This window comes from Dunckerocampus dactyliophorus, chromosome 18, assembly GCF_027744805.1.
Source record: "Dunckerocampus dactyliophorus isolate RoL2022-P2 chromosome 18, RoL_Ddac_1.1, whole genome shotgun sequence".
Classification (NCBI taxonomy): Eukaryota; Metazoa; Chordata; class Actinopteri; order Syngnathiformes; family Syngnathidae; genus Dunckerocampus; species Dunckerocampus dactyliophorus.
The window spans coordinates 1,102,157-1,171,306 of NC_072836.1; the positions used below are offsets into that span (position 1 = coordinate 1,102,157).

At 42.0% G+C, this 69,150-nt stretch overlaps 6 protein-coding genes and 1 non-coding gene across 17 annotated transcripts in view; 1 reads left to right on the forward strand and 6 right to left on the reverse strand.

Moving 5' to 3' along the window:
• Nucleotides 1–235: 235 nt before the first annotated feature.
• On the reverse strand, nt 236–27,873 carry abca3b (ATP-binding cassette, sub-family A (ABC1), member 3b). Its single transcript, XM_054758562.1, has 31 exons — nt 27,598–27,873; nt 26,688–26,768; nt 25,348–25,594; nt 22,449–22,576; nt 22,212–22,377; nt 19,136–19,395; nt 18,948–19,064; nt 17,619–17,739; nt 16,459–16,632; nt 16,199–16,380; nt 14,924–15,070; nt 14,709–14,838; nt 14,468–14,622; nt 14,216–14,371; nt 13,933–14,143; nt 13,233–13,383; nt 13,033–13,131; nt 11,542–11,740; nt 10,853–11,159; nt 10,491–10,764; nt 9,587–9,791; nt 9,296–9,515; nt 9,026–9,184; nt 7,554–7,726; nt 7,337–7,471; nt 4,974–5,168; nt 4,605–4,792; nt 4,359–4,529; nt 4,062–4,258; nt 3,917–3,990; nt 236–2,664 (listed from the first exon to the last, which is right to left on the reverse strand). Exons 2-31 carry the CDS (start codon nt 26,739–26,741, stop codon nt 2,533–2,535), a joined length of 5,127 nt encoding a protein of 1,708 aa, XP_054614537.1. The 5' UTR covers nt 26,742–26,768; nt 27,598–27,873; the 3' UTR covers nt 236–2,532.
• A 586-nt stretch (nt 27,874–28,459) lies between these two features.
• On the reverse strand, nt 28,460–39,416 carry ccnf (cyclin F). Of its 2 annotated transcripts, none has more exons than XM_054759599.1 (17): nt 39,168–39,416; nt 38,403–38,554; nt 38,183–38,289; nt 38,037–38,104; nt 37,134–37,330; nt 35,867–35,920; nt 35,597–35,701; nt 35,409–35,486; nt 33,863–34,017; nt 33,461–33,625; nt 33,270–33,393; nt 33,018–33,198; nt 32,848–32,935; nt 31,451–31,550; nt 31,190–31,323; nt 30,337–30,512; nt 28,460–29,842 (listed from the first exon to the last, which is right to left on the reverse strand). In XM_054759599.1, exons 1-17 carry the CDS (start codon nt 39,178–39,180, stop codon nt 29,385–29,387), a joined length of 2,355 nt encoding a protein of 784 aa, XP_054615574.1. In that variant the 5' UTR covers nt 39,181–39,416; the 3' UTR covers nt 28,460–29,384. The 2 variants fall into 2 exon arrangements, with proteins under 2 accessions (XP_054615574.1, XP_054615573.1); XM_054759598.1 differs by having other exon boundaries at nt 38,403–38,557.
• A 2,715-nt stretch (nt 39,417–42,131) lies between these two features.
• Nucleotides 42,132–46,855, reverse strand: LOC129171157 (transmembrane protein 100). Its single transcript, XM_054759553.1, has one exon. It carries the CDS (start codon nt 46,758–46,760, stop codon nt 46,389–46,391), a length of 372 nt encoding a protein of 123 aa, XP_054615528.1. The 5' UTR covers nt 46,761–46,855; the 3' UTR covers nt 42,132–46,388.
• Nucleotides 46,856–50,668: 3,813 nt separating this feature from the next.
• Nucleotides 50,669–57,026, reverse strand: LOC129171035 (uncharacterized). Of its 3 annotated transcripts, none has more exons than XM_054759334.1 (10): nt 56,986–57,003; nt 55,662–55,784; nt 55,273–55,311; nt 54,639–55,113; nt 54,507–54,560; nt 54,360–54,438; nt 53,324–53,447; nt 53,164–53,247; nt 51,623–51,810; nt 50,669–51,529 (listed from the first exon to the last, which is right to left on the reverse strand). In XM_054759334.1, the coding sequence occupies exons 2-10, from the start codon at nt 55,702–55,704 to the stop codon at nt 51,386–51,388; spliced, it is 1,230 nt and encodes a 409-aa protein (XP_054615309.1). In that variant the 5' UTR covers nt 55,705–55,784; nt 56,986–57,003; the 3' UTR covers nt 50,669–51,385. The 3 variants fall into 3 exon arrangements, with proteins under 3 accessions (XP_054615309.1, XP_054615308.1, XP_054615307.1); XM_054759332.1 differs by having other exon boundaries at nt 50,670–51,529; nt 55,273–55,316; nt 56,986–57,026; XM_054759333.1 differs by lacking the exon at nt 56,986–57,003 and having other exon boundaries at nt 55,662–56,281.
• On the forward strand, nt 54,545–65,605 carry hmox2b (heme oxygenase 2b). Of its 3 annotated transcripts, XM_054759339.1 has the most exons (8): nt 57,049–57,120; nt 57,554–57,648; nt 60,523–60,619; nt 60,714–60,831; nt 60,910–61,401; nt 61,471–61,594; nt 63,912–64,047; nt 65,298–65,598. In XM_054759339.1, the coding sequence occupies exons 3-7, from the start codon at nt 60,552–60,554 to the stop codon at nt 64,037–64,039; spliced, it is 930 nt and encodes a 309-aa protein (XP_054615314.1). In that variant the 5' UTR covers nt 57,049–57,120; nt 57,554–57,648; nt 60,523–60,551; the 3' UTR covers nt 64,040–64,047; nt 65,298–65,598. The 3 variants fall into 3 exon arrangements, with proteins under 3 accessions (XP_054615313.1, XP_054615314.1, XP_054615311.1); XM_054759338.1 differs by lacking the exon at nt 57,049–57,120 and adding an exon at nt 54,545–55,335 and having other exon boundaries at nt 63,912–65,605; XM_054759336.1 differs by having other exon boundaries at nt 63,912–65,605.
• trnat-agu (transfer RNA threonine (anticodon AGU)) lies at nt 55,473–55,546 on the reverse strand. Its single transcript has one exon. It is a non-coding gene; the product is annotated as a tRNA-Thr (tRNA).
• Nucleotides 65,606–66,269: 664 nt separating the features above from the next.
• Nucleotides 66,270–69,150, reverse strand: part of dnaja3a (DnaJ heat shock protein family (Hsp40) member A3a) — a 5,050-nt gene continuing 2,169 nt past the window's right edge. The window contains exons 5-12 of one of the 6 annotated variants that reach the window (XM_054759326.1): nt 69,046–69,150; nt 68,419–68,566; nt 68,282–68,346; nt 67,376–67,504; nt 67,190–67,305; nt 67,010–67,107; nt 66,840–66,942; nt 66,270–66,694 (exon numbers count right to left, since the gene is read on the reverse strand). The exon at nt 69,046–69,150 is cut by the window's right edge and continues 48 nt beyond it. In XM_054759326.1, coding sequence (XP_054615301.1) covers nt 66,854–66,942; nt 67,010–67,107; nt 67,190–67,305; nt 67,376–67,504; nt 68,282–68,346; nt 68,419–68,566; nt 69,046–69,150 — 750 coding nt within the window. In that variant the 3' untranslated portion in view covers nt 66,270–66,694; nt 66,840–66,853. Of the gene's footprint in view, nt 66,764–66,839; nt 66,943–67,009; nt 67,108–67,189; nt 67,505–68,281; nt 68,347–68,418; nt 68,567–69,045 lie in introns of all 6 variants that reach the window. The other 5 variants (XM_054759327.1, XM_054759330.1, XM_054759329.1 and 2 more) reach the window with 5 other exon arrangements.

A 69,150-nucleotide genomic window follows, 5' to 3' on the forward strand; every position in this document is an offset into this window, starting at 1 on the left:
CATTTGCTCGGCATAAACTGTGCCGTAAAAAGTAGAATCACCTTTTATTTTGCAGCAATTAACAGGAAATTGAACAGAAAAAAAAATAATTATAATGAATTATAAAAAATAATTATTCAAGCTGATAAAATACTTCATTACTTTAATAAATTAAATCCTAGAAATTCTATCAATATAATTCATGTTAACTATTTATTTACAATTAAAACTATGAAAATGAAAATCATCGTAATTCCTTCTAATAAGTAATAATTCAAGCTGATAAAATACTTCATGTTTATTTTAATACATTCAATTCTATAAATTCTATAATACTGATGTGTGTGTGTGTGTGTGTGTGTGTGTGTGCGCGTGTGTGTGTGTGTGTGTGTCCAAAGAAAAGGCAGCGTGTTTGCTTGCATTTTGTATGATTTAATGTAAAAGGTGTGGACGGTCCATCCATCCATCCATCCATCCATCCATCCATCCATCCAGTATATACATACACATCCATATAGTGCCATACATAGTGTAACAACATTAGAGATGATATGACTTCCCTTCCTGTATGTTAGTAGGTGTGAGCGTGCTTGGATAGGGTACAGCATGTTTGGTCCATGTGCAGCATGTGTACTGCACGTGTACACATACTTGTACTCTCCACCGCCTGAAACTTTCATTCAGGTTGTGCATAAAACAACGTGTGCAAAAATACAGTGGAAAATGAACATCATGTAAGCAAAACGCCAGGTGAAACATGTCAGACGGTCTCGGCGGGAATGTCAGTCCTGAAGCTGTGCTAAGCGTCTCATGCTGGGATTCATGTTTTTGCTGGATAAATACATTCATGTCGCATCAAGACGGACGGCGTTGATAACGATTGACTGAGTGATAAGGACGCCATACAGCAAAAAAAGCAACCTTATCTTTCTGCGTCTTTTGGGAACGCTCTCTCTCCGCTGGGATTAAAAAGGCAACAAAAGCAAACAAGGCATCGAGGAAGAAAGCGCATCAAGGCTGTTGTGTCGTCCAAGCCGTGAGACGTCAGCGGAGGATTCTATTCTGCTGACGCTAACCTTTTTTGGCTTTTTGTTTTGCACAAAAGCCACACTATGTTGTTTTTAAAGGACAAAACATTTGGAAATAAAAGCGGATGGAATTGAAGAGGCTTTTGCTACGTCCCGTGGAACAACCAGGGGTGTCGTCAAACATCAAAGCATGCCACTTTATGACGGCTAAAAAGGGACTTTTTTTTTGTCCAGCTTTGTCGTATCCAGTAGGCGAAAACTCCTGGTATTACTTTCAGCTTCACTCTTTCCTCTTTTTTTCACATGTACTCTTCATAATATTGACTCCACCTCCATCATATTTACACTTTATTTCCATATTACAACTTTTTAGTGCCTTATTTTCCAAAAATGACAACTTTATTTCGTTTTGTTTCTCACAGTAGTACTTACCTTTGAAAAATAACTTTTTTTTTAATGTTTCAACTCTCTGCTACTAAAATAATAATATTTTCCCTCATAATATTACAACATTATTCTTGTAACATTTTTTCTCATTCCGATGTTGACTTTATTCTTGTAAAATGACGGCCGTTTTTTTTTCATTTCTGACATTTTTTTCCCAATTAGAATTTTATTGTCTTGTAATTATGACTTTATTGTTTTAATATTTTGACTCATTCGATTTTTTTCTGCAACCAAATTATCCAAAAATGATATCCTTATTTGTTTTTTGTTTGTTTTCCATAACCCTACAGCATCAATTTCTGCTGTTTTTGCCCCCCTCTTTTTTTCCTTGTAATTATTATTGCCGTAATATTTGGACTTTATTCTCATAACGTCATAACTTTCTCAACAAGCTTATTTTGGTTGGGTTTTTTAAGCCTCTTTGCTATTTCAACGTTCAGCTACTAAATTGATGTTATTTTCCTAATAATATTGGAACATTATTCTCATAAAAGTGCAACTTTTTTTCTTAATATTTATGCCTTTATTCTTGTAAAATTACTGCTGATTATTTTGTTTTAGTTTTCTTGTTTAGATAATATTTTTAGAATGTGCTGCAGGCCGCAAATGGCCCCCAGGCCCCACCTTGGACACCACTGCCTTAAATGCTACGGCCTCAAGTGCCCTGAAGGCATCACATGACCCTGCCAACAAGTCAGATTAGAGCTATAAAGTTAAAATCAAATAAAAGTCAGGTGTTAGATAAGGCTTAGAGGTGTGCAACGATCATACTTTGTTTTTCTTTTGGTGATCTTTATCCTTTCAAAGGTCATAAAATAAGCCTGTGTAAATAATAATAATAACAAACAAACACAGTTGGATGCTAACTCACTAGCGATGCGTGGCGTCGGCGCCTTTGATCTGGCTACATTAAAAAAACATCATAAAAAGGCGCAGCACCGCCGTTACGTCTATCATTCCCCGTTACGCAACACAAGCTGAAGTGGACGGTCAGAAATGTCAAGTCCATGTACACACACACGCACGTGCACGAGAGTAAGGTTCCATGGATGCACGGACGGGCGTTGCAACGTGTGTCTTACTTCCTCCTGCCCTCCGTGCAGTGTTGGAACTGAGCGAAGCTGAGGAAGACCTGCTCCAGCGAGATCTGGCTCACGCAGTAGTCCTCGATGCGGTACTTCTCCTTGGCCGCCTCCAACGTGCCAAACACCTTCAAACCAGAGCCGGAACACGTTTACAGCAACACACAGCTCTTATTACAACTCTTATGTCTTATTTTCTCTTGTTATGTCTCCTTTATTGGGTAATAGACATGTAAAGGTGACTATAGGGGTGTTATTTCATTTCTAGAGGGCTCTAATCATGTTAAAAAATATATTTAGTAGATGGTCAACAGGTTTTCTACAGTATGTCTTATTTTCTCTTATTATGTCTACTATATTGGGTAATAGGAGCGTAAAGGTGACTATAGGGGTGTTACTTCATGTCGACAGAGCTCTAATAATGTTAAAAAGTGTAACAGGTTTTCTATGTCTTAACTACCAAAATATTCCAACCCAAAAAAAGGAATCCTACTTTTTCACTTATCATGGTCAGGTCTGGAACCGATTCACTGCCACAAAGGAGGGGTTACTGTACACAATTATATATATATATATATATATATATATATATATTTATATTCTCTGCATGCAACACTATATTTCATATATGTTAATACTAATTTATTTGGAAAAATAAGTATGGTATTATTTTTCATTTTATTATATATTTACAAAATATATCAACTTTTTTCAAGAAATATAGAATGAAAAAATATAATCACATGAAAAGTGATTCTATTTAGGTTAAGCCTAAACAATGTAATATACATTGAACAATAATATACATCATTATTACATGTAGCAGTACACTATTTTTAGTCAAATATATTTTGCAAATAATTTATGAAATAATTAAATAATTCATTAAATATATTTTTATTATTAATATCATGACATCATAAATATATTTTTCTATTGTATATTATTTTTAGTAGATTATTCATTAAGTACATTTTTGATATTTTAATACGAATTATTGTATTTAATATTTATTTGAATTTATAATTAATATTTGAATGTATTATATTGAATTATTATTTAATTCGTTCTGCAGTTGAGTAAATCAACACCTTGTGAGGAAATATGGTACACTCACCTACTATCATCAAAATATTCCATATGACAAACATCTGCCAATACTGTATGATGTTTCACATCATATTTGCATCATGATCGGAGACGAGAGGCTGTCTATCACACAACTGTCCACCAGAGGGAGCTCTAACACGCGCAAGGGTACTTTAGATTCTATTTTTTAATATTTTTAGTTTTAATTATAACACCAAATAAATAATAATATTATAATATATTTATTAATTATTACATGTAGTATTATTATTATTGATAAGACTTGAGTACCTGTGCCCAGGTAAGCGTTCTGTCAGTGAGATGATAGTGAACCATTCCCTGGTGTTCATCCTTGAGTTGGCTTCCTGTTTGGGAGTGAAAGGGAATGTGAGGACGCTGAGGATGAAGGTGAAGATGAAGATGTGCTGGGTGCGACCTGGGAAGGTGTTTTGGATGAAGTCTTTAAAAAGCTGCAGGTCGCCGTCCTCCAAGTCGGCCTCGGTGTGCACTTTGGCCAGAAGCGTGTAGCCGCTGCCGAACTTGCTCTTGAGGTGCTGCGGACTCCCGAGGCACTTGAACTGGCCGTTGACCATGACGGCCAGTCTGGTGCACAGCGCCTCACACTCCTCCATGCTGGGGGGGGGGGGGGGGGGGGGGGGGGGGGGGGGGGGGGGGGGGGCACGCTTGGTCACAACATACAAGTTTAGCACCAGAGGCTTTCTCGGAGGCTCACCTGTGGGATGTTATGACGATGGCCTTGCCGGACTCCCTCGTGCGCGTCACAGCGTCCCACAGCAGCCTCCGGGCCACGGGGTCCATCCCCGTGGACGGCTCGTCCAAGAAGATGACGGGAGGGCCCCCGATGAGAGCCATGCCGGCGCTCAGCTTGCGCTTGTTGCCCCCGCTGCGTGCGCACGGCGGTTAGGCGCACGCTAACACGCTAGCATGCCAAGAGTTGAAGCGTACGGAATGTTCCCACCTGTAGCTGCGCACCAGCTTGTCAGCGTGCGGCTCCAGCAGCAGCGACCTGAGGACGTTCTCCACGCAGCCCGACACGTACTTCTCGGGTATTCCTCTGAGCCTGGCGTACATGCTCAGAGTTTCTCTCCCGGTCATGTGATCCAACACGGCGTCAAACTGAGGACAGTATCCGATACGCTGTTGAACCTGCAAAACACACACACCTCCTTTAGCGTTCTACTCTTTCTAGTTCTACTTCTCTAGCTGTCATTCTATCCAGCGGAACATACTGAACAGTGTGCATAGTTTGCTTTATGATATCCTGCATACAGCGAGAATCTACGTGATTGGTGCTGCTGTGGTGCATTTCCACTCGGACGGCACCGACCTTCTTGATGTCTCTGAGGATGCTGTAGCCATCGATGTAGGCATCCCCGGAGGTGACGCTCTCATCGCCGGTCAGCATCTTGAAGGTGGTGCTTTTTCCAGCGCCATTAAAGCCCAGCAGCCCAAAACATTCTCCTTTCCCCACAGCCAAGGACAGACGGTCCACAGCCAGGAGCGTCTGGCCGCTGCTGTACACCTGAACAACACAACGGGGAGGAGGAGGAGGAGTCACGTTGCGTAATTATGCTTTCTATTGATATTGTCTTATGAAAATGATCTCCTCCTTTCACCTGCCAGGAACTACACACCTCAAATAGCCTTTGGGTTCATTCTGCCATATTTACATGAAATCAATTCAAATTAAATGAAATCCAATCAAATAAAATGCAATTAAATTAAACGCAATAAAATCAAATTTAATTGAATTCAATTAAGTCCAAGAAAATACAGTCAAACCTGTCTTAGCGACCACCTTTATAGAACGGCCACCTGCCTATAGCAGCCACTGAAAAATCCCCCGCAGCAAATGTACATGTTATAGACCCTGTGTATAGCAGTCACCTGTCCAACGCGGCCAGCGGCCACCCATTTTGTCTCCCTTGGTCAATATCTGACCGCATATAGCAGCCAAATTACCAACTCAAGTAGAAGCTTCATGCACGAAAAAGTTTGGTTTTTCAATCAATGAAGCCGTCGTGTGTAGACTTTAATTACTGAGTCCTAGCTCAGTCACAATCATTCACAAGATCCACACAAACTGTCAGTTGTTCCACATAAAAAAGCCGTCTTCTTTTGAGCTTGCTATTTCCTGGTCAAACATGTAACTTTAAGAGCATTTGCACCAAAACATTACCGCAAAGTATGCTGGGAACAGGACGTGCTCCCAGCGACGCTACAATAATAATTAAAAAAAACATACGCTAGCATGCATGCGGCAGCGGGAGCAAAACTGAGTTGGGTTGTACTTAATTGAAGTATTTTAGAATGTACTCACGTTATTTTTCATCAATCCTCATCCACAAATCCATCAAAGTCCTCATCTTCTGTATTCCACACAAACAAAGCCGTCTTCTTTTCCGTTCGCTACTAGTCTGTTAACTTGTCAGTGTTATTCAGCTCCGAAGCAAAGAAGGAAACTTCTCCTGTTGCTTCTGCCAACTTTATTTCTTGAACGCGGCCACCAGACAGCAGCTCAGAACACACACACATCTCTCAGCATCGTCTCTCCTTCCTGCTTGCCCACAAGGCAAAGGTTAAACAAGCCCCACTACATAGCTGTCCAGCCAATGCCTGTAAGAAATGACACCGTTTATTTCCTGGTGTGCACTGGTCAATACTGTAATGCCGCTTGTTGTGGGGAAGGAGAGACTCACGTCGCCGATGCACTTTAATGGCTTTATTAACAGCGGAGAACACTGCAGGACTTTACATCCACGCCAACATAAACACACTTCCCAACTCTCTCCAAACTCACAGCTAGCACTGAGCCTAGCTCTCCTGCTCGGGACGCCCGCCGTCACTTCCCGTCACTTCCCGATGAACTAAAGCTGTAATGACACTCTGCCGTATAAAAAGTAAAATATTAAAAACAAGCGTAAGACATTAGTAGCACAGCTTTGTTGTGTGGGTCGTGGATAGATTCTATCAGTTATTATTAAGCCTCTAGCTTCCTTTTAGTAAGTAAAAACCTTGGCTATGATTGCACTACATTGTCATGTAGACCTACAAAGTACACTTGGAAGAACAAGAGGTGAATAAATGTATTGCAACTGATGTGAAACTGATGAGGGGTAGGATTAAATAAGCTTTGCTTCTTCCTACTCCTTTTTGGACATGCAAAATTGTGAATTGTACTATGTGATGTGCTACTGTTTGACTCATGCATGTTCAGGATTAAAACCATGAACCATGAACCATGATAATAACAAGCCTAGTAGTGTTGTACAACTTTTATCCGCAGTCCGCAGTGCCCTCTACTGGTCAACATTATTACTATTTTTTTCCCCTTTTTTTTTCTTTTTTTTCCTCTACTGGTCAACATTCAAACTGGACGCCAACCTGTCTATAGAGGCCACCTGTCTATAGCGGCCACTTTTGCAGACTCCCTCTAGTGGCCGCTATAGACAAGTTTGACTGCATAATGAAATAAGATCAAATGAAATAAGATACAAGAAAATAAAGTGCAATCTACTCAAATAGAAGACAATAAAATAAACTGGGATTGGCTGGCGATCAATTGCAACAGGAAGAAGACCAAGTGACATCCAGCAGGTGGCGTACAGTATGACACTCGGGTTACAGTATGCTTGGGTTTGTAGAGACCGCCTTGATACGTCACCCCTGATGTGACGTGAAGCCACGCACCTTGCTGAGCTCTTGCAGAATGAGGGGACTCCCAACCATGGACTCCACCATCGGCTGGCACTCCAGAACCCTCTTCCTCTCGTCCGCTACGTCTCTGTCCTCTGGCAGCAGTGCTGCATCGCCCAGAAAAGGCAACTGAACGCACCCATAGAGGGGGTCACCGACAGGAAGAGGCCAGAGTTTCAAAAATCAAGAGCCTGACTGGCATGATCCATACCCGCTTTTGTCTCCTGCAAAGGGAGGAGAGGAACCGCCGCAGAGTGCGGACACACTGCAGCTCGATGACGAACAGCAAAAGGATGAAGACGGTTCCTTGCATGCAGAAGGCCACCAGGAAGCGCCCCACGCCGGGCTCCGACATGGAGAAGTAGTTTGTTTGGTACGTGATATCTACAATCACAGAGTTGAAGAAAAGCACAAATCCCAACCATTATTACAGCAGCTCTCAATTATTTCCTGTCAAGCCCCGCCCCCCAGGGAGCAGAATTACTCGTGGTTAATTGGTTCCTGACCCGACTGTGAATTTCCACCAAGTAGGATTCCTTATTTAGAAATGGAATATTTTGGTAGTCGGAGCATAGAAAAGCTGTTTGCAACCTTCTAAATACGCCTTTTAACATTCTTAGAGCCCTCTAGATATGAACTAACACCCCTATGGTCACCTCTACACTCCTATTACACAATATAGTAGACATAATAAGAGAACATAAGCCATAAATAAGACATAATACACTACTGACACCTAGTGACCAGTGTAGAATACTACATATCACAATGTCTTTGAATGCATCTTCTGATGCCTTTTATTTGTATTTGACTTCATTTAGCCAGTTAGTATGTTTAACTTAGGCAAAGCAATGTGTCACATTTGCTTAAATGAGCATTTTTTGGACCAATAATCCGTCACATTCAACCACCAAATGTCAGGATTTATCAATGAATGCATTTTTGAAAAACCGAGCTAGAGTGAAGCCGCAAACATTCAAAGCGCAACGTGGTGAGGAATGACTGTATGTCGTACAGGCCCCCCCTATTTGAGAAGCACTGCGCTATTATATACGCTCACAATAATGACATGCATTTCAATGCAATGGCCCCCACTAGCAGTCATTATTCCACATATCCATCACATGAACTGGTGAGTGTGGGCCGGACATTGCCTTAGTAGTACTATTATGTAATATGTGCTTAGTTTTCATTTATTGTATTTGTTTATTGTACTGTATTTGTTTTATGTTTTATTTATTATACATTTGTTATTTTTGTATGTTTGTTATTATTTTATTAGTGTAATTATTTATTAATGATATTGTGTTATTGTGTTAGTAATTTGCATTATTGTAATTGCAAGCACATTGTATGAAAATCCATTTCAGGCTGCACTTACTTAAATACTTTTTATTTTATTTTTCTTATATATTATCTTATTACTATTTTTATTGTATTTGTATAAATAATACAAATAATTATTTTTTTTTTACAATGACAAATGTTTCTTATTTATTTCTCCTTTGATTGTGTTTTTGTTCTTACCGGAATAGATGATATGATATTATCATTTATTGATGATATGATGAATTCTTGTTATTCCAGTCGATACTGTATTGATTGTAGTACCATGAATGAGTATTACAGTCATTGAAAGCATACACTGGATTACAGTATTAATGCATTCTGGCATGCGCTTACTTAAGTACTTGCAGATAGTCTGGGTGACGGGGCTGGTGGTGCAAAAGGAGATGAATTCGTAGTTCTGGTAAAACTGGGAGAAAGACATGCCCAAACAGTAGTTGGGGAAGATCAAGAAGACCTTATCCAGGAGGCGGGACAGGTTCTTCAGGTTTAACTCTAAGGAGACGGAGGAGAAGAGTCAATAATTGTCTGCATGCCTCACCTCGCGCAAAAAGCAAACACGTGCACGCGCAGGCGTGGCTGATGCAGGTGCGCTTGTCGTCCTACCTGGTATGGTCATGATGGTGACGGCCAAGAAGGTGGCGGTACCGGAGATCATGTTGAAGATGGTGAGGCGGGTGTACGCGGTGGCGGCGGACGAGAAGAGGAAGCTGAGCAGGTACATGAGCGGCACCACGGCCCAGCCGTACAGCAGGAGCAGCAGCAGCACGTCCAGCAGGCGGCTGTCCTTCACAAACGCGTCCACGCTGAAGGCCTGGAACACCACCTGGGAGAAGAACACACGCTAGCGACGCAAAGCGGGAGCGGGCCGATCGGAGTTTCCGCACGGTTCCTCACCAGCATGAGGAGACACGGCAACAGGAAGTTGACCAGGTCCCACAGCAGCGCCGAGAACCAGAAGTTGGACAGGTAGACGCCGCTGACCTTCTGCACGTGCTTGGACTTGACAGCCGACTCTGTGACTAGCAGGAGGGCGAAGGTGCTGGACAGGGAGGCCATCCCGTACATCAGATTGATGGCGATGATGAAGCCCGTCTTTCCTCTGTCAAGTATCCAAAGTATCAATATTTACTTTCGAAAAGCAATTTCAAGAGCATGAAGAGCTGGTGTCGGAAGTATCCATACTTCAGTGTCGATGCTGCTCCTGTCATCTTCTCTGGATATTTCAGGACAGAGCTTTTTGTCTTCATTATTTTGTTAGTATCTACAATTCAGCTTTTTGTCTTCACATTCAATGTTTTTGATCTTTCCAATTTTTTTTATGTTTTTTGGGTTAATTTTTGTTGGTACTTTATTTATTGTAAAAAATATATATATTTACTATTTTTTATCAGAATTTTTTGGGGAAAAAAAATCATTTTTGGGGGGGAGAAATAAAATTTTTTGTTTAAAAAAAAAAGTATTTTGCAAGGGGAAAAAAAAAACATTTTTTGTTAAAGCAACACAACCAATGTTGTAATAATAACGGGAAGGCACAAACTGTTAATACAACAATACAGCAAGTGTAACACGCATTTTAGAGCGCATGCTTACAGTATCTAGTTAGCGCTGCGGGATGCTACTGCTATCTTTTTGAGTTAATTAAAAACGACATCAGGAGGTTGCCTGCAGCCACGGACCATGGCTCTAGTAAAGAGCATGGCCATTTCAATAGCGGTGCTAATGGTAGCGGCTTTATGCTGCAATGTCCATGACAGTGGGTTCTTGAGAGGTTAGTGTGGGTGGTGCGGCCTCTACGTACTCAGTAAGCTGGCCCTGGGCCACCTCCGACAGGTTGCGCGGCATGGGGTAGTTTCCCGTGTGGATGGAGGCGTTGGGCCCCGCCAGTAGCTTAAAGAGAGCGTTGTCTACCATCATGAGAGCCGTGGCGGGCGTATGGTAGGCCTCGTTGTTGAAGTAGCCCGTCGCCTCCGCAAAGTGGCTGCTGCTGCCACGGAAAGCGGCGCCCACCACACAGCGCTCGTTAAAGCTGCCGCCCTCTTCCTCAGCTTGGGTCAGGATGTAATCAGTGAAGTCTGAAAAGCGGAGGAAGAGGAGGAGGGGACTAAACAGGCAGCAAAGCCCAGCTGAGCTAAGATACTGTACGTTCCTTTGCACACCAACCTGTGATGTTAATAAGCTGGCCCAGCTGCTCCAGGATCTGCAAACTGTACGCTCCGGCCAAGTCGGAGGCCAGGGGGCCGGCCTCCGTTTGCAAAGCGACAGGGACCCGAGTGGGGCCGTAACGGCCGAGCTCCAGGCCGAGCTGAGGAGCGTTCTTGTGATTGGGAAGGGTGCGTGCCACAACTAACGCCACCACGGTGAACACCAAAGGAATGAGAAACTGGGCCACCATCACCTTCCAGTTCCTCCAGCTGTACAGCGCCCTCTTCAGGAACATGGCGTGAAACTGCTGCAGGTGAAGTCTGACCTGATGGGGTAAAATGTGGTATTTTTCTGTTTAAAAAACATTTTTTTAATCTGCATTTTTTGTTTTAAAAATCTTACTTTTTATTTTAGAAAATCATAATTGTGAGGGAAAAAAATGAATTTTTGCTTTAAAATTTTTTATTTTTTATGTAAAAAAAAAAATCTTAATTTTTTGGTTTAAAAAACTTATTTGTGAAATGTCATAATTTCTTTGTATATTTTTTGTAAAAATATCTTTCAGGACAAAACTTAGTGTTTTTATTAGTTACGAGCATCAACATTACAGCTGTTTGTCTTCACATTCTGTATTTTTGCTCTATTATTCCAATTTTTGTTGTTTTTTGCTTTAATTTTCTTTCTGCACTGTGGACATCTCATCTCACCCCGGTGTTGAGTTTGATGTTGGAGCAGTCCTCTGAGATGAGAGTGCCACTGTCGGTGAAGTCGGTGACGTCGGTCATGCCGCTGATGCTGCTGGCGTCGTCCGTCGTCCAATCGTGCGAGCGCCGCTCGTGTTGATACTGCAGGGCGGGCAGTTGGATTGCCTGGATGTCCAAACTGGAGTCCACCAGTTTTCCCACTCTGAACACAACCAGACGCAACACGTATGATTTGCACAGAGCTTTTCCATCTGGGTGACAAGTTGTCCTGTATCTATGTCATCAAGCCATCATTTTGGGGGTTGCAGGATCCCCCCCAGTATTGAATAACAGAGTGTAATAAATAATAAAGCTCAACAGCCTTCATCATTGGACCAAAACATAATCTTATCTCAGTGTCATATTTGACCACATGATGCTTTCTTAGCTGGACTTGCAGATGATAAGGCCAGAGAGGGTAAACACTCTCAGCAGCAACAATTACGCTGGCGTGGAGCGCCTTGCGCGCTTAGCGGGCCGCAGGGGAAACTTCCAAGCTTGTTGCCATAGAGACACACAGACACTGATGGGTGGAGCGTGAAGGAGAAATGCACGTAAACACAACTGGAAATGGATGCACTTTCACTCCTTCAATAGGCTGGACCAGGGGAAGAATAAAGTCAAAATATTAGGAGGAAAAAAAAGTTGTAATTTTACTAGAATGACGGTAATATGAATACTACAAATACGGTAATATTGTGAGAACAAATAATGTCATTTTAGCAGCATAAAGTTCAAATATTAAAGAAAAAAAACATTTTTTTAAATCACAATATTATGAGAAACAAAGTGATAAAGTTTCAATTTTTGAAAAATGTAGGTTGTGGAAGAAGTTCTAATATTATGAGAATAAAATCACGGAAATACTACGGAAATAAAGTCATAATATTAGAAAGTTGACATAGTTGGAATAAAAAAAAAAAATTAAAAAAACAAGCAGAAATGGAAAAAACTGCTGTAATTTTAAGGGAATAATACAGAAAAATATTATGAGAAAAATATACTTATATTCTAACAAGAAAAAAAATGCAATTTAAGAGCATAAACTCAGAATATCTCGGAAAAATAATTATAATAAAATACAATTTTGTGATATTATGAGAAACTAGCAAAACAAAATAAAGTTGTCATACTTGGAAAGCGAGGTTGGGGAAAAAGTTCTAATATTATGGGAATAAAGTCATAATGTTACAAGAAAAACATTTATGACAATTATTGAAGAAAAAAGTTGAAATATTTGAAAAATGTAAAAATAAAACATCAGCAAAAATGGTGAAAAAAGAGCAAAGAGCGAAGTTGATGCTAACGGTAGGCTTTTTCACCTACTGTGTATCACAAAGCTTGAAGTGGCAACGTTGCATCCTTTCATTTTTCACTATGTGGTCCTCGCCGGAAAACGTTTGGACACGCCTGGGCTGAACACGTGAAATGAGAGCGCTGCTTTTGAATTCCCACCTGAGAAACACCTCCTCCATGGTGGTGACTGATGCTCCGTAGCTGGCGATGCCCAGCTCCTCTCTGTTCATCTCCAGCTCAGCAAACAGAAGCTCAAACCTGCCAGGAAAGGAAGCGCATCAAGTGTGTCCGGTGAGGATACCATCACAACGATAATACTGTCTATCAGCATCGTATCCACGTGTGTTACGGCCACAAACCTGCTGGTGCTTTCTTTCGGGAGGATGTAAGACAGCTCGGCCCCCGCGCTGCTCTCCATGGTGGCGTTAGGAACATACAGGTGAACGAGGCGCGTGATCTCCGACACGTTGCAGACGGCCTCCTTGACGATCACCATGTGGTAGCCGGCACCTGGTGAGCAGAGTAGCACTCGGTCATCCACAATCATTCAGTTACAGGCCATGACGTGTGTTTCAACACCACACCTTCATGTTTGTATTCTCAAATGAATGAAAACCATACGTGTGTGTTTAGTTAGTCAGTGGCTGACGCAGGAGCTACAATCTCCGAGCTAGACATCATTAGCGTCCTAATGAATGAATGAATTAATGGAAAGTCAAAACATTATGGAAATAAAGTCATAATATTCGAAAAAGAAAATTTGCAAATATTATTTAAGACAAAACTTTAAATATTTGGAAAATTAAAAAAACAAACAAAAGAGTGAAAGAGTGAAAGAGTGAAGTTGATCCTAATAATAGGCTTTTTGGCCTACATGACAAAGCTGAGATGCACACCTGACTATGAGTGGCAGGGCCAGCCAACTATGAAAAAAGTGCGACTCATACTCTGGAAAATCCATTCTTCAAATAACTGAGACCTGGTACTCTCTGCAGTTGAGCAGAACACTCCCGGCCGGTGTATGAGAACACACGGTGAAGCCACACGTGGTGCTCTCACCGTATTTGTTCTTGAGGAAAAGCGGCGAGCCGCAGCACTGCAGCTCTCCTCCGGCCATGATGGCGATGCGGTCTCCCAGCAGGTCGGCCTCGTCCATGAAGTGCGTGGTGAGCAGGACGGTGCGGCTGCTTTTCTCGCCCTGCAGAAGATCCCAGGTGGCACGGCGTGCCGACGGGTCCATGCCTGACGTGGGCTCGTCTAACATCACCACCTGCACGAAAAGGAACGAGGAGGATGACACACGGACGCAAGGAGAGGAAGCTGTGGTGATGAAGGTCCTCGCCTTGGAGTCTCCGATGAGGGCAATGCCAATGGAGAGTTTTCTCTTCATGCCACCCGACAGAGTCTTAGAGCGAGCGTGCCGCTTGTCTTCAAGGTGGAGGATGCGGATGATTCTGTCCACCTCCTCTGGAATCTTCTCCTTGGAGAAGCCTTTCAGCTGAGTGGAAGCAAGGCAAGCACACGCTACTTTGATCCCAACATTTACCCGCTTGATGACAAGGTCACGTGGCGGCGTGTAAGCGTGGGCGCGTACCTGCGCGTAGAAAAGCAGGTGCTCTCTCACGGTCAGGTTATCGAACAGGACGTCGTGCTGGGGACAGAGACCGAGGCTGCGTCGGATCAGAGCCATGTCCTGACAGATGTCATAACCGTTGATGTAGGCCCTCCCACTCGTGGGCGGAAACAAGCCTGAGAAGACAAAGGAGGCGGAGTTCAAGGCATCCATCATGCCCCGTGGCTACCTGGCTGCAATAAATGAATGAAATGTGTGTCACCTGTCAACATTGACAACGTGGTGGTCTTCCCGGCACCGTTGTGTCCCAGCAGCACCGTGATCTGCCCCTCAAACATGTTCAGCGTCAGATCTCGCACAGCTTTGCGGGTTTTGCTGCCTACTCGGAACTCCTGCCAAAAAAAAACAAAAAACGCCCAAAATATTCACACCCGTGGCTGCGGTACATGTCGCATCACCTGTGTTTCCCGTGCCGACCTTGGCAAGGTGTTTAATCTTGACCCCGGAGACAACCCCGCCGGGCTCCTCCTCTATAAATTCTCCCTTCAGGGCCTTTTCTGCATCCTCCTCTTCCTCCTTCTCCTGCAGCAGCGCCATGCGAGGGCTGCTGCACCAGTAGGACGGCTGCAAACATAAAGAGACGTGATTGAGACCGGAAGATGGCAGCGGGCAGCGGGATCAAATGGCGGAAGAAAAGTCATTATCTTACAGCGCCAAAGTCATTAAAGACATCACCGTATCACAATATGACTCCTTACTCTGCGTCTCCTTCCATTCCTGGCGAGCGGATGATGGGAAATGATTCTTTGATGAACATTTATTGGACTTGCAGCCTGCTCTGCTAAGCATCCAAGCGTCATCTAGCGTATGAAACGTCTCTCCTTCCACAACATTTATGAAACAGGTACAGTTTTATTGTATCCATTGACAGTAATATGTGATGTATGTTGAAGTCCATGAGACCACAACCATAACCATCCCTCGTTATGCCGGTTACTCAATTCCACACCCGACCATGATAAGTCCATTACCACCAAAGTAGGATTACTTATTTATACATGGAAGATTTTGGTACTTGTTTACCACCTGCTAAATACGCCTTTTAACATGATTAGAGCCCTCTGGACATGAAATAACACCCCTATAGTCACCTTTACACTCCAATTACCCAATATGGTAGACATAATAAGAGAAAATAAGACATAGAAAACCTGTTTACCACCTTCTAAATACAATAAGAGAAAATACAACATAAATGAGACTTGTGCTCGTGTGTGTTGCTGTAAATTTCTTCTGGGGCTAGGGGAGCTGACAGGAAGGGGGTTCGGAGTTGCGTTTTAGCTTGGCGTGGGTTACGGCCACAACAGTAGGCCATGTTAGGGATTATGGTGCCTGTTGTGAGGCCATTCAAAGCTGCAATAAAAGCCTGTTGTTCCTGTGGCGATCAACCATGTAACATTACTGACACCTAGTGACCAGTGTAAATCACTACATATCATCACAAAGTCTTTGAATGCGTCGTCTGAATGCCTTCTATTTGTATTTTGCTTCATTTTGCCACTTTTATGCTTAAAATCCATTACATTTGCATATTTCTTGACTAATAATAGGCCGTATTCAAGCACAAAACAGCAAGATTTGCTCATATATTTGGGAAAAACCCATGATAAGAGTCAAGCCGTGACCTTTGAAGCACGAAGTGGCGAGGGACCTCCCTGCAATAAATGTGTGTTTTGAAGTTTTGAAGCATACCAGGATGAAGAAGTAGGATGGCAGAGGCACGCCGTACTCTCCAGGAAACACCGCCTCCACGTACCAGGCCACCATGCCGTAGAGAACCGAGTCAAAGAGCAGCAAACCCATCACCTGGGCCAGCGAGAAGTCATCATCCACCGTCACAGAATCAAACATGTTCGACCACTGAATCCCCGTGCCTGCAAGGGAGAAGACATGTGAATATGTGAAGATGCGCATGCTGTGTGAAATATGTCACCATAGCTGACCAGACGTACCTTTGCCTTCAAACATCCCTATTAGCTGGGCCCCCATGGCCATGGCCACATTGGAGATAAGGCAGGCCGACACCTTCTGGGCGTGGCTGAGTAAGTCGTAGCGCGGCCACAGGAACAAATAAGGCAGGTAGCTCATGAAATAGGTGAACCCCCCTGCTGCTGCTGCCACGTTGGCTGCAATCGGGACAGAAAAAGAAGTCAGAAAGGACACATGACACAGGATGACACGTAGGCATGCATGACACCCAAACAGATACCGATATTTCTGCTTCTCAAGACCGATACTTTTACTTTTTTATAAATACTTTTTTCAAATGTAGACGTAAGTGTAGTTTGTGTACACGTGGAGGCAAGAAGGACAGGAACAAATGAGGATTTGTTTGTTTGTCCTAATGAAATATGATGACATGGCTGCTACCAGGAGAACCAGAGCACAGAGGGGGAGGAGCCACCTGCTGTGGTCCAGCAAGGTGCACTGTATTCGGGCACACGAACAGCCGTCAGTCACAGGCAGGAGGCAAAGGGAGCGCTTGATTTGCTCATCCGCACAGTACGGGTGATCTCGCCTAATTGGAGTGTTGTTTTTTTTAATAACTTTATTGGACGACGTGATAATTCCCTCCTATCGGCCCGGTCATTATTGTGCACCCTAATGACACCCAACAACTTAGGAAGGACACTGATTGCCTGAAGAGCTGGTATCGCAAGTATTGGTGCTTTAATATCGATCCGCATCTCACTAGTGTGCATAACATCAACCTGCCCTCACGGAAAACTAGGATGGAAATTAGCCACAGGCTCTAATCTTGCATATTTCCATGAAAACGATGATGAGTACGCACGTCACAAATAAATCCATCTCCAATCAAGGTTAATAGTTGATGTTGTCAGACTCCAGGTCCCAAATTAGCCACTTTAGCCTTTCACCAGCAGAAGATCACAGCACTGACTATGTGGCACATGACCTCGTGTTTTTTAGTCCTAAATGTTTGTCTTGATTTACCATTGTTGGGCATCTCTCAGCTTTGACAAGCACGAGTCTACGAGAAGCGCATTTCTCGCATCGCCTTGTTTGCGGCGCACAGTCCAGCATCTGACCCCCAGAAAGGGGCCCTAAAAATGTAGCATCAAACTCAAAGAAGATGGGAAAAGGTACGTACCTCGTGAAAAGAAGGCACTGATCATGAAGCTGAAGTTGATGGTGGCCACAGTGAAGACGAGAAGAAAGACAAAGACCAGCGTGGGGTCGCTGTAGCTCAGCACCGCTCCGTTTGGGCTCACCTGCAACAATAAAAGGCTAACTTCACGTCACCGCCAACTGGTCAAGTGGAGCAGATTCTCCCGGACACAGACGTCACAGACCAGCACAACGCATCCCGAGTCCGGCTGCATGAAAGGTCCCCTATTATGCAACCCTACACGGGTAAGCGATGACGTAACTTGAATATGGGGACCCACAGCCTGCTTCTCCGTCACCATTTTAGCACCATTTTAGAGTTCAAATATTAAAGAGAAAAATTTTGTTTTTACATAAAGTTTGAATTTTTGGAAAATAAGGTTGGGGGAAAGGTTCTATTATGTGGGAAAAGATGTACAAGGAAGTTGAAATAGCCGGAAAAATACAAAAAATACAACAGCACAAATGGAGGCAAAAAAACTGGAATTTGATAAGAATATTGTCAAAAATAAAAACGTTATTTAACAAGACAACTAAAAAAAACAAAAACAACAACAAGTTGAAAAATCAGCAGCAATTTTACGAACATAAAGTCAAAATATGAAGAGAAAAAGGCGTATTCTAACAATTCTATTAAAAATATATTTTTTCAAAGTCATAACATTATGAGAAACTAACAAAAAATAAAGTTGTTTTTTGGTGAAATGAGGTTGAGGGCAAAGTTAGAATATTATGGGAATAAAGTGAAGATATTATGGGAGTAGAGTCATAATTAACAGAAGAACATTTAGTTGGAAAATAAAAACAGCAGAAATAGAAAAAACAGCGGACATTTTACAAGAATAAAGTCAAAATATTAAGAGAAAAAAAGAAGAGTACTCTTATAATATTATGAGAACAAATAACATCAATTTAGCAGCAGAAAGTTTAAATATTAAAGAAAAAATATAACTTTTTTTTTTAAGTCTTACTATTATACGGAATGAAAAAAAAATAAGAGTTGTTTTTGGGAAATAAATTTGGGGAATAAATGCTATAATATTATGGCAATAAAGTCAAAATATTACAAGAAGATTATTTAAGAAGAAAGTTGAAATATTTGGAAAATAAATTTATGAAAACAGCAAAAATGGGTAAAAAAGAGCGAAGTCTTTTCACCTCCAGTATATGACAAAGCTGAGACGCACTTCTTAGCATATCTACAGTACATGTGTTGCTTTAGTGGAAAGTTGCATCCTTTTCAGTATAATTACATTTTTTTCACTGTGTGGCCCTTAGGGATGCTATCAGCACTCCTACAGCCCAAACTCACCTTGATGCAAAGGAGCAAAGTGACAAAAAAGACGGAGATGGAGAGGAACAGGAAGAACATGAGGAACCAAGCAGTCCAGTGGAGCCAGTTGCTGAGTCCCATCATCCTCATGTACTCCTGAGAGACACGACACAACACAGACAAACAGCTTTTTAGCCCATAAACACTGAAAACACACAAATACACACCTTCAGCTTCCTCTCCTTCTCCTGCACCACGGCTCGGACTATGTTGAGGGACGTGTAGGTGAAGCTGAGCACCAGCAAGAGGGGCAGCTGGTTCTGAATAGCCAGGATGAAGACGTCGTATATGAAGGCGGGGTAAGGGAACCGGGACAGCACCACTCGGGTCTGTCCCAGCAGGGTGGCGGCGGCACTTCTGTTGTACGAGCGCATGATGGCTTTATCCACCGCGTGCTGCACGGCCAGGAATCCCTCCCGAAAATAACCTGCAAGGGGAAGAGAGGCGGGCGTGAGCTAAAAATATAATAATAATACAACCTTAGCATTGCTAACATTAGCATCGTAACATTTTAGCTGTTTTCATGAGTAAAAACTAATGTAAACATTTTGTGCTATCATGTTAGATGTTAGCATGTTAACACTAGATGCTAATATTTGCATAAAAGCATTTTTTGACATTTTTATAAGTATCACATAAGCAGACACTTATAGACACACTTAATGCTATCATGCTAGCATTAGCATTTTAACATAGCTAACACCCTAACATTATCATAGTAACGTTTTAGCTGTTTTCATGAGTAGAAACCTATATAAACACTTAGTGGTATTGTGTTTGTTGTTAGCATGTTAGCGCCTGCATGCTAATATTAGCAGAGTAGCATTATTTTGACATTTTCATAAGTTTAACATGCACAGACACTTAGCTCTGTGTGCTGCATGGCAACGTTAGCATGTTGTCATTGTTGGCATGCTAACGTCAGCATGGTACCATTTTAGCCATTTTCATAAATATTGGGTATAAGTTGGACCCTTTATTTATAAATGGAATATTTTGGTAGCTATAGCATAGAAAACCTGCTTATGACCTTCTTAATATGTTTTTTAACATGATTAGAGCCCTCTAGACAGGAAATAACACCCCTATAGCCCCCTTTAGACTCCTATTACCCAAAATAGTAGACATAATAACAGAATATATGACACAAATAAGACTCATGCTCATGTGTGTCGCTGTAATGTGTGTCGGTGTTGGACAGGAAGTGACGTCGGGGGTTCACAGTTGTGTTTTAGCTTGACGCGGGTTACGGTTACATGTGAGCGATTATCGTGCCTGTTCAGAGATCATTCAAAACTGCAATAAAAGCCTGTTTAAGTCTGGGGCACATTGACGAACAGATCAGAGGAATAGGTGGTATTCAGCGTCGCTGCTTTACAGAGTGGTACCTGCTCCGTCTGCAAAGGTGGCATTTCCACTTCCTGTTTGTGTGACAACCAGGTGTCCCAATACTTTTGTCCATCCAGCAGCCTGTAATTGTGTATGAATCCCAAGCAGGGGGTAGACTGTGGTGTCGTGTTTGCAAACAGCAGGCTGGGAACAGAGACGTCTTGTTTCTTACAAAGCCTGCGGCCGGGGGGGAAACTACAGCAACGGGGGACAATGGCATCTTTTGAGGAGCGCTCTCCAGACAAGCGAGGCCTCGGGTTGCAGAACCGCCTGCATTTGTAAACATTTTCCCACAAGGGGCGCAGAAAGAAATACTCCTCCTCGGGTTGCAGAACCGCCTGCATTTGTAAACATTTTCCCACAAGGGGCGCAGAAAGAAATACTCCTCCCCCCGCTGGTCGAGCAGCGATATAAACAATGTGGTCACAACAACGTCGTCATTTCCGCTTCCTTCTCTCTCTGCTCCAAACGTGGCATCGGTGCCTTCGATCTCTCAGGCGCCACCCTGCACCCCACCACACGGGTTGGGCCAAGATCACAGTTTCCATGGAAACATGGCCTCTCGCTCCACAGGCTGCGGAGAATAGGTGCGTGCCTTCCTTCCATCCTCGTAGAAATAAAGACGGACGTTGTGCGCCGTGAGAGGGAACCTCTCCCCTCAGGCAGGGGTCCCACGCCACCCCAAAACTCACATTGGAAATTCATTCATTCATTCATGAGAATGACAATGACAATGACGAGGAAGAAAATGAAAAGGGAAAGGGAAAAAGGGAAATGAGAAATGAGAAAAGGAAAATAAATCATAATAGTAACAATAATAACAATGTAATACGAATTATTATTATTATTATCCAATCATTTATTATCTAATAATAATCATAATAGTAACAATAATAACAATGTAATATGAATCATGATTACTATTAATATTATCCAATCATTTATTATCTAATAATAATCATAATAGTAACAATGACTTATCATTATTATTCTATTAAAAATGATTTAGTATTCTAATTATTATATAATATGATTGTTATTTAAATTATTATATAATAAAAACAATCATTATTTTTATAATGATTATATAATAAAAACTATTATTTATTTTATAATAATGATATAATACGATTGTCGTTATTTTAGATATAATAATGGATAATAATTAGTGTTATTATTATGATAATATTATGGAATACTGATGATTATTATTACTGTATATATTTTAGATATAATAATGGATAATGATTAGTGTTATTATTATGATAATATTATAGAATACTGATGATTATTATTACTGTATATATTTTAGATATAATAATGGATAATGATTACTGTTATTATTATGATAATATTATAGAATAATGATAATTATTATTACTGTATTTAGATATAATAATGGATAATAATTAGTGTTATTATTATGATAATATTATAGAATACTGATGATTATTATTACTGTATATATTTTAGATATAATAATGGATAATGATTACTGTTATTATTATGATAATATTATAGAATAATGATAATTATTATTACTGTATTTAGATATAATAATGGATAATGATTAGTGTTATTATTATGATAATATTATAGAATACTGATGATTATTATTACTGTATATATTTTAGATATAATAATGGATAATGATTACTGTTATTATTATGATAATATTATAGAATAATGATAATTATTATTACTGTATTTAGATATAATAATGGATAATGATTAGTGTTATTATTATGATAATATTATAGAATACTGATGATTATTATTACTGTATATATTTTAGATATAATAATGGATAATGTTTTGGTGATGAAGACGAAGGAGCCGAGGAGGTCCGCTTACCAGGCGTGCCCCCCTCCTTGTCATACTGTTCTCGAGGGCCCGGGAGCAGAAAGAGAGGAAAGAGGCTGAGCGTGTGCCAGTCCAAGTCGCTGTTGGGGTCCAGCTCCGACTTCTCTTTGGGGGGGGCGTTGCGAGGGGTGAAGGTGAAGCGCAGGTGGTAGCTGACCTGTTGCGGCACCGAGAAAAGAAAGCGTGAGGAAGAAAGGTCACAGCGGAAGCGCTGAAGAGCGTTTGTACCTGAAGGGGCAGCGGCTCGTCGTCGTGGCAACACGGTTGGTCAAACACCACGGCCGCCAGAAGCCTTCCCGACAGAGGGTCCGTTCTCACGTAGTCCTCAAAGTGCTGCTCCGTCTCGAAGCCGTGCACTGGCAGGGAAAGACAACATTCCACGCATCTTCCAGACATTTGTGATGTTTGCTCACACGTGTGCTGGAATCACCAGCGCCTTCCTTCCACCGCACTTATCACACACACATGCAGGTATTCTTGACACACAGGACTCGGGGGGGTTAAATGTGGGTCAGCGCCACCGAGTAAACACACAGCGGGCACGCTGGGGGGAAGACGCCACGGACGCGCGGCTCCTGGGGCTCTAAGCTTCCAACCTTGTAAGCAACACAATCAGGAACACGAACAGAAGGATCAAAGCTTCTGGTCGGACCAACACGTCAAATAAAATAACTTCCTTTTACACCCGAGAACGCTGAATAGAATCATCTCATTTACACGGAAATATGATTGGACTTTTCAAAATAAGAGAGAAATATCACGTACACATACCCTTACATTAACAATGATATTTAAAAAGTTTACATTTTCAATAAATATCATAACTTAATTTTGTTTATTTTTATTTGAATTTAGTTGACTTTACGTGTATCATTCAATGATCAGTACAGTACTACAGTAATACTATTTAGCTAAATGTAAACAATAACATGTAAATATACGTAATAAACAAATAAATAATAAACATGAATTCCTGTCGCTGTGGTTACACTAGCTATGATTACACATCATCATTACCTGACTTCATAGCCAGATATTATTCATATGTACTGTATATTCACGTGCACACTGTATTATACATATACACTATATATCAACTTCCATTATATATCATTTATTATTCAATCAAATATAAATTAAATGATATTACTACTAGAATAATACTACTAGAATTACTACTGAAACATGTTTATATATTTTTCTAAATAATAATGTACAGTACAGATAGCATTACATTTTAAAAAATGACACAAAAAAGGTTTCAATTTTTTACAAAATGTAATAAAATAATTCTATGCATATTTTCTTAGTTGAATTTGTTTCATACTACATAGAATTTAGTCACATTTCTAAATATTCTAATTCTATTTTATTATGACTCTTGCTACACTAGTATTATCCAGGCAGTTCATTCATATATCAATAAAAATGTAATGAAATATGACATCATGAAATATTTGTTATTTTATTTGTGACTGTGGTGTATGAATACGTAGTAAGGGATACTGTACTGTAGATAATAGTGTAAGAGTATGTACAGTAATACTGGCGCTACAGTACAACTCGTTGAGGCCAAGACACACAACAACATCTCTCAGCAGTTGAGAACAAGCCTGGGCAACAACTTCCAACAATATCACATTTGAGATTACGCAACATAGCAAATTGCACAATTTCACCAAAAAAACCCTTGAAAGTTACAAAGCATGACTTTTAGTTCTTCCTTGTTCAGTCAGGAGACATTCTGTTATTCCAAGAACACTGTGACATTTTAAACATCACCAGAGTTTTTCATTGTTTGGGTTTTTTTCTTAAGTGCAAGCCTGCTACACGGAAGGCTGGGGTGCCTTTTTGGGGTCTTCTTCTCACTGGTATAATTGCTGGCCCTTTGCCAACGCTGAGGCTAGCTTAATAATGCATGAGTTAGATCTTGTGGCATGTCTGCAGCCCACATTGCATCTGATCGGGTGCTGTGACGCACACACGTGAGCTGCTCAGACGACACCGAAAGACACATGAAAGCTGCCTGAGCTTCCTGCCTTTGCCCAAACCAACCCTTGGGCGAGGCGAGGGCAGGGCGTGGCCCGTTTACTCTCCCGACCTCGTTTCCAGAGGAACCGGTATTCCCAGCTCAGCTGTGAATAAGAATGGTGTCGAGGCGCCGGCTTCCCCTCTCGGGATGAACTCGATTGGACGTGTAAATTTCAGTTCATGCCAAGTGAATGTGGGAGAGAATGCGGTTGATGTTGTAAAATGTTGCTGCTAACGCCTCATTCAGTAGGAGCTGACATTACACAGCCCATAAAATGGGGATGACTGTACTTAACATACCTTTATTACTTCCAAAAATCACATCAATCACCTCAATACACCCACAGTATGTACTATGCTACATCAACACTGGACTCAATACACCCACAGTATGTACTATGCTACATCAACACTGGATATTTGACTTCTACAGTCATCATTAATAAATGAAAGGTGTTCTGACTGAAGTGCATGGACAAGGCACATGATTAAACAGCAATGGAGGATAATGAGGGTCCCCTGTACTTACACTGACACGTTTTATCTGACGGCAGACTGAGGGCAGCGGGAAACCAGACGGCTGCAGCCAAGGACTATAAAACTGCAGCGTACAAAGCTAAGGCACAGCTCCATCCGTCTGAACGAGACATGCTAACATTGTCCAAGGTAAGAGCCCAAATTTGGTCCAAACGGAGACTGAGGGCAGCAAGAACATGGAGTAATGCAGCAAAGAGGAGACTATGGACTACAATATTTCAGCGTACGAAGCTAAGGCACAGCTAAATCAGTCTGAACAAGACATGCTAGCAAACATTGGCCATAATAGGAACCCAAATTACATCCAAAAGGAGGCTGTGGGCAGCAATGCAGCGAAGTGGATACTACGGAGCTACATCATTCAGAACTAAAACCATAACAAACTACAACAAAGGAGTCTCAGCATCTTTTATTCAAAAGGAGAATGAGGGTCCGTGTCACAAGACTTTGCTCCGTGTTGTGTTTAAATGACTCAAAATATTTGGCGCTAGCGTGCAAATGCCAAAAACAGACCTGAACCACCAGACCAGTACAGGGGGCGGCCCCATCTCTTACCCACCTGAGGCCAAGGCCAGGTTGACTCGCACGTCCTCCGCCACCTGCCGCACCACGCTGGAGTTGGCCGGCACGTAGGCCAAGTGCAAGCGTCTCAGGAAGCTTCTGGGCAGCGTGTCCACCGAGTAGCTCTCATAGACGGTGGCGTTGGGGTAGTCCTTGAACGGCACCTTCTGACGCAGCACGATGAGGATGCCGGAGAACAGCAGGGGCAGGAGGATCTCCACCAGGGTTACCAGGATCTGACGTTTCTGGAGGGAAATCACTTGACTTAGTTTCCAATAGAACCTCTAAACACCAAACTACCCGCCAGTAGAACAAGACGGCCCGGAAACACCAGATCCTCGTGAAGCGCTCCATGCAAGTCAAAACGGACACCTGGCTAAAGCCAGCGTGATAACATGTGACTTTGGTGATGCAAATGAGGCGGGTTAACGTTCAAAGCCATCATGGTCTCCGGTGTGCAGCTTAGACGGGGGCGAGAGCCGCATTGTTCTTACTTCCCGGCCGGTCTCCAGGTGGCCGCAAGTGCAAGCCGCAGGGAGTCGATAGAGCTCGGCTGGATCAACAAAACCACACACGGAGCATATCAGAATATTTGCTGCGTTGTGTAACCTTTTAACTGATATTGGAGAACATACACAAGCGCCTTTCAGGAAGGAGCGCAGAAATGTGCCAACAGTCCGTGCTTGCGGTCGTTGATTAACTGGCTACAGATATACTGTACACGTTGGACATGTAAAACATTCTTAGCATGTGAGCCAATAGCTTGTGCAGTGCAGGAAATAAAAGTACGATTTGATACGATTCAATGCTGTGTACAAACGATACCAGTCAACGGCTGCATTTGTTGACGTAGACGTGAATCTCCCATTATGTGTCTCTAGATCCGCGTATCCACTCACCTGCTACAAAGAGATTTACAACCCTCAAGGTTATATGGTTGATTGTTGATGACTTCAAGCCACATCATTGTGTCTTTTATTGTCCTTGTAGTGGAGAAAAGATGTCATCTTTGATATTTGTCCAGCTCCTTGATATCTTCAAAATGCTTTTGAATTTGATCCTTTCTTCCGGCTTATCCATTTCTTTACATACTCAGTTCCTTAACGTACTTTGTTAAGCTTTCCCTGCCGTCATTCTGTTTATCTATTTTGTTGTTTAGCTCTTAGCAAAACATGTTTGAGAGCAATATTGTGCACAACGTGGCAGACACTGTACAACTGGAACAAACCAGTTCCTGGCTCACATAAGCTGACAGCACATATCCGTGTACTGTACAATCATGTGACTTATGGCAATTGCACAGAAGGTAACCTGTGTGTTCACCTTTTTCCAACTTACCTGGTGAAGATAATTTTTCCACACCAGGAGTCCAAACTGTCGCACGACAGCCATTTTGAAACATATACTGGATTCCGGTGTCTACAGGTGAAAGAGTAATATTTTAGTTGCAAGTTTAATCATCCATCCATGTCCTATACCGCTTGTCCTTATTAGGGTCACGGGTGAGCTGGAGCCTATCCCAGCTAACTTTTTGGACAAAAGGCGGAGTTCACTCTGAACGGGTCACCAGTCAATTCATAGCTATGGACAATTTCAAGTTAACATTACATCCATAATGCGGAACATTAGTTGGATTAATGAAGTCATTGTCAGTTTCTGCGAGTGTCAGTCAAGATCTCAGTTTCTATTACACAAAAACAAAAGAATGCAAAAAGGGAGAAGTGAAAATGGGGTAACGTGCATCAAGACAGTATGACAAAAATCATAAGAGGAACCAAAGCAAAATGAAGTTTCTGCAAATTCCCCAAAACACCACCAAACTTTTATTTTTTAATTAAATCAGATTGAATTAGATAAACATCCAAAACAAGATATTGTTTTTTAACATAACCCCATTCTTTGTGTGTGTGTGTATGTGTGTGTGTGTGTGTGTGTGTGTAAAGACACTGACATTATTTTGCGCGTCTTTTTTGCATTAAAATTGTCAACAAATAAACAAAAAACCCTAAATCGTTTCCTTATTGCGAGTGACCCCGCCTTGATCGACTCTGATTGGCCCATAGCGCCTTGACGGCCTACTGATTGGACAATCAACCTGCTTGTCAATCCCCAGGCTTCCTGGTGGTGAATGTTAACGATGGAGCTGGGGGTCACCGCTATTAAATCCACTAACATGTCTTCTCTTTCCTTTAAACACATCCCCTACATTAATTCGGCTGCACGTTACAAGAGCAGAATGTGTACTTACTACAAAACTTGGCGAGCTGGGCTCCTTTCTTCCTCGTCACGTTAACAGCTCGTCGTCGTCGTCGACTTAATGTGATAATAAAAGCATCACTGCGGTCTTCTTCCGACACGATGGAGGTCCGGTTAGCATGGGTGAAGCTACATAAAAGTCCACTCCACCGGATCGGTCCGCGTTTCGCCCTCGAGCTGCCACCGGCCGCCTGCTCGCGAGGCAATGACGGAGCACCAGCGAGCGAGAGCTCACCAATTCATCGGGAAAATGACACGGAATAGTCAACAAAACACGTCACGTGACCCGGCTGGGGCTCCATCCGGGTCACGTGACTTCAGACGGCTCCGGCGACAGCACTTCAGTCAATTCGAATGTCGTGCAAAATGTTCATTTAAAACAAATTACTGATTTTTTTTAACAATTTAAATTTTTCTAAAACTAAATCTAAATGATAATTATTAATCTCAAACATAAATGATAAAATACAATTTTAATCTAAATATAAATGTGATCGATCTAAACACTAAATTTAAATATGAAATCTAAATTTAATATCCAATTAATTTAGATTTAATTACATTTAATCTAGATTTAACATTTATATTTAAGATTTATTTTAACTTTTATATTTACATTGAATTTATGATTTAAATTAAACATTTACCATTTCATTTAATTTCTACCTCAAGTGTGTAGAAAATTAGTTAAATGTAAGAAAATTGAGCTAAATATTTAAAATACATAGCTTAAAAGTGCAGTTATCTAAATAGTTTAAGGGATTTGGATTGAGTTAAAAAATATATATATATAAATATATATATATATATAAATATCTCGTTATTCATGATTTTATTTGAAAAAGGCTTTCAAAAGGACTCGGTGACATCACAAGTGGGTCGGGGGAAACTCAGACTGTAGAAAAAGCATCCTAATGTGGCATGACAAATGAAAAAAGTTCAAGTAGTAGTGGCATGTTTGTTGTTCTTCAGTTCTACATATAAAAGTACGAGGCATGTACAGGTATTGCATGTACCGGTACATAAACACAGGAGAAAAGCAGTTGAACTGCTTTCATATGAATCTTCAGTCATCTGCAGTAGTGTTACCATGAGGTCATCATGTAAGACATTAAAAACAACAGCACATCATTTTTTTCCCTTTTAGCGTCTGAACTTTGCTGCCGCTGAGGTGGTGTAAAGTCATAAATACAAAACAAAGTATGAAATGCTTTACAGCTTACACACTTGCACTCCATCTTGGGCGAGTGATAAGTGCCAGACCTTCAGAGTTGTTTTTATGAAAAATAAATACGTGGCATTTGGTTTGTATGCGAAATCCATCAGCTGTGGTTGAAATATTCACAGAAAGCTAGACATGGTTGCAGCGCAGTACCTTTGGCATACTGTACAAGTTCAGTGCTCAGCTGCCATAAAGCAAATACAAGGCGGGCTTGTACGGACAGTGCATTAAAAAAAAACAACATTTTCCTTTCAGTGCAGGACGTCCTGAGAGGTGCACTGTTTGAGTTGATGGGAGCTATTATTTATGTAAACACTGACTGGTATAGACTATAATACAAGCCACTAGCGATGAAACCGCTATCATGAGCACAAGTCAGGCGTGGGACAGGTAGGATTGGTCCACATTAGGATTGTTTGTGTACTTAATGCCATTCTACACAACTTTTCACATCATTTCCCTTGTCTTTACCTCACATCATGAGCACACAGCCCACTTTAGAGGATGGGGGTGTAAAAGTGCTGCTGAGAATAATAACTGAGGAAGTGGTCAAGTGTCTATAGAATCCGAAAACCGACTTTGGCTGGATACTGCTCCTCTTCCTCTTCCCCCTCCTCCTCTTCTTCATCGTCGTAGTTGTCTCCTCCTGCCTCGCCTCCACTGTGCGCCGCAGAGTTCTTCCTCTTCACTTGTTTGCTGGAGTGGCCGCGAGGCCTCTGCATGGGCATCAAAAGGCGGAAGCCTGGCTGGGAATTAGCAGAGGCGGCGAAGGAGGAGGAAGTGGTAAAAGTCTTGAGGGAGCACGGGACAAGAGAGGAGGAAGAGCACGTGGACGAGGGACTGACACTCTGCACCGACGAGTAGCCGGAAGTGTAGCAAAAGGCCTCTGGGTCTTGCTTGGGTTTCCCCCCGTCCCCCTCGCTGAAGCTGTCCTCGTCGCTGGACAGAGCTCGGCAATGTTCTAGTCTGCCGCCTGCGTCGCTGACTGGGTCGAGCTTGATGGATATCACTGAAACTGAACAAAGGAGGATCGTGCCATCACCCCGGCGGCGACAGTCTCGAGTCAAGACAATAAAAAGTGTCAAGGTGTCATTTAACCCTTCAGACATTTTCAGAATAAACTTAACACTTAACTTAGTAGAACATGAATATTTGTGTAGTTAGAGCATAGTTTCCACCTTCTTAATACAATTTTACATTAGAGCCCTCTAGACATGAAACAACACCCCCACTGTCACCTTTACACTCCTATTATGTAATATAGTAGACATAAGAGAAAATAAAACATAACAGACTTGCACATGAAAGCATTGGGGGAATTCCTTATTGTTGTTGTTTTTGTTTGTGTTTTTTTTCCTTCCTGTTCTGTACAGTACTTCCTGTGGTGGCTATTGTCTCATCAATGTAACATTACTGGCACCTAGTGACCAGTGTAGAATACTACATATCATCACAACATGAGAATATAGAAGCTGACATTTTTTTGCCCTGCCCGCCATTGTTACTCACAATCTCCATCTTTCTCGCCCTCGCTCTCCTCTTGGTCGCCCTCGTAGCCGGATGAGGAAGTGTCCAGACTCCAGTCCAGGATGTCGCCCAGCAGCGTCTCCTCCTGATTGGACAGCTCTGCTGTGGGCGTGGTCACACGGCTGCCTCTGTCGGCGTGCGTGCTGTCATTGCGCCTCCTTGGGAGGACAGGAGAGGACAAGAGAGGACAGGAGAGAGGGAGTGAGGGCGAGTCAGACAGATGGAAAAAACAAACACCTTCTGTGCTAAATGGTTGGCATCTGTTATGGATGCAAGGAGACTGAGTGGGCAAAGCAAGGAGGTCATCTTGACAAGCATTGTTGATTTCCCACACAAATCTGTACGTTCTACATAGCTAGAAAATACATTTTATGCTTTTTTTAATTATCCACAGGGTGAATGAAAGGGGTTTCTTGCCTACTTTTGCAAAAAAATAAAATAGAAACATTTTGACAAAAAAATTCAGCATTGAATGCCGAATGGGGTACACATGCTCTATAAATATATAATATATCAAAATGGTTTTGACTAAAAAGTTATCTTAAAAAACTTTAAAAAAAAAAAAACAAAAACAAAAACAAAAACATTATCCTAAGTATTGTGGACTAAAATCTAAAATATAATTCCTGCAGTATTTAAGTACTGTAAAAGATATGTATAAGGGAGCATATTTTTTTCATAATTACAAAAATTTACAATCTTTCCACAAAAAAAGAGAAATATATAAATATATAGTATACATTTTTTAAATGTTCACGTGTTTTAATGAATGCCTACCTATTTGAAGGTGTTGAGCTCTGTTGTGATGCACATTGTGTGTGTGTGTGTGCGCTACCTTTTGCTGGTGCTGGATGGGGATGTGAGGAAAGCGTGGATGTCTGCTGGTTGGCCAGCAGGACTGGGAAGCTCCACCTGAGGCTCCACCTCGGGAATCTCAAGAATGTGACACAGCTCTTTATAATCCACCACCTTGCATATGGAAATGAACACCATGAAGACAGACTGTATATATAGAAATATATCCATAGAGATCTTTGAAAGGTACTGTATATATTCATACAGATATTTGAAAAGTGAGGGTTGGAAGAGTGCACACCTTCTCCCTGCTGACGTGCTGGTAGAGATCGTCCTCAAACCGCTGCTTCACACCGGTAAGAGACACCAGTCTGTAGTCTTTGGGAGCCTCCTGACTGAAACTGCAGAGAATACAATTAAAAAAAAAAAAAAAAAGTCATAAAAAGAGAACATTTGCTCATCAATCATGCAATGCAGGGGTGTCCAAAGTGTGGCCTCGTGAACTCGTAATAATGAGGAAAACATGGCATTTTAGTAGCATTGAGTTGAAATCTTAAAGAAAAATGTTGTCATATTATGAGAAAAACAAACAAAAAATAAAGTTGTAATTTTAGGTAAAATGAAAATTAGGTTGGGGGGGGGGGAAAGTTACAATATTATGGAAATAAAGTCATAATAATACAAGCAGAAAATTTACAAAGATAATTTAAAAAGAACGCTGAAATATTTGTAAAAATGTTTTTTTTAAAGAAGCAAAAATGTGCAGTAATTTTTCAAGGATAAAGTCAAAATATTAGGACAAAAAAGGTGTAATCTAATGACAACAAAGTTAGAATATTATAAGGAAAAATAATGTCATTTTAGTAGCATAAAATTCAAAGAAAAAAAGATGTTATATTTGTAATATTATAAGAAAAAACAAATAAAGTTGTAATTTAATAATAATAAAGTTATGCAACAAGAATAAAGTCCAATTATTGTGGGACTAAAGTCATAATTACGAGAGGAAGAGGGGGAAGAGTTATGTTATGTTATATTATGGGAATAAAGTCATAATATCACCAAAGGAAAATGGACAAAGATTATTTCAAAAGAAAGCTGCACTATTTGGGAAAACAAACCAGCAAAAATGGGGAAAAAAAGAGCAAAGAGTGAAGTTGATACTAATGAGTACTCTTTTTTCTACACCTTCTTAGCATATTTAAACAAAATATCAAATCAGCAAAGTTGCAGCCTTTCATTTTTCACTATGGCCCCCGCTGGACACCCTCGGGTTTGACCAACTGGGAAAGAACACCCACTAGATTTAGTTCTTTCCAAGTGTTCTGGATGGAAGGGTGGATGGAAGTGTGGATGGGTGGATGGATTGAAGTGTGGATGGTTGAAAGGGTGGATGGATGGAAGGGTGGATGGATGGAAGTGTGGATGGATGGAAGGGTGGATGGAAGTGTGGATGGGTGGATGAATGGAAGTGTGGATGGGTGGATGGATGGAAGGGTGGATGGATGGATGGATGTAAGTGTGGATGGATGGAAGGGTGGATGTAAGTGTGAATGGATGTAAGTGTGGATGGATGGAAGTGTGGATGGGTGGATGAATCGAAGTGTGGATGGTTGAAAGGGTGGATGGATGGAAGGGTGGATGGATGGAAGTTTGGATCGAAGTGTGGATGGATGGAAGGGTGGATGGATGGCTTACCATTTGACGTAAAGCAGCACAGCAAGCTGGGTGAGGTCTTGTTTGGAGAAGCCAGTGTAGTCCACAAGCTGGCCGGGCCAGATGGGGGCTGCGGCCGAGGGAAAGAGCAAGCGTGAACAACGAGGCGTCATCAACGTATGGCTGAAAAATTGGCGTCTGTGTTGCGTTACCATAGTGATGCAGTGCTCTCGTCAGCAGCAGCACGGCGCAGGCCAGCTTGGCGGGAGGCGGCGTGACGAGGGCCGAGTAGAGCAGGGACAGCTCGCAGATGTAGCTGAAGAGGTGGGTGGTCCGCCGCTCCAGAGGCAGTAGAGACAGCAGCACCTCGCCGTAGTCCAGTAGTGTGGGGGTCTGTTACGTACGGACATCAGAGCTTTTAAAGACTGCAACTGCATGGGCCATGAAACCTTCACGAAACTCACCCTTATCTTCCCTTCCAGCACCGACACTACCTCTCCCATCATTCGGACCAGGTCTTCATACTTGTAGGTGTTGTCTGTAAGCCACACGGCTTCTCTTATGGTCAGGATATCCTTACTGATGTAGCTACAGAGAAAAGAACATCAAGGCTTAGTTTCCACTGCGACACGACTGCAAGGCAACACTTACTTACCGTGTGCAAACCACCATGCAGGCAATCCCCAGCAGCTGAAGGCGAACCTTGGGGACGGAACGCAGAGCCAAGTAGCGGTCCACGCATCCCACCGTCACGTGCAGCGCCAGGCTGGAGAAGTCCTTCATGGTGGTCACCTCCACCAGCCAGTCCACCAGGATGTACCTGCAGGCCAAGGGGGGCATAGTGAGGATCACGCAGCCGGTAATGGAGTACCACAGCGAACGACAGGCACCTCTCCTCCAGTAGGTGCTCCTGCAATTACATCTGCCATCATTATTGATAATCACCAATCACCAATACAGTTACTGATACAGTAACAGATATCACACCTGGCCTTGCTTCTGTTCCTTCTATTTTGCAGCATGTCTGTGTAAAAGAGGCTCCTAGTTTGGTGGTTACCTCATGGTGTCCTTGATGCCTCGCTTGAGGATGCCGCGATTGCCGCGTTGCGCCGCCTGCTGGCCAGAGTTGAAAAGTTGGGACACCAGGTCGGAGCAGGCCTTGGCCTCCAAGCCCAGCGGATTGCCGCTGCTGCACACTTTGGCCAAGGAGAGCTGCATGTTCAGAGACGAGCCGTTAGCGGCAGCATGATGACACTTGGACGAGTACTTCTAGTGCGCTGTTAAAAGGAAAGGTGCTCTTTTTTTTTGCCCATCATCCACAATCCTTATGTGAATGAACATGAACACACGTCTCTTTTCTGTGCATTGTAAAGATATATAAAAAAGAGGCATCTAAGAACGCCTGTAATGTAATGGGAGGCTCCTAGCTCGCCTGCTGAAAAAAAAAGCGCCAACAACGCTCCATTTACATAAAGTGACGTGAATATTAACCAAGCTACAGTGACATTGTTATTATTATTGTTGTTATCAACATTGTTACGCCCAAGAACTACGTTACTGGCGTAGTGACGCCTCGCCACACCGGCTAGCTACTAGCCGGCTACCAACTAGCTTCACCACACACTCTGAAGTTATACACATAGAAGTTATGTTACAAGAATACAGTCAAATTACTGTGGGGAAAAAAAGTCATAACAACAAGATGAACATTGAAATACTGTGGCTGGAAAAAAACACAAAAAAACAGCAAATGGAAAAAAACCTGCAATTTTACAACAACAACGTCAAAATATTAATAGAAAAAAGGCAATTTTTATCATGGAAATAGTCATAATACCAATAAAAAATGTACAAAGATTATTTAAAAGGAAGCTGAAATATTTGGAAAATTAAAAAAACAAGCAAACTCTGCAGTAATTTTACAAGAATAAAGTCTAAAAATTAAGAGAAAAAAAGTTGTTATATTAACTTTATGTCATCTTAGTAGCATGAAGTTGAAATATTAAAGAAACAAAGTTGTTATTTTTGTAATATTATAAGAAACTAAACAATGAATCAAGTTGTAATTTTGGACCATTAGGGTGCGGATAATTTTTTTTTTTTAAATAAATCAAAAACTTGCTCCCTATGCCTCAGGCCACTAGCGAAAGGTAACGCTACATATTGGTGTTGTTGCCACTGCTGCTGCGTTTTTGTTTTTCAGTTGCGTTCCTTTACTGCTATGTGAAATCAGTGCTTCCAACGACCAAAATAGGGCAAAATAGTGCAAGTATTCCATGTTATCATGAATGTGCCTGTTACTACATGCTTACAGCATGGATAGAAAGCTTTTGGAGAAGTTTTTTTAATTGCGGCCTTTCTAGGCAGAGTAGGTGTGTTCCATTACATGAATGACTTAGCCGCCTCTTTTTACCCGTTTTTATATCTTTAGAATACACAGAAGAGACCAAGACGTGTGTGTTCATGTCTCACATAAAGATTGCAAATGATGGGCAACTGTTTTTTCCTCAAACGTTGCGCACACGGGGCAAAAAAGTAGCAAATGGATGACAGTGAAAGTGCTTGTTTTGCTGGACGTGCGTAGTCTTGATTAGCACACACACCTGCGCCTCCCAGCATCCTCTCCCGGCGTAGTCCCTGAGGGTTCGAACACACTGGAGGTACCTGCCTGGATCCGACATCTGAAAGTGGTCATAAATGTCCATTAATTCCCATCTACAACTCACTGGAGACGTACACACAAGTTGAAGCACTCATTGCAAGTTTAGCCCGTGATTGCTGTGAAACTCACAGCGGCTTTGCGGTTGTGCTCCCATAGAAGATAGGAGCTCTGCAAGCAGCCCGCCTGTGAAGACTCTTCCAACATGGATATGGCTTCGCGACACACGTCACCCTCCTGGGGGAAAAAGTGGTCAGCAAGCGAAAGCATAAAGTCTCACTGACAAATTGAGAGAACTTGAGTTTTGATTAGGAATGCTTTGTCATGAAACGTTTAGGAATGGACGCTAATAGAAACTGTGCCGACCGCACCCGCGCCGACACGGAACATGGGGAGACTCACCTCAAACAGCTGCAAGACTCTTGCCAAGCAGTGCAACAGGGGGCCCCTCTTCTCCTGGTAAAACAATATAGAATAAAAAAACGTTTGAAAAGTGCTCAAAGGTTAACTTATTTACAGCCTGTGATATCAAATGTTCCCATTTTCGACATTTTTTTGTCTTCATATTGTTAGACACGCCGTATAACACAAAGCACTCCACCAGGGGTGTCCAAAGTATGGCCTGGGGGCCATTTGCAGCCCACGGCTTTTATAAGAATAAAGTCAAAATAATAAGAGAAAAAAGTCCAAAGTCCAAATTGTGAGCGGAAAATTTACAAAAAGTTGAACTAGTTGGAAAATTGGAAAGAAAAAACCCAAGCAGAAATGGAAAAATTGTCTGTCATTTTATGAGAGTAAAGTTTTTAAAAATTAAGAAAAAAAGTGGTATTACAATGAGAAAAAAGGTCACAATTTTACAAGAATAACAGCATTATGTAGCATTATGAGGAAAAATAATATTCTAGTTGCACAGAAGTGAAATATGAAAGAAAAAATATTTTCTTTAATATATTTTAAGAGGCAATATGTTTGTTTGTGGTGTCGGCTTGCATTTAATTCATTCCATACCAAAGACGTATACGTAAATACGTCTTTTTTCAAAGACTTATCGATACGTCTTTTACGTTTTTTTGCGTGACAGGCAAAAACGAAACTGCACACTAACGGACGTCACTAACAGAGCAGGTTTAGGCCATAAAAACGGCCACAAGGTGGCAGAAGTGCATTTGGTGAGAGCTCGGCATGGATCTGCATGTAAAAACACATTTGACAGCAAGGAGGGAGTGAGAGCGCGTGGAGGAGTGTGGCGTGCAGAAGGTTACGCTTTGTAGGGACATGTTTACGTGTGCACATGCACAGTTTAGTTCCAAATGTGAAAACTGTACAGTAAATAGTTCAAGGTGTATTTGTAAATAAATTGTTATTTTGATGGAAAACCAGCCTTTTTTGTGTTGTTTATGTTGTGGTGTTTGTGTCAAAATGAAAGTTATGCTTGAAATGTAACTTCACAAAAAGCTGTTTTTCTCCCTGTGTTAGTCGGGAAGTGATATTTTCCTGAAACGTACCTACGGTATGTTCTACTGCTGATTACTAAAGAACACAAAAAGGTTGAAACAAACTTTTTTTTCTGATGAAAGACGAGAGTCTAATCTCATGCACAGCATGTGTCTGAAATGAAGGTGATGATGAAGGCTCCGGCCTGAAAGGAACAGAAGCTGGCCAGCCCTACCATGTTGTCGTCGCACTTAGTCTTGAGGCGGTCAAAGACCACCGCCTTGCAGCAGCTCCCGGTGGGCGACCACGGCGGGCGGATGAACAGCCAGGTGAAGGGCTCGGCGGTGGGAGAGCGCAGGCCCTCGGCCAGGCTGAAGAAGTGAGAGGCTTTCCTTCCGCACAGGTCCGCCCGGCCCTCGTCGCTCAGTAACGCTGGCGTGCGGGAAAACCAGCCATTAAGTCGCAATATTGACTCGGCTGTGTGAAATTGATCGGTGATTAATCGCATTAAGAGGCAAAAATAGGGTGCACTGCTTGGCTGCAGCCAGTAGGGGCGCTCTTGGCTAAGTCTCAACTAGTTTGCCCTCTAAAGAAGCCTAGCATGTGCCGTTTTTGTCTTCATCTCATCAGTATGCACTGCTTCAATTCATTACTGCACATCATAAAAGAAAATGATTATAAAAAAGTGCTATTCTAAAGAGAAAAAAGGTCACACATGAATAACATGTGGTATTCTAACAAGGGAAACGCTCACAATTTTATAAGAATAACCTCATAGTATGAGGAAAAATAAAGTCATTTTAGACGCATAGAGCTGAAATATTAAAGAAAAAAATACTTTTTTAAAAGAGGCAATATGAGAAAAACAAAACAAAATAAAGCTACCATTTTTTGATACTCAATATGGGAATAAAGTGAAAATATTATGGGAATAAAGTCATAATATAAAAATAATAATAATATTAATATGCATTCATTGTAATATTAGTGTTAGTAATGTCATGATATTTGATTGGGACAAAGCAACAGGTACGGTTGGGCAAATCCTAATTTGTTATGATATGGTGCATCCCTAGATAACAGTTTGTTCAACTTAGGAGGTTCCACTCCGCATAAGGATGATGCGCTTTGTACTTACGTCCTTCGTTGTACAAATAAGCGATCCCTAACTTCACGGCTGCTTCAAAATTCCCTTTTTCTGCAGCTCTGTGACAAAAAGAGAAAGATATATTTGGTCAGGAAACATGACTTTATTAATCATGATTGAGCTTTTTTTTTTTTTACCTTTCAAATAACCATAAATTGTCAGGGGACGGCCAAGTGTCTCTGAAGCTGACCCTGGCCCAAACACTGGGGTGGTTGTCAACAACGTCACGCAACTGAGAATGGACCTGGAAGCAACACAAGACCACACGGCCAGGCAGAACAAGTTGACACAGATGTTGCGTGGGTGAGTGTGTGTGTGTGTGTGCGTGTGTAACCAATGAGGAGGACGACGACTCACAGCTCTGACAGACAGCAGGTCGTCAGCTGAGAGGCACTGGAGGACGCACAGGAGGATCTCCTCGGGAAGACTCAGCAAGGTGACAGTCGGCGTGCGCAAGCGGACCCTCTTTCGAACCGGGACGGAATAGCATTTTGAGCAATGGCAGTGGACTGCTGGCAGACAGACAAAAAAAAGGCGTCAAGTTAAGACAGCAAAGCAAAAATGCATTAAAACATTCGCATGGGGGTGGGTGCAAGTAAACACCCCAAAAGATTCCCCATCTTGGTGCAAAAGGTCACATTCCAGTCAAATATTTGCGCCCCTTTTTAAGTTAGTATTTTAAGGTCTACAATGTCAAAAATGCTCCCAAAAATCCCCAATTTGAACTAGAAAATTAAGCGTTGAAAGCAACAAAATAACAGAATTAAGTAGTAAAGAGGACTAGTAGCGAGCTGAGGCTGGTCTACTACCAACAAGTCAACTCGATTGAGCGCCCAAATTTCCCTCCTGTGGTTTAAGTGGCGTTAACTTCTACTTACGCCAACATTTAACGCACTTTTCACACTTGTGATGGACTTTTAGACACGACAAACACACCGCAAGTCAAGTGGAGACGGCTTTTAAGACTTTTAGGTGTTTCGTGATTAGCTAGGAGTTGTTGGCTATGAGCTAACGGGGTAACAGTGCTAACCTCTATCACACTGCAACTCACTCACTCGTGTATTTATTGCAATGTTTAAAGCCATATTATGTCATTTAAATGGTAAACAAAAAATAACTTACCGCCGGCTTTCATTGCAAGTGTACTGTATGTACAGTAGCTCTTCTCACAGCGATGCTACTAGCTAACCTTACAAGCACTGCAGCGGCGATTTAAAGGCCAGAGTTGAATACGTAGACGTACACAAGACTTTAACAGAATATAGGGTAATTTATGGTAAACAACTTTTTTTAACAACCAATGTCCCTGGTTGAAGCGACACTAATGCTTGAAATAGTCGACCGAATTCAAATTCAAGCACGAGTCCTTACTTGTTAGCCACGCCCCCGAAGCCCCCTCCCCCCCAAGACACGCCCGCCCTTAGTGTTTAAAAACGCTGCGTTTAAGTTCATTCGTCCATCTTAGACCCGCCTATAGTCAGCTATGATGCCATATGATTGGCTAGTGTACAGAAAGACTTATCCTATTGGACACATTTTTATAAACTGTGAAACCCAGTGTTTGGATTGGATAGCGTAATTGCAATTCGAAGTCCGCGCTCGCTAAGAGATGCATTTTATTGGTTGACCTAAATATCAAGCACGCCCATGGAGTCGCCCCTTTACTTTGGATTGTGGGATACGTAGTTGTGAAAAAAAAAGCAATTTAAAGGTACCGCGTTTAAAGAGACAAGCACACAGACAACAATGAAAAAACTAACAGGAAATTGAAAATGAGCCTCAAAAGCTTATTTTAACTACATACTGAGAGTTAAAGATTCAAGATTCAAGAGAGTTTTATTGTCATGTGCATAGTAAAGTAGCAGTTATACCATGCAATGAAAATCTTATTCTGTTCATTCTCCCAAGAAAAGAAAGAAAACACAAGAAAGAATAAGAACATAAGAAACATAAACACATAAACATATATACCAATAAATTAATAGCAGAAAGACAAAAATACATATTAAATAAGAATTTTGTTCGAGGAGCTGATAACCAATCCAATAAAGTTGACTATTGCTCCTAATTTTTAGAGCATCTGATCATCTCTACTATAGTCTTAATTGTTTGTTATTGATCTGCCCTTCACCTGCTGACTCAGTCCCATCACACACTTGAATGAGGTCATACTCCGTGTCATGTCAGTGCTTAATGTAGCACATTCTGCAGGTTGTTTGGGGTGTCGTGTGACCTAATTGTCATCAGGCTCAATAACCTGAGGTGGGACAAAGGGCCGTGACATGCGTGGTGGGAGGATGCAGCCACCGTTTCCATAGAAACACCACCCCATCTCACACGATAAAACCCAAAAGTGGCCACTAATGGCTCCGGGAAAAGAAATCAATCAGCACATCGAGCCAAAGCTGAAAAGAATTGAGTGGATTTACGGAGAAGATAGCTGTAATGGTGAGTCACCACGTGACAACATCTGCAACCCAACAGCAGGAAAGCCTTACATCAAATATACGCCTTTTGCTGCTCTTCATCAAGTACTTCATGCAGTGATACTAATGGACACTCAAGCACTTTGCTGCTCCAGCGAAGAAACCTCAAAATATGATGCCGTTATCTCTCCAGACTGTGTGACACTCAACATCGCTGACTGCCAACTCAGCCCAGCAAAAGGTCCTGGAGATGGCTCGGCGGATGAGATGAGCTTCCATCTTGTTTCCTGTCATCCGTGCTGAGCCTCACAGGGCGACCGACCCCTTCCACCACATGTGCACTCTGCCCCTCTGTTAGCCTTCACACCTGCTTTGCTCAAACGCAAACATCCACAGCTGTTTCCCTGCACCAGTTCAAGAAAAGAAATGCAATACAACCAGAAAATGCTGCAAATAGGATGGACGAACAGTGAAAAAGCTTTGAATGAGGAGAAGCAGCTTGAGAAAAATGAAGAAAAACTGGGCAGTGTCACACTGCTGGTACTCACTGTACTCACTGTACTGTGCCATACTGTGAAAACAACTGATCCACGGTAACCCCTCCTCTATGGCGCTTAATCGGTTCCAGACCCCACCCTCATAAGTGAATTTCCACCAAGTAGGATTCTTTATTTATGAATGGAGTATTTTTGTAGCTATGGCACAGAAAACCTGTTTACCACCTTCACACTCCTATTACCCAATACAGTAGACATAATAAAAAAATAAGACTTTCAAGACATAGAAAACCTCTTTACTACCTTCTAAATACAGTTTTTAACATCATTAGAGCCCTCCAGACATGAAATAATACGCCTATAGTCACCTTTACACTCCTATTACCCAATATAGTAGACAAAATAAGAGAAAATAAGACATTTAACACATAGAAAACCTGTTTATCACCTTCCAAATACAGTTTTTAACATTATTAGAGCCCTCCAGACATGAAATAACACCCCTATAGTCACCTTCATGCTCTTATTACACAATATAGTGAACATAATAAGAGAAAATGAAACATGTTAGACATAATTAAGACATAGAGACTCACGCACACATGTATCCTGTGTTTGTACAGAACATCATGTGGTGGCTATTGTCTCATCAATGTAACATGACTGACACCTAGTGACCAGTGTAGAATACTACATATCATCACAACGTCTCATGAAAGCCTTAGATTTGTAATTTACATCATTTTTGAAAATTGAAAAAATGCTTCATTTAGGCAAAATATGTAAAAGTTGCTTAGATATGCACATTTCTTGTCTGATAATAAGCCATAGTCAACCACAAAACAGCCATCATTTATTCATTCATATATTTTTGATCAACTGTGTTAGAGTGAAGCATCATAAACCTGGATTCAACTGTAAAAATCACAGTTTAGCATTCTCAACAGTATAGAGAAAAATTAACTACTCAATAATAAACCTAAATAAAACAAAAATAAAGGACAATTGGCTCTATGGTTATGATCACACTTTTGTGACCCATAAGAACACACAAAATAAGACAAATCTGAAAGATATTCAGTTTTTTATGACAGTAGAGGAGCTTTTCTTATTTTTGTGCAGACTGACACCTGGCACCAGCTCATTGTTTTGTTTATCCGTGACTTTCTGGGGTGAAAGATGCTGCAGGTAAGCTAATAAGATCATCTCCCAAAGCACATAAACCCAGACACACATTTTCATTCAACATTTATTTCATCCGACATGTGAAATGTACATCCATGTAGAAATACAGTATACAGTACAAATATAAACTTGTGGCATGTACAGCACCAAAAATATTAGCGGGCGCACACCAAGAGATTTAACGGCACAAGCACAGAGGTAGATTTTCTTCAAAGGCAGAAGGGAAAAGGAAACAAAGGTGTGGTCACTCGTCATCAGTGTATAAGTGCATCATGGCGACACGCTGACACGTATTAGTCATAAAACACAGTACCAGTCAGTTAAGCTTCGCAATACTGCACCCATTCAATCATGCAGCAGACACCAAGCTGAATAAAGCCCAGCGTCCATTTATGACTCAATCAAGCCTTAAATCGAGACGACAACGGATTTTTCTAGAGCTCCAACACATCCACTTCACTGTCTCGCTCCGCTACTGACATTCAAATGCTAAAGAACCTTCGCGTATTCTTACACTTTATGACAATCTCTTAAGCAACACAACATCAAAATGCACATTTTAGCTGCAAAAAGGAGTCTGATCAACTGGACCGACTTTGGCATCGCGCGCTAACTGCTACCTACGGATGCATAGACACTTCTTAGTCGGGCGTGGCTAACGTGGATCGACGAGGCGCTGATCAATGACTTTCAAGGGCACGGCTTCATTTCAGTCTCATAGCGCGGCGGAGTATTAGGACCACATTGAAAAAAAAAACGGAGAGTTCGAGAATAAAGTCCTAAATTTACGAGAAAAAAGTAGTAACATTACGAGAATAATGTAGTACATTTAGGAGAATAAAGTCAAACATTTACAAGAAAAAAGTTGTTTATGAGAATAAAGTCGTAAATTAACGTAAAAAAAATGTCATAATATTACGAGAATAATGTCGTAAATTTATGAGAATAAAGTTGTAAATTTACGAGAAAAAAGTAGTTCTATTATGAGAATGATGTAGTAAATTTACAAGAATCAGAGCTGTACATTTCCGAGAATAAAGTCATACATTTACAAGAAAAACAGTCGTACATGTATGACTTCAAAAAAAGTTGTAATATTACAAGAATAAGTTTGTACATTTACGAGAAAAAAGTTGGAAATGTACAACTTTATTCTCAAAATCTCCGATTTTTGTCAATGTGGCCCTAATGTTCCATCGTACTATCGATGCATTCCTTCCTTTGCACTTCCCCGTGCGATGTGCATTTGTTATTCCCCCTGCGATGTTGTCGTAAAAGAGCAGCACAGACACGTACGTTCATTTGCTCGGTGCACCAGAGGAAACAGCGCCAAGTGATAAGGCCACACTGAAAAGGAAACCAATGCTGCAAGAGTTGGAGTATCACTAGGGGTGTCACAACATCATGCATGAACGGAGTGAGCCCTTTTGTCCGTCATACAGTCTCTTTGCCTCAGTGGGTGGAGGCGGGGCTGCTAGCATACGCAGAAGAGTGTAACGTGGTAGACATGAAATGAGTAGGTTGCAGTATATTGTCATATTGCGTTTCATTGTACTTTTCTTAAAAGTAACGTGAAAATGTCGTCTCATCTCGTGCCTTGTGACACCCCCACATGCTACTGCTAATAATGACCAGAGAATAATGTCTGCAAAAAGCAGTCATGTTGCCAGAATACAGTTGTGATGTCACTACGATAAATAACAAACTACTACAATACACTAAGTAATCAAGTGTAAATGTTGTCATCATTTTGTGAGAAAAAGGTCCTGATATTATGTGGAAAAATGTCACAGAGTTACGAGGAGGCAGTGGTAATATTACTAAAAGTAAAACAAACAAACAAACGGTAATTACAAAATAAGAAGCAGAAGGTTTGTACTATCAGAAGAATAATGGTGCAGGTTTGACAGAAAGGTTGCACATTCTTAGTAAAGCCACAATGTTAGGAGAATGAAGCCGTCATTTTCTGTGAAGAAAGTCACAATCTAACCAAAAAAAGTCATCTGACAGGAAAAGAAATTATAAAATAAAGTCACAGTGCCAAGAATAAAATTGGAATATTACAAAGTCATAAATAAGTCATATTATGAGGGGAAAAGTATTATTATTTTTTTTTAAAAGGAAAGTTGTAAGAAAGTTCTAACACTATGAGAAAAATGTCCAAGTTCTGAAAAGGAAGTGGTATTTTTGTTGTTTAGATGAGTCAGAATATTACTAAAAGTAAAAAAACCACAAAAATACGAGAAAACAAGTGTTGAAGCTACAGGAAAACGGTGGCACCACAACAAGCGTAATGGCGCACGTTTGACAGAAAAGTCTCAAATTTAAAAAAGTCGTAGTAAAGTCGTATCGTCGGGAGAATCAAGTCGTCATTTCCTGCCAATAAAGTCATGATATTGCAAAAAAAAAGTAATAACAAGAAAAAAGTTATAAAATAAAGTGGCAGCGGCAAAAATGAAATTGGAAAATTCCTAAAAGTCGTATATTAGGACAAGTAAAGTCTTTTCTCAGAATAAAACATTCTTTTTAAGGAAAGTTCTGATTAGAGAAGTCGGTTGTAATATTGCGAGAAAAAACTTGTATGTTATGAAAACACATTTTTTAATTTCAGAGAAGAGTAGTACCGTAATATTACTACAAGTAGAAAAAACAAGGAGATGTACTGCGAGGAGAATGAAGTTGTCATTTTCTGTGAATAAACTCCTAATATTACAAGAACCAAGTAACATGACTATGACTAAAAAAAGTACAAAAATAAAGTGGCAGTGACCAGAATACAAGAAGTCATGATAAACATTCCCAGAAGTCATCTTTTAACGACTAAAAGCTGCAATGAAGTGGTCATATTGAAAGAAGTAACACACAATGTCAATCTTGTGAGAGTAAAGTCGTCACGTGACAGTACGACAAAAGTCCTGTTTTAGTCTGAATTTCAATGTCAAAATGCCAACACAAAGATAAACGTGAGCGTCTGAGCCTTTTTCTCCTAAAATGACAACGTTTACCTAAGGAAAATGACATTTTTTCTCTCACTATTTCAATGTTTAAATGGCAATTGTGTGACTTTTCCCGCGTAGAACTACGTGTTCTCTTTTCGGTGTGGCCATGTTCCCCCTCCGGGATACATTGCATTTATTGAAGGTCTATTTTCTGTCCACTTCACAATAACACTTTTTAGGGGCAACAGTCCATTCCAGAACTCACCTACGGTGGTCACGTGACTGCGAAGTAGACTAACTGGCTTTCTTCATGCTACAGTGACTCACGACTGCCTCCTGAGGAGGAAGGCGGCATTACAAGAGCAGCTTGTCTTCCATTCACTGAAGAAATGAAACAAGGATCAGGGAAAGTAGTCAAAGTGCAAAATGCAGATGGGATTGATGAAGAAAAGGGGGGGGGGGCAGTGTATGAGGGTGAGAACAAGGGCAAGTGAGGTGGGGGGAGGTCACGAGTTCATATGGAAACATCCGAATGTGACAAGAGCCTTTTTCCATGTGTGCTTGCTCAAGGCACGAAGCGGGAGGGGCTAGGCCAGGGTCCTCGTTATGGCATGTGTCCTTCAGTAATCCTGGCCAGACTCCTGCGGAGTGGGGGGAGGAGGGGGTACTACATGCACTCAGGAAGTTGCGAGAGAGTCTTTGACTGCGCAAACATCTTCTTCAGCAGAAGTCCATGCTCCTCCGCTCCCTTCAGCAGCGCACAAGGTCTTCATCCCCCGGATCCTCAGAGGACTCAAGTTCCACTCTCCCCTTGCATAAAAAAAGCCTCCCCCCCAACACACACACACACGCACGCATTGCTGCGGTGTCACAGGACGAGGCGGTGACGCTGCGGGCTGACGTGGGCGCGCTGCTCTTTGGGCCCGGTATCGGGTTGCCGTCTTCTCCGGCCCGCTTCTGCCCTCTCACTCTCTCTCCCCGAGAGTCACCTGTCCCGGCGGGAGGAATGCTGTGACTGACGCGCCCCGTGACGCCAGCAGTGAATCCGGCGTCAGCGGCGGTGGACATGTGTGTGTGTGTGTGTGTGTGTGTGTGTGCATACGTCTCCTTGGAGGTTGTTTTGACACCGGACACCTGGAAAGGAGACGCAGCGGTGGATCCCTCCTTGCCAGTCCAAAATGGCCCAGACGAAACAGATCCTGAGTGAACCCTGGGAGCGAAGAGGCACCGCCGCACACGCAGGAGGAGGCGTGGCGGCTCCCCAGGTCTCCCGAACTCTGCCCTCCAAGTTGTGCATCACAGGGGACACTGCTCCGAGGCCACCGACCCGCCGGCCTCTTTCTTTTTCCTCCGCTTCTTCTTATGCACGCTCCAGCAGGCGGTGGCCATCGCCAGCAGCAGCAGTCCCGTGACCAGCAGTGCCACAGACACCACCTTCGTTTGCGGCAGGTCATCGTAGGTGTAGGTGACCCCCGTCCCCGCCACGCCGATCACCAGGGAGATGATTCCGAAGGGGAAGATGCAGCGGTACCAAGACTTCTCCATGCCGCCGGTGGCCTGGGAAAGACGCTCCAGGGAGGAGAGCACCTCGGGGACTTTGGCGCCACCGGCTTCCAGGGACTGCCCCTCTTGCGGTTGGCCGGCGAGGGGCCCTGCGGTGCAGCCCATCCTGGCTGCAGGAGCACGCTTGGCTTTCCTTTGAGGTCCAAGCAAGAGCAGGAGACGCTTGTTGCTCCCCGGACGGCGGCTGCTGGATGGAAGGCAGCACGTTGTGCACTGGGATGAGCTGAGGCAGCAGCAAGGCATATATAAACCAGTGTTGGGGGGGGAGGAGGAGCTCCAGGGAAGCTCCCGCCCTCCCATTGGCTTTCTTTTGTGTGACGTGCAGCCGACGTTGAGTCAGGGAGGATGGGGGGGGGGGGGGGGTGATGAGGAGCAGGAAGGGGGAGGGTTGGCAGCTGCTTCTTGCCTGCATCCCCCCATCACTGCCTCGCACTTGTAGGCTTTCATGTCAGGATAAAAGCTTTTCATGGATGCAAAGTGTGGACGCCTTTAATGAGCACGCACACACCTGGCACCGTGTACGCTTACACATACGCGCTACTGAGCATGCCCACACGTAACAGTGAAACATCGTTTGCCTCCACTCCGTTCCCACCCACACACACACGCACGCACACACACACACACACACGCACACACACGCACGCACACACACACGCACACGCACACACAGCCAATTCTTGCTGAATGAACAGCAAGCGAGTATTATCTTCTATTGCTTCATCATGCAAATCAAGTTTGTTTGTCCAGTCATTTTTAATTGTACTTTTCTTAAAGTTAATGCTAAAATCTCATCTCGTCTCGTCCACGTGGGCCCAATCTCGTCCATCTTCTCGTCTCGCGAGTTGGGCTGTCAAGTGGGTAAAAATTGTTATCAGATTAATCAGTCTGGAAATGAATTAATGGTGATTAATCACCAGTTGCAGCTATGTCTGAAATATGCCCATTTGTACGGTATTTTATGAACAGAAAGACGAATGCCAGGACAGGGTGATATACAGTATATTTGTGTGTATTTACAGCTCCAATCAATCTAAAAGATCTACAAATCTATTTGTCTAACGTAGTCTCTTTAATAGTACCAGAACATTTGAATCACACTTGACGGTGTTGTTATAGGCAATGAGGGGTTGCATTCAAAGACATCGCGTTATTTTAGGTACTTGATTTCCGTGCATTTTCCAGCATACTTAAACGTAGAAAATTGTACATCCGAATCAAGAGTTCCAAAGTGAGTGATAAGGATATCCACTGTTTTTCTTTATCTTCCTGTTCATTTACACACACGCGTTATAACGCCGCCGGAGTGTCACTGAATGCATCTCGCGTTCTTGTAATGAGAATGAGGATGTGTCGCTAGAGCGTCAGACGGTGTGGGGTCGCTCCGCTGTGCTTGCGTCCGCCGTCATAACATAGAGGCGTGCTTGCTCTGGTGCGCATGCTTTCATTACACGACAATTTTTGAAAAGTAATTCATGAAATCAATTAGTCATCGCCGTTAACGCGGAATTTTTGACAGCCCGAATACGTGTATTAAATTGCATAAACAAAAGGGCAGGCTTAGGATATCATTTCCCTGTATGCACGAGAGGGTGCTTGTGTGGCCAGTGTGTGTATACCAGGTCATCATGATTGGATAAAAGGCCCACGTGATGAGATAATGGCATACTTAATATTCTCCTAGAAATGCCAAACATTAGTGGAGGATCCTGTAACACACTCGACTGTTTGCCTGAGAAGGACTTGTTCAGGAGAATGATGGTGGAAATGAAAGACGTACAGTACGCGCTCAATAATGAACACGCTGAATAAACGCTGAGCGGGACGGGAGTGAAAGTGGAACAACGGAGGGAAAGCCAGAGTGCATTTGTGAGCACTGCAAGACAGAGGGAGGAGAGATTCCTGGTAGAGACAATGCAGGAGGGGCGTCACGAGACACTCAGTTCACGATACACAAGACCAGATTTTAACATTACTTTTCTTCAAAGTACCACAACAAAATATACAAAATATTGCAATCTACTCATTTTTATTTCTACTACATTACTCTTCTGCGCTCTGTGTACGCTGTGTACACCTGCTGTGGCCCAGCAAGGTGCACTATATTCGGGCACACGCTCCGAGCAGCCGGTGTGAGCCGTGGAGGTCTCTGGCAAACGTTTTGCACTTTTCAAGCCCCGCAGCGATGGCAAGAGGCTGATAAGGTTTTTTTGTGTGCTTGATGGGTCCATCACAGAGCATTTGGTACAACGAGCACGTGAAACGTCTTCCTCGGAAGGCCGTTAACATCACAAGCAGGAGAAAAAAGGAGCGCGTCATTTGCGCACCTGCACAGTACGGGTAGTCTCGCCTCATTGGAGTGTTTTTAAAAATGATTGATTATCAGAGCTATTTTTAATGTTATCAAATTTATAGGTATGACATCTTAATTCCATCATGTCGGCCCTAAAAAAAACATTAAGAACACAGTTGGACTGACGCAGTAGGGTTTTGATAGGTTTAAAGGGGCACACTTGGGGCTTTTTATGGGTGTGTCCATTATCAGTGGTTTTTAGCCATTCATGAGGGGTCTTGGATCGTAAGGGTCTGCCGTATCTGTGCAATTTTGTGAAGCTGCTTTGTGGGCTAGATAGCCAATTCTTATCATGGGAAAGTAAATGCCTTTCCTGTTCTCTGGAAAACCATGGTATTTCATTTGAAGGGAAAAAAAGGTGTGAGAAAAATGGGACGCTGGCGGGAGATGTGGCTAACCTGGGCGGGGCCAGGCCACGCTGGTGACAGTCCAGGCAGCTGATGCATTCAGGTCAGAGGAAGGTCGGTTTGCGTGGGCGCCACTCCCACTGGGACCCGCGTGTGTGCGAGTGTGGACTCGATGCGATCTGCTCGCAGACGCGTCTTCGGCAGATCGACACGCTGCACGGGCGGCCCATCAGCACATTGCAGTACAAACACATCGCTTGGCTGCTATCTGACACTTGTGATCCTGGAGGAGAGGTCTGACTACTTCTGCTTGCTCGAGTGCTTCGTATTGATTCCAGCCTCACTGGAAAAGCCGATTTGAAGTCCAGCCTCTCATTCTAGACCTCCTTTCCCTCTCCCTCAGGAAATGTTGGCATTTCCACAGAGCAGCATACGGTGAAACAGACCACCCCCTATGTGTATCATCACTGATTGAGGCCGTTTGGGGTGTATATGTCTCAGCCTTGGTGCGTACAACAGGCGTGGAACACCCACGTCCTGCTGGGTGAACTCAAGAGCCAACTGTCACACCGTCTGGCAGGGCACAAGGCCGTAGACGCATCATACACTGGCATCAGCCCTTAAAGCCTCCCCCAAGACCTTCCATTTATTCCACTCACAACACATTTGTGTAGGCTGAAACCCCCAACACTGAGATTTTATCATCACAGATGGAAAATTATTCTTATGATTGGCTTTGGTAAGTCCAACATCCAGTTTTTCTGTTCTGTTGTCGGATTAGTTAGCTTATTTGAAGTAATATGGCTCAGATTTTGACATAGGTAACATAGATTTAAGTTTTATGGAGCATTAATCTCTTGTTTATGGCAGTTAATTGGTTCCAGACTTGACTGTGAGAAGTAAAAACCTGTTTACAACCTTCTAAATACGTTTTTTTTTGTCATTACAGCTTCTAGACATGAAAAAACACCCCTATAGTCACCTTTATACTCCTATTACCCAATATAGTAAACATAAGAGAAAATAAGACATTTAAGACACAGAACACCTCTTTATGACCTTCTAAATACAGATTTTAACATTACTAGAGCCCTCTAGACATGAAATAACACCTATAGTCACTCCTATTTCCCAATATAGTAGACATAATAAGACATTAGAAAACCTGCTTACAGCCTTTTAAATACGGTTTTAACATTATTAGAGCCCTATATGTCACGAGATGAGGCGATGGTGTGCAAATAAAAAGTCTTTAATAGTTCAATAACTCAAAAGCGACAGAGAGGAAGGCTCTGTGAAAGACTGACAGGTACATTCCAAGGCACAGGTAAGTAGATAGTCTAAGTTATAGCACCAGTAACAAACTCAATGAGCCAGCGCCGTACGTCTGACGATGCTGGCCTTTTAACTGCCACTAATTGCCGACAGCTGCGTGGGCACCAGGTGTAAAGCAGCTGCCTCTTCCACCGAGCAGGAATCACCGCTTGCAAAATAAGAGCGCAGGACGGAAAATACTCGCTCCTGTCCTGCGTGTCATGACACTGTAGAGATGACATAACATCCCTCTAGTCACCTTTACACTCTTATTACGCAATATAGTAGAAATAAGAGAAAATAAGACATTTAAGACACAGAACACCTCTTTACGACCTTCTAAATACAGATTTTAACATTACTAGAGCCCTCTAGACATGAAATAACACCTATAGTCACCTTTACACTCCTATACCCCAATATAGTAGACATAATAAGAGAAAACAAGACATCTAAGACATAGAAAACCTGTTAATATTTTTTATTGTAAATATTGAGAATACGACTGGAGTATAACAAATAATGATATGAAAAATGATGAAACAAGTTGACATGGAAACACACATTACATGATATAAACAAATTCAATGAATTTGGCAGAGGAGCCATAATCCACCTGGTGCTGTACTCGATTCCACGAATGAGTGATGAAATATGGTATTATGGAGATGGACCGCAATGTACTGCATAGTTTAACCTTTCAGTTGTCTCGCTAATCAGTCAGGCTCAGAGTCCAGGACTATGGCAGGGAAACGCTGACCTCCTTCACCCAGTAGGGAGTACAAGTCTCTCAGCACACTGCGATTAGGACAGGAAGAAATGATGGAGGCCAACTGAGGAGACAGAGCGTCCAGCAGAGCCTGTCATCGGAAAGAAACACTGTCAGCCCCGTGGGACATTTAAAACACACATTATTAGTTTGTGCTGTTATGAATTTTAAAAAACCCACTCACTTGCTGGAGGGACATCTCCTGCTGCAGCAGCGCTACTCTCATCCGCAGCGTCTCCAGCTCTCTGAGCTCGGCCTCTGAGGTGTAAGTGATAGTCACGGGCAGACGCCCTGCCATCGCCTCATATCCCGTAGCCCCCGCGGAGCAAAGACGACCTCCCTCTGGCCTCCATCGATCCCATGCTTCCCACTCTGATGGAAAATATGGCTATTTTTAGAGCGTGAGCCACAGTGTAACCCTCAAATGTTTGCTGCCTCCGCTTGAAATAGCTGGACCAACCACGTCATGGTGGCCATCACAGGAAGGGATCTGTTCGGAGGCACTACACACTCCTGATCAAAATCTTTAGACCAGTTGAAAAATTGAAAGAGTTTACATTTTGCACTGTTTGATCTAATGCAAAAAGAAGAAATGAGAGTAAGACAAAAACATTTTTCAGTAAGCAAGAAGCATTAAAGTGAAATATGCTGTTCATCAGACCATAGCTAAAAAAACCCCCATGAAACCAAAGATGGCTTCATCGAGGGTATCTACTGTCTGGAACTGATGTCCATTTTTGTAAACTTCCCTTGCCATTCATCCCCAAATGATCGCAGGATGGTCCAAAAGAGTGAGCTTATTCCTCTGGAAGAATTCGTTTGTGAAGTGCAGCCTTGTCCTGTTGAAAAAGGCAGTCATTACCACACAGACGAGGGCCTTCAGTCATGAGGGACGCCCCCTGCGACATCTCCATATGGCCGGCTTCCGTTTGACGCCCCTGCACAACATGAAGCTCCATTGAAGGATCATGGTGGTGCCCCCTGCACTGTGCCGTGTGGAAAACATCTCAGTTGGGATCTCCTTGTCATGCCGGTAACGTTGGAATTCATCAGGACCGTCAAGGGAGAAGAAAACTTTCTTCCACCGTTAAATGTCCCATGTTGGATGCTCTCCTGCAAATTCCAAACACACAATTGAAGACGTTTTTTCTTCTTAAAAAGCCTTCTACGGCAGATGGCGCCAGTAACAACCTTCATTTGGGCCAAGGATGGTCTCGTGTCTTGACGGACAGCCAGTGGGATCCTCCGGTGAATTTTTTTGGGGTCTACCACTTGACTTTTTTGTTCCAAGAGCCTCAGGATGTTTGGAGGAGTTTGAAATGACCACCTTACTGCGTTCGACCTCAGCAGCCATGTCGCACCCTGAGAGGCCTTGCTTATGCAGCTCAACAATGTATATTTTTTACGATTTTGGACTTTGCTGCGTGATATTTGAGTTTAAAATTTAAGGGGCTGGATGCACACATGCTCAAAGCCAGTCTTGAGGCAGTTGCATGCAGTCCCTTTTTAGTTAGTTTCAAGCGACTCCATCATAAAGCTGGCAGAAACACCTGGAAGGTTTAGCACAATCGTGCTGCAGTGAATAGAAAAGCTCTGAGCAATCAGCACCATTGTGAGGTAGCATAGTGTGTCGTATTGTGTCGCTACAGATGGAGTCAACATGATCTTTCTCTCTATATCTCCATAGAACATGCAATTAGCGTATAGAAATAGCATGCGTTCTACCTTGTTTGGCCTGCTCTGCAACGTTCTGGAGCTCCGCCGCTGTAATTTGCAGGCTCTCAAGTGGGATGCAGGAATCTTTCATCCCTGCAGTGACACAAATGAAATGAAAATGTGCTGCTAAGCTGCGGTGCTCAATCAGAACAAATGGTCAGGATTTCACCCGCGTCGGTACTTGGCTCCAGGGTCTGCTGGGACTGGCGGACCAGTTCATCAGTCTGGTGAGTCAAACTGCCAAGCAGACCACTGATCTGGTCTGGACTATCACGTGGCCAGTCCTTAGGGAACTATGAGTGACAATACATTAGCAATACCAGTATCTCACAGAGGCGAGTGCCACCCTCCCATTTCAGCAACTGTTTTAGCACAGAGACACTACAGTGGATATGATCATCACATCTTAAAAAACATAACTGTGCGACGTCAAGCTCATGAAAGATAGTGGCAAATAAAACCTTGCACTCCAACCATTCTTGCATTCATAAATTCATAATTTTTGAAAAATACTAGGCTGTTTTCAACAACAAAGCAGCCATGATTCCTTGTTGTTGGTCCTTTTTTTACTTCCTGTTATGTACAGTACTTCCTGTGGTGGCTATTGTCTCAACAATGTAACATTACTGACTATGTGGTGGTACTATGTGGTTTTTTTACATTACTCGAGTCCTCTACACATGAAATAACACCCCTATATTCACCTTTACACTCATATCACCCCATATAGTAGACATAGGAGAAATAAGACATATACGACATAATATACTCACATGTTAGCATTGGGAGAGTTCCTTGTTGTTGTTCTTTTACTTCTTGTTCTGTACAATACTTCCTGCGGTGGCTATTGTCTCAACAATGTAACATTACTGACACCTAGTGACCAGTGTCGAATACTACATATTATCACAATGTCTTTGAATTGAGTCTTCTGAACGTGTTATATTTGTATTTGACTTCATTTAGTCATTTTTATGCTTAAAAATACATGAGATTTGCTAAGATATACATTTCTTTTACTGATAGTAGCCCATATTTAATCACAAAACAGCATGACTTATTCATGACATCGTGGCGAGGGATTACTGTAGTTGGAAAATGCCTGAGACTGAATTCGCCCAAAATGACACGGCAGGTGAAAAGATGTGTGTGATGCTTTGCAATATGTAATCTGACAGGCTTCACTAGAAAGAGGAAGGATGTACCGTTGCGCTCATTCTCTCCATGAAGCGAATCCTCTCGGGCACAGGTTTCCTTTGAGTGGCCATTACTTTGTCCCACATTCTGTTGAGGAGGTGTACAGAAGGAAACCAATGGTTATGGTCACTGACATGGAGAATGATTTTACCCACCTGTTTTGCTTCACCCACAGAGACTTCCACTGCGCCATCTGCTCACACTGTGTTCTGCCAGGAGACAAAGGCAGTCATTCAACAGGGAGCTACATGAGGACAATCACACTTACTTTTGTTTACATACGCTACCTCCTTGGCTGATGGTCATCTCCTGTGTCTTCCGTGTCAGTCCAAGGTGACGTTACCGCGGAAGCTTTGGCCAGGTCCTCATCCCTCGGCACACTACGTCTTGCACCTTTGCTCGCTGAGGTAGAGCGCTGGACATTTTTTCCCGCTGATGGAGCAGGATGCGTCTGGATCACATCGGACACAGCTGAGGATCTTGTACCATGTGTGGAAGATGTTCCAGGCTTTCTCTGCCCTCTTCTGTTGAGACTTGCAGACTTAAGTGTTGTTCTGTTGGTTGATTCATTTCCTTTAGAAGCAGCAGAGGCTTTTAAAGTTGCCCCTTTAGATTGGACACCCGTGGCAGCGAGATTCTTTCTAGGCTGAGAGGGTTTTTTTCCTTCAGAGAGGCTTGTGCCAGTGTGGACATAAAGGGCTTTTTCTAATGCTTGCCCAATCAGTTTTATGTCTTCTGTCTCCACCGGGGATGTGGCTGCATCTGAATATGCAAACATTATTTAATGATAATCCCAAGACACATAACAGTCACTGCATTTAAACAGCAGAGGTGTCATTAACTGCAACTTTACAGTTACGCATCTATCCTAATAAGAAGAAACCATAAAAACATATGATTAAAATGCCTATTTTCTCTTACCTGTAGCAGCAGCATCAGTCTGTTGTGATTCCCTTGGAGCTGTGCTGTGTAAGAGGACTGCACGTAAGTATACAGTATAAGACTTAAGGACTTTGTAAGAGATGCTAATCCACTTAAATAACTCCTCAGTTGCGAATCAGTGATGTATCTAACAATGAGCATTTACAATAGCGTCTAAATCAACACAACAGCCATGTAAAAGGCACTGCTGGGATTCGAACCCAGGATCTCCTGTTTACTAGACAGGCGCTTTAACCAACTAAGCCACAGCGCCGCGTATCGGACATTGGAGTACCCATTTCATTCTATTGGGATAAACCGTGTTTGTTATGCAATATTTGCTTGCTTGCTTGCTTAGCAACTGAGAAGAGTCAGTTTAGTGTACTTACTGGCTGTGTAAGAGTACTTCTCTGTAGAACCGAATGCGGCCATTCAGCCTGGCTTGTTCGTCTTTGCACGACTTGATGGCGTTCTCAATGGCGGTCAGCAGTGACATACTTCCTTTACCACTGCTGATGTAAAAAAAAAAATAATAATGCCATATTAGAAGGCTGAGATTGTCACAATGCGTCGTCGTCGGCTGTTATATTTCCATTTCCAAAGAGTCGACGGGTGCTCTCCGCGAATTTTCACATGACGTATGCGGAAGTCGTTTGAACTTTTCGTCTTCAAAGAAAGGTGAAAAGATCATACTTGACAGCAATCCTTACAACGTGTGTGACCAAATATGATCAAATAAATTAAGCTAAATAACTTTGAATACAGAACAAGATCAACACATCGTGACTTCCGTGTCTTGAGTCAACTCTCGCGAGAAGTGAGTGGCTTCTTTCATTCATTAACTTATTTAAAAACTCTACTTGTTTCAATTTACTTCTCAATTATTTGGAGTTTATGATGTCCTTAAACGCAATAAAGAGTAAAACCTGTATGCAATGGCACTAACCTAACCATAACCCATAAATTATGAGTATGATGCTGTGTGTGAGCGTGAATGTCTTTGAACACACTCTGATCTACAGTTTGTAGTATTGTACGGTAGCTGCAACTTCCAAACCCTCCAAGCGCAGAAATGATCGACACCAAACACCTTAAAACAAATGCATTGGGGAAAATGCAGTTACGATACCCCTCCCCCCCCAATCTATTCTCATATTCTGACGCCTTCCCCAAATCTCCACAATAGGAAATTTGTCATAAAAATTCATAGAAACTTTTCTTTTTTTTTGCAAATGCAGCAGCTTGTTTGGAAGGTCGTGAATCATCGCTTTGCTCATCTTTCCCCAAACAGCCCCCTGAAGCTCACAGGCAAAGCAGGGGTGGAGCGGCCAACATAGCATCTGTCCAAGTAGCCATCTGCCAAAGCATTATTGGGATGCAATATTCCCATACACACTCACACAGGCTGTCACACTCTAGCCCCCATTTGCATAAATCTATGCAAATGCCAGCACACTTAATCTCATAACAGAGCCCCGGGACAAAAACAACTACGACACATTAGCCACGATATGGGCTGTGTGGGTGTGTCGCTCAGTGAGCACATTGTTGCCAATCCGACTAACTTTGTTGGCTAAGATGACTGTGGCAGAATTTGTTAAAGCATAGCTACCTTATTGATGGACTTATGTCATTGCTATTGCTTTGCTGTTTAACTTGTTTTGTTATCTCGACAATTACCTTTACAGGCGCGTTGTTGCCTCAAGTACTTACCTCCAGTTCTCCTGCAGCTCTTCCGGTATAGCACCACGTGTCGACCTAAAGCCGGGTTGGGGGCGGGGTCTGATATGCGCAGTAAATGTTGCGCTTTTTGTAGTTGACACAGGAGCTTTGCGGTGTCTGGTGAAGGTTAGTAGAGCGCTAGGTCAATAAAACATCTTGCCGTTTTAAATCTTAACACTGTTGTTGAAGTGAATTATAACACAATTTGCACTCGCATTGCTGACTAGATCGTTGCTCAGGTTGTTTGGACGTTTGCAGTATATTAGCATGTCTTGCTAGCCATTAAAGTTAGCTGTTAAGAAATCCGAGCACAGCATTTTGTAAAAGATTAGCATATAACTGAGATTTCCGATGTGCCGATCGTATTTAAATGAAGTCAAATGTCATAATAACAATAGCTGGTTAAATTTAGCAACGGTACATAAAATCTGGCGGCTAGTAAACATAAGAAGGCCGTTGTTATGCTGTTTTTCTGTGTGTTGTGTTATGAGGACTTGTCTATAATTAAAGGAGCCAGCCTGTCAGCTTCCAACATTTTGCTGCTTTCTCACCCTGGCAGAGTCACGGAAAAGCAGGTCAATCTCGTCCCAACAACAAGAAGTGGGGGCCCACGCAGCCCCCGTTTATCCTGATAACATCTCATCTGGCGCTTTGGTAAGTGTTTCTTCAGGGGTGTCCAAACTTTTTCCATAGAGGGACACATATTAAGAGGAGAGGATGAAAGGGAATCTTTGATATGCCAGCAAGTTCTATACTACGACTGAGCATTAGGGCCACATTGGGAAAACAAAAAAATCTGAGATTTTGGGAATGAAGCCGTAAAGGTCTGACTCTATTCTTGAAATCATTTAAAAAAATATCCTCAGTATTAAAAAAAAACAAAAACAAAAACAACATTTTCCCCTTTTTGCTGCTGTTTTTTTTTTTAATTTTCAAAATATTTAAACTTTTTTCTTAAATAATATTTTTTTTCTTTTTTGTAATATTATGACACATTTCCCATAACATTTTGACTTTATTCTCTTAATATTGTGAATTTTTCCCCAACCTAATTTCCTAAAAATTACAACTTTTGCTTTGTTTGTGTCACATAATATTCTGACTTTTAAAATATCACGTTTTAACTCTGCTAAAATGCTAAAAATGACATTATTCTTCCTCATAATATTCCAATTTTATTCTCATAAAATTGTGAATTTTTTGTTGTTATAAAAATTTGTTTTTTTTATATTTTGACTTTATTCTTGTAACAACTTTTTCTGCAACGTACGTTACCCAAAATTACAACTTCAGTCGTCGTTTTGTTTGTTTCTTGTAATATTCCGACTTAAACAATTTTTTTTCTTTAAAATGTCAACATTATGCTACTAAAATGACATTATTTATCCTCGTAATATTGGGACGTTATTCTCGTAAAATTTGTCTCCTAGTATTTTGACTTTATTGTTGTAAAATTATTGCTGATTTTTCCATTTGTGCTGCAGCAGTTGTTAAATCATATTTTTTAGAATGTCCCGCATGCCGATCTAAAAACAGTCGGGCCACAAATGGCCGCGGGGTTGCACTTTGGACAACCCTGATTGAGCGTATTCTCACATCAGTCGCGAAAATGTGAATACATCCAAACCAGGGGTATCCAAAAAGCAGCCATTTTCGGGCCGCGGCTCATTTTATGTAAAGTAGAGGGATGAAAAGACAAACCGCGTGTGTCATTGTACTGACGAGCGCTCGCCGCATCCTGTTGTTATTTTGTTCTGGGCACCACAATGTTGCACAAGGTTGGCTGGCTCGCCAAAGCGATGACTCATCACAAACAGTCCCGTCCACGGCCACACACACACACACACACACACACACACACACACACGTCATCTTCATATACATGGAGCAGCGGTGGCAGCATTAGGTACACGATGTAACGGGATCCATTGCAAGAGTCGTATTATGGTTTTGCCCCGTTTTGATTGTCTGGAGTTTGCAGTGACGCACACCTACGCTGCTTTTACTCATATTTTAGTGCCTTTTATTATAGCAAGAGTGTTGCTTTACCTAATTGTAAGCAGGGGCTATTTGGAGGGAGGTTGTTATTTCAGACATCTAAAACCATTTTTTTCCCACTTTTAAACACTCAGCATTGTTTTGTTTTGGGGTTTTTTGGTGTAAAAGATAATATCCAGGACTAATGGAAAGCTGCCCTCGAACTGAACTGTTTGGAGTAAGAGACATGCTTTGGGCTGTTTGTAAAGCTAACAAGCTGAATTTTGTTCTACTTCTTTCACTTTACTCAGCGTTGTGTGTTTTTTTGCTTTTGTTTAAAACGCCTCCAAAACATAACACCCAGGGTAAATGTAAAGCTGCCCTTGGACCGTTTGAACATATGAACATATGAACATTACCATAGCCCTCGGGATAGGAAATAACACGCGTGTCATTGCCAAGTTCTTTTGGACTTAAGCCAGCCTGCGCTTGAAAAGGCAGAGAAGATGGTCGAGGACGCTTTATCAACTCAATTCCAGTAGATTTTCTTTTAAAGTTTTATTTCACACTTCAACTATTTATTTACAGGCGCTTGTCAGGTTAGGATGATAACATCTGAATGAAAGAGAAATAGCACAAAATTACTACTCAGACTAACCACAGTCATATGTTGAGGTGCCAGTAGCAAAGGTGTCCACTATTTCTAATTATTTGAGCAGTGGTGTCTGAAGTGGCCGATTATTGACTCTGTGCAAGCAGCTAGCATCATATCATGCATGTCACAGCTACCTGTATGTCACAGAGCAAAAAAGCATCATATTTGCATCAGAGTTTTGAAGGACGTGCATTTTTAGCATCATAGTCGGCATCAGAACTGTCGTACTCTTGGATGACAACAAGTGCAATCATGAAGTCATGTGATGCTCATTTTTAATTATGTATGTATATAAGGCACGTTTGACGGGACAGTAGTCACATTTACACTCCTGTTAGCTAACATAGTGGATATAATAAGACTTAATATACACTCACACACGTTAGCGTTCGGAGAGTTCCTTTTTATTTTTATTTTTATACTTCCTCTTCTGTGCAGCACTTCCTTCCTACGGTGACTATTGTCTCACCCATGTAACATGACTGACACCTAGTGACCAGTGTAGAATACTACATATCATCACAACCTCTTTGAACGCGTCTTCTGAATGCCTTATAGTTTGTATTTTATGTTGTATTTGTATTTTATGCTTGGAAATGCTTGATTTAGGCCAAAAGTGCATACAGTTTGCTTCGATATGCATATTTTTTTACGAATACTAGGCCATATTCAACCACAAAACGACGATTCATTCTCTGAGATGTTTAGAAAAACGGTGCTAGAGTGATGCGTGAAGTGGCGCGGGGTGACAGCAGTAAATCCAGTAGTTGCATTTTTAAAAATAAGCTTTTTGCATTGGATGGCCTATTTGTGATGTCTTGGAATACGATCATGACCTGCTGAGTGTGTTCACACATCAAGCTGATGTGAGGATCAATAATGGATGTCTTTCCCAGGTTTTCAGGGGCCATAACTGCCACGAAAAATGGCCGCAAAAGAGAATTTGTCTAACGGAGCGGGGCCCATGCATGACGGCAAAGAAGATGGCCTCGGGTATGAATGGTTATTACCATCGAACTCAACAGCGTGGTGTTTTTGTTTGTTTGTTTTGCCAAGCATGATGTCCCGTGACGATTTCTCTCCCCAGGCCGGATGATCTCTCCGAGATGTTGGCAGCTGGGACCAAAGACGTTCACGAAAAGGCAGAAAACACGCAGTTTGTCAAAGATTTCCTCAGGGGACGAATCCGCAAGGAGCTCTTCAAGGTGAGGCTGGAAGGTTTCCGTTGCAGAAGCTGAAGTGCATATGACACGCGTGGTTCACGTTGCTTCCTGATGGTGCAGCTCGGAGCCGTAGCGCTCTACTACATCTACGAGGCCATGGAGGAGGAAATAGAAAGGAACAAGGACCACCCCCATTTTGCCCCCCTCTATTTCCCGTCAGAGCTGCACCGCCACGAGGCCCTGGCCCGCGACCTCGAGTACTTTTACGGCCCAGAATGGCGGAGCCTGGTCAGCTGTTCCGAGGCCACCCGACGCTACGTGGACCGCATCCGCCACGTCGGCCGGGAGGACCCGGCGCTGCTGGTGGCGCACGCGTACACCCGCTACATGGGGGACCTGTCTGGGGGCCAGGTGTTGAAGAAGGTGGCGCAGAGAGCCTTGAAGCTGCCCCCGACGGGGGAGGGGCTGGAATTCTACCAGTTTGACGCCATCGACAGCGCCAAAGCCTTCAAGCAGCTGTACCGCAGCCGCATGAACCAGCTGGACCTGGACGTCCCGACCAAGGAGAGGCTGGTGGGTGAGGCCGTCAAGGCCTTCCAGTTCAACATGGAGGTAAAGAAACCACAGAAATCCAAAACCAGATGGATAAAGCCGCCATTAAATCTTTCACACGCACGGCAGGTTTTTGAGGAGTTGGAGGAGATGGGAAAAACCTTCAAAGAGGACGTGTCAGACGCTGGCATGCCCGTCCACGGAGACATGGGGGGCGACGTCAGCAAATGTCCCTACTATGCTGCCAAAACGGGTACGCTTGTGTTTGACTCCACCCGACACAACACAAGGTTGCAGGAAAATACCAAAAAAACAAAAAAACAAGTGTCCCTCCCCCTCAGGAAGTCGGAGCTTCCTGGGAGGTGCAGTTGTGTATCTGTATACACCCTATACACATTTCTACAACACCACTATACTGTATAGAATAATAGTGTTTATTCTACGAATATATAACAACCACATGTAGAATCACAAAGCTAATCATATATTGTAATATAATGCAAGAAATATAAATACTTCTTTCAAAAAATATATTTATTCAATAATAAATATTAGAATAATACAACTTTTTAAATTAATACTTAAAAAATTGTATATTATTGCTACATTTTATGCACGAATATGAAATATTTAAATATTAAACATCCAAGAACTGCTACATGGCAAAAAAAAAGTAAGAATAGATATATTTTAAAATGATTTATCATTCTTTACATTTAAAGCAGAAAAAGGTGGTGTTTTAAGAGGCGTGTTTTCATTGCTATGTATGAAACAGATGGGGGGAGGGAGGAGTGTTTGGTTAATATTCACAATACTGTGAAGCAGGGGTGTCCAAACTTTGTCCGCCGAGGGCCGCATACTGAAAAAAAGAAAGGATGCGGGAGGCCACTGATATTTTCAGTTCTTTAGGGAGGCTGGACAGACAAAGCTGTGTGTTATTAACCCGTGAAGAGTTTTTTCACACATATGCCACAACTGATTTTTTTGCCCAAATTTGGCTCTGTCTTTAAAATGTAATAACTCAGTCATTTCTGAATACTTTTTTACTTTCGACCACTCAAAATTTTCAGTGGCATCAGACCTATCCATACATATATAGTTTTTATTTATTTATTTATTTTTGATACCCTCTATGTACAATAAAAGCAATAATGTGCTTTCAGCAAAAAACAATTATGTGTATATCTATATAAAAAAATTAATTAAAATTGGAATGTTTGATATGAATAATTAGGGCCTTGAATATGTTAAAAAATCACAACAACAGATTTTTTGTGGCATGCACATTTTTTTGACAATGGCAATTTTATGTTAATTACCCCATAACGCGTTTTTTTGTTCAAATATTGACAGACCCTTGGAAGTGTATAATTTCTGAATATTTTTTTTACTTTCAACCACTCAAAATATTCAGTGGCATCAGACCTATCCATGCATATATAGTTTTTTGTATTTATTTATTTTTGAACGTGAATGAACATGAACAATAAACAACTTTTTTTTTTTTCGAACAATTCATGCAAGTCGGCCTCATATGATTTCGTCATACTGATACGCCGCATTTCGAGCAGACATTGGACGCTCTCAGTGGGTGTGTCACAAAGTCCACACTGCTTTCTCTTTCGTGAAGGTCCAGATGTGGCCTCTGCAGCATGCAAGAAAGCGTTTTGCAAGGTTTTAAAAGCCAAAAAGCTGTCTTGCAGACAAAAAGCTGTTTTATCGACAAAAAGCTGTTTTGCAGAGAAAAAGCTTGTTTTCCAAGGCGAGCCGCATTGGGAAATGCTCTCAAAACACCGCTATCCAATAGGAAGAGGGAGGGGGGGGGTCAGATTCAAACGCTGGACCAATAGAAACATCAAACTACAACTCCCAGCATTCCCCCAAGCAGAGCCGCCATGTTGGAGTGACGCGCCGCTTACGCGCCGCTGACGCGCCGCTGACGCTGCAACCACAGACACGCATGCTCCGTGCATACATGCACAATTTTGCAAATAACACTTTATTTTGCAAAATAACTTCACCCAGCAATGCACACACACACACACGCACCTATTCTAGCAAGATGGACAGTTTCCATGACGTTCATTTTGCACGATTGGGCGCTCATTGCAAAGACGCTATTAGTTAGGCTGTGTCGCCATCCAGTGGATTGTGGGTGTAAATTCAAAAAAAAAAAAAAAAATCCCTCTCTGCTGTTTTTCGACTCGCCACTGAATGGATTGAAGCGGAAATCACGGGAAATGCATGATAAAATATGAGGTTTTCAGTGCATCAAAAAATAGACATTATAATGGGAGTCTATGTGTCAAAACTTGGACTTTTGTAACGTTCTGGAGCATTTTTATTTTGCTCAGAGATGCAACACTTTACAAATGTTGGCATGGTGCCATTTTTTTTGTTTTTCATCTATTTCCAACCTGGGAGACCTTGAAGCAATCAAACGTTTTTTCCCCAAATGCTTTTCTCTTTAAAATAAATCTCACTGTCCAAAATATGGACAATAACTCTTCAAGGGTTAACTATCGACATTTGCCTTTTTTTGAAGTATTTGTTTCTTCTTCTCATCTTAGCGGCCACGGGTGGGACGGCGTACGCGTGCCAGCTCGCCGTGGCCGTCATGCGCCACCCGACCGGTCAGGTCCTGATGGCGACGTGGTTTGCGGCGTTGGCGGGCCTGGCTGCGTGGTATCTGATGTGAGCACACAAGTAAGAAGAGCGGACAGAGTTTCATCCAAGTCTCTTTCTACTTGTCTTATTTGACTAAATCTACTTGGAGCTTTTACTTAAGGACCACACTGACCCCACTCCAGCATTTTCTTTCATTTTTCTACCTCCTTTGCACCGTCCGTCCATCCATCTGTGTTCCAATGACACAACCCGTGATTGGTGTAAAATGATAAAAGGTACTATCCTATGCATACTGTATGTCTTTGTGCTCACTTGGGCTCAAGAAAGAAGGTTTACAACTAAAAAGACTAAATGGCAATGAAGATGTGTCATATTAAAAGTCTTCACATACTGTACCATTTGACTTTAATACAGTAAAAAGTCCATTTAGGAGCTGCTAAAAAGCTTCTCATCCCTTTTCAGGGTTCCTACTCGGGCCGTAATGTATCACAGTTGTGCTCATGTAAAGTGGCACGGGTGATGGAACCAAGCTGCGGGGGAAAAAACATAGCACAGCATAGCATAGCTGTATTTCCTCATGTAGTGGCCTGGGAGGTTTTTTGACTTGACTGCAGAGTAGCAGGCTTCCATATTATAAGGCTTTTATTAGGGTGTGAGGCCTTTTTATTTGAACCCCCCCCCCCCAACAAAAACAAAAAACAAAAACCATACATTTCAAATAAAATGGCATGATATAATGTGTATAAATTGTAATTATTATAATATATAATGATATTTTATTATATACAAAATATGCATTAGTTATACAGTGCAATACATACAACACAAATGCATTTTTAAAAAAATTCCCAGAAATTATTAAATTCTGCTTATTTAAAAGAAAATATTACAATTGAATATAGTAATGACTATAATATAGATGATTTGGAGGGGAAACCTTTATTTTGACATTTTTCCACAATTATTAAATCCTGCTTATTCAAAATAAAATATTATGTCATCTATTATTGGAAGGGAAACTTTTTATTTGTCCAAATGCATTTTTTTCAAAATAATTTTAAAAAGGCACAGCTTGATTGTTGCTGGTTTATTTAGATGCTGGTGATGTTAGAATATACAGACTACACGGCTACATGAAGGCCTGCTGGAGTAAATGAGTAAGAAATGCCTTCGGTTTGCTACCAAATGGATGCTAATATTCACTGCTCCCTTGATGCATATTTGACTGTGGATATGCAGTGGGATGCACGGCGTGTGGGGGAAACATTCCAGTGACTTGTAGTTTCTCCCTTGCAAATATTGAAGTAATGATGTATTATTTTTCTCAGCAGGGTCATGTGATAGTCTGAGGATAAAACCCACAAGTCCAACATGACACTGGAAGTACGACTGGGCTATTTTCCAAACATTATTAAACGGCGCAGTGAAAAGCTTTGCAGATTGTCGCTGATGTGCATGAATTTCTATGAATTATTATCCTTAACAAATGACTGAACAGTGGCGTCGCCGTTGTTTGAGTGTGTAAATACAAGAAATAAACATCCTCCCCATGTGACTGTCATGTCCAAACCATTTTTTTAAGCGTTTTGTATGACTTTCAACAATAAAAATGCAACAAAAGATGCAGAACTTAATGACTTTGTGCAGGTAGCCTGTTACACGACAAGGAAAACAACATATTTGCAAAGTACCCAAACCTAAGAGGAAATGCATGCCACAGGTGAAGAAAATGATCAAATCAACAGACAAAAGTGTAATATAACGTGTAATGTATGGTTTATCCTTGTAGTGTAACGTATGGTTTATCCTTGTAGTGTAACGTATGGTTTATTCTTGTAGTGTAACGTATGGTTTATCCTTGTAGTGTAACGTATGGTTTATCCTTGTAGTGTAACTCATGGTTTATTCTTGTAGTGTAACGTATGGTTTATCCTTGTAGTGTAACTCATGGTTTATTCTTGTAGTGTAATGTATGGTTTATACTTATATTAATTTTGGCACAAAATACTTTTAATCACATAGAAATATATTTATCATTCTATTCTTATATAGTAGTAATTTCATGAAGCCAAACAATGTAGAATTATTGAATGTATATATTTTTACATGAAGTCAATTCACAGCGTCATGCAATAAAAGGCCACGAAAGAAGTGAATAACTAAAAATACCAAATGTAACCAATGAAAAAGGCCATGAAACAAATAGATCTTTAGTTTGATTTTAGTGGATCATTTACTGATTTCCTAAGAAATGATCTGTTGAATTGTCTCTGGAAAGTACATACAATAGGAGAAAGAGACTTGTGAGACTGTAGCTTTTATTTGTGTAGAGTACATTTTGTCTTGTGTTGCGTTTAATGTAACTGTACAAGCGTAAAGACGGCACGGAAGGCCGGATGAAGTCATTGTGGGTCACTAAAGGTTCAGGAATGCTGACAAATAAGCAACATGAATTGACCATTGTGTCGTCTTGCCCTGGTGGATGTGTTAGTACGCATTCTCCAAAGCAGGAGCAGCAGGACGTCGTATCTCACGGTATTTGTGTCTTCATAGTTTCTGTGTGCATGTGCAGCCTGCTGCTGTCTTGGTGGAGTAAGCGTTTGAGCCCGCTGGAGTCTTTCCTTTCCTTTCACCATAGGTTTGGTGATGCGGGGCTGGTGTGCCTCAAACATGGCCGCCCTCGCGCGACATGATGAAGTGTCTCAGTTCCAGGAAGATCTCTTACCTTGGAGAGGAGAGGAAAGGAGGATGCGTGCGTGTAAAGACTGGACAAGATTGGACAACAGCAGGAGTCCTGATAGCCACAAACCAGATGAGGTAGGACACATTTAAAAAAATGAGGTGATTAAAACTATTAACGCTCGTCCTACCTGGTTTGTGGCTGTCAGGAAGAACTAAATAATCTCTTCAATTTGGAGAAGAAGCCCCCCTCTGGTTTCAACTCCTCACATTGCTTACCACTGCTGCCCCCACCTGGACACACATTCATACTGCGTCAACAGTTCCGCCCCCCCCTCCCACTTAGAGCTAAGGTATTTACCCGTGTTGGTGGCCGTGACGCCGTTAACTGTTCCCTCCACGTCCGCCTCGTCCTCTGCATAGCTCATCAGCAGAGCTCGCTGCCGGTCTGTCAGCGTCCTGTGCAGGAAAAACAAAAAAACATCAGTGAGGTGTGAGGTCAAAGGTCAGTTGAAGAGGGTGTGTTGCTAGTCGTGCTTACTTGGGTACTTTTATTTTGACATGGACGTAGTGATCGCCGAAGCCGTAGCCGCTGACGCGAGCGATTCCCTTCCCTGCCAGGTGGATCCTCTGGTCCGTCTGGATGCCTGCCGGGATCTGATCGGGATCGAAAGAGTCCGTCATCAAAAACAACCCCCCCCCCCAAAAAAATATAAATGTGCTTTACAGCTAAATTAAGCGTCTCATAGAGGCCTTGCGCTCTGGCCGTCCCGCCCAGGATGGCTTGTGCCACCGAGATGTGAAGGTCGGAGTGGATGTCTGCGCCGTCCCTCCTGAACACCGGGCTCTTTTGGACCTGGAAGGGAAAGCAAACATTTACACACGTGTCCTTCAGGACACATGACAGTAAATACTGGGGGTGCACCATAATTATGATATCATACCGATAAATCCTGTAACATTAAAAATACTAAATAAAATGCTCCAATGAGGCGAGATTACCCGTACTGTGCAGGTGAGCAAATCAAGCACTCCTTTTTTCTCCCGACTTCACTTGTGAACAAACACTCACTTTCCGAGGAAGATATTTTGCGTGCTAGTTGTATCGTACTGTACCTTTGTATTTACAGTGAAAATCATACATGTGTGAATTTAGTTAGTTGGTGGCTGACGCAGCAGCTACAATCTCCAGCTAGATGTAATTAGTGTCCTCGTGAATCAACGCTGCTGTCTAAAGTTTCTCAATCATTCTGTATCGTTATAGTTGCACATTACTTACACACACTGCCAAAGTATTGCCAAACAAAAATCCACTCACTTTAACAATGATTTAATATTATTTTAATAGTTCATGTATTCATTTTTTTGTAATTTAATTAAAAAAATAAAATACTCCTAAAAAGTGACCTTTTACCAAAATTTGATTTTTTTAACAAAAATATTTTATTATAAAAATGTAATTTTTTTTCATTTTTATCATATTAAAAATTATGTAAAAAAATAAAGATTTTAAAAACATTGCTTTTAATTACTTTTTTCTCAAAATTTTCACATATAAAAATATGTAAAAATATTCTAAAAAACTATTTTCCATGAGTTGGTGTACAGCTTGTGTTGCAGTGAGTGTACTCGCCCTAAACGTGATGAAGATCTCCTTCTTCCCAACTGGCATTCGGACAGTCTGGCCGTCCTCCACTCCTGCAAGAGAGCGCGTGCAGTTAGTGGCTGACTTACCACGCTAATATCAAAGAGGATGACGGCGTGACTGACCCGCGGGCACCGGCACCATTACGGTTTTCCTCTGCTTGGTTTGTCCCGTCCCACGGCACGAGTGACACGGGGATGATATGACCGTTCCCTTGCCACCGCAGCGCCGGCACGTGGAGCGCATCACGAACGGGCCCGTGTTTACCGTCTCCTGCAGGGGAGAAGACAAAAAGCTGAAATGTTGATACTGATAGCTAATAAAAATACAAAACAATTAAGTAATAATTACATTAATTATTTCATCTATTTATTAAATGTAACTTTTGTAATTTAATTTTAAAAAAGATTGTAAAAATGATGACATTTTTACAAAAAAGTATGAATTTTTCACAAAAAACGACTTTAATGACTTAAAAAATATTTTTTTTTAGAATGTGTTTACCACATTAAAAAGATGCAAAAATATCAAAGTGGTCCCCTGCATCTTTTGGGTTTTCAGTATCCAGCCCGTGGTAGACTATAGCAGGAGTGTGCCAACAGTGCCATCTTTTGGTGCAAAGTGTCAACTGCACGTTTGCTGCACATTTTATGACTCATGGCCTGTTTTTTTTGTCGTGTGTTGTGCACTGTGCATCATTTCATTGTTTATGTCACTGGTTGTTTGGAGAGAAAAGTGGGGTGTATTCTTACCATGCCGGAGCCGTTGCAGTGGTGGCAGTGCTGGACCTTGGTGCCCGGCTCATGGCCCTTGCCATGGCAACGCTGGCAGGATGCTTCCATGTTTATAGACATCTC

What these genes read in the sequence shown, in the direction of transcription:
- LOC129171157 (XM_054759553.1), bottom strand. Translation starts at nt 46,760, where the DNA reads ATGGGCTGCACCGCAGGGCCCCTCGCCGGCCAACCGCAAGAGGGGCAG.
- abca3b (XM_054758562.1), bottom strand. Translation starts at nt 26,741, where the DNA reads ATGGCTGTCGTGCGACAGTTTGGACTCCTGGTGTGGAAAAATTATCTT. An exon ending in CAAGGAGGGGGGCACGCCTG is followed by an intron (nt 19,396 to 22,211) that starts GTAAGCGGACCT and finishes TTCCCCTTGCAG; the next exon opens with GTTATTTTCGGGAGGGATTC. An exon ending in CACCATCATGACCATACCAG is followed by an intron (nt 9,185 to 9,295) that starts GTAGGACGACAA and finishes CCGTCTCCTTAG; the next exon opens with AGTTAAACCTGAAGAACCTG.
- hmox2b (XM_054759338.1), top strand. Translation starts at nt 60,552, where the DNA reads ATGGCCGCAAAAGAGAATTTGTCTAACGGAGCGGGGCCCATGCATGAC. An exon ending in TCCGCAAGGAGCTCTTCAAG is followed by an intron (nt 60,832 to 60,909) that starts GTGAGGCTGGAA and finishes CTGATGGTGCAG; the next exon opens with CTCGGAGCCGTAGCGCTCTA. An exon ending in CTACTATGCTGCCAAAACGG is followed by an intron (nt 61,595 to 63,911) that starts GTACGCTTGTGT and finishes TTCTCATCTTAG; the next exon opens with CGGCCACGGGTGGGACGGCG.
- ccnf (XM_054759598.1), bottom strand. An exon ending in GAGGATGCTGGGAGGCGCAG is followed by an intron (nt 34,018 to 35,408) that starts GTGTGTGTGCTA and finishes CTGAACATGCAG; the next exon opens with CTCTCCTTGGCCAAAGTGTG. An exon ending in AGCACGTCAGCAGGGAGAAG is followed by an intron (nt 31,324 to 31,450) that starts GTGTGCACTCTT and finishes TCCATATGCAAG; the next exon opens with GTGGTGGATTATAAAGAGCT.
- LOC129171035 (XM_054759332.1), bottom strand. Translation starts at nt 55,768, where the DNA reads ATGTCACTGCTGACCGCCATTGAGAACGCCATCAAGTCGTGCAAAGAC. An exon ending in GAAGTACTCTTACACAGCCA is followed by an intron (nt 55,317 to 55,661) that starts GTAAGTACACTA and finishes CCTCTTACACAG; the next exon opens with CACAGCTCCAAGGGAATCAC. An exon ending in GGAGCCAAGTACCGACGCGG is followed by an intron (nt 53,248 to 53,323) that starts GTGAAATCCTGA and finishes GTGTCACTGCAG; the next exon opens with GGATGAAAGATTCCTGCATC.